General features: G+C 37.7%; 3 protein-coding genes and 4 long non-coding RNA genes across 11 annotated transcripts in view; 2 read left to right on the top strand and 5 right to left on the bottom strand.

Moving 5' to 3' along the window:
* Positions 1-2,561: 2,561 nt before the first annotated feature.
* Positions 2,562-5,545, bottom strand: LOC126927401 (uncharacterized). The gene is made up of 2 exons (XR_007715442.1): positions 4,395-5,545; positions 2,562-4,306 (listed from the first exon to the last, which is right to left on the bottom strand). It is a non-coding gene; the product is annotated as an uncharacterized LOC126927401 (long non-coding RNA).
* A 553-nt stretch (positions 5,546-6,098) lies between these two features.
* LOC126927394 (trans-1,2-dihydrobenzene-1,2-diol dehydrogenase-like) lies at positions 6,099-21,778 on the top strand. 4 transcript variants are annotated; one of them, XM_050743552.1, is made up of 5 exons: positions 6,099-6,314; positions 13,151-13,352; positions 13,932-14,895; positions 20,545-20,854; positions 20,961-21,778. In XM_050743552.1, exons 1-3 carry the CDS (start codon positions 6,288-6,290, stop codon positions 14,228-14,230), a joined length of 528 nt encoding a protein of 175 aa, XP_050599509.1. In that variant the 5' UTR covers positions 6,099-6,287; the 3' UTR covers positions 14,231-14,895; positions 20,545-20,854; positions 20,961-21,778. The 4 variants fall into 4 exon arrangements, with proteins under 4 accessions (XP_050599509.1, XP_050599506.1, XP_050599507.1 ...); XM_050743553.1 differs by lacking the exon at positions 6,099-6,314 and adding exons at positions 6,399-6,414; positions 6,451-6,609 and having other exon boundaries at positions 20,545-21,778; XM_050743549.1 differs by having other exon boundaries at positions 20,545-21,778.
* On the bottom strand, positions 7,733-9,540 carry LOC126927406 (uncharacterized). The gene is made up of 2 exons (XR_007715447.1): positions 9,476-9,540; positions 7,733-8,252 (listed from the first exon to the last, which is right to left on the bottom strand). It is a non-coding gene; the product is annotated as an uncharacterized LOC126927406 (long non-coding RNA).
* On the bottom strand, positions 16,058-18,538 carry LOC126927402 (uncharacterized). The gene is made up of 2 exons (XR_007715443.1): positions 17,932-18,538; positions 16,058-17,895 (listed from the first exon to the last, which is right to left on the bottom strand). It is a non-coding gene; the product is annotated as an uncharacterized LOC126927402 (long non-coding RNA).
* An 8,612-nt stretch (positions 21,779-30,390) lies between the features above and the next one.
* On the top strand, positions 30,391-49,331 carry LOC126927393 (uncharacterized). Of its 2 annotated transcripts, XM_050743547.1 has the most exons (3): positions 30,391-30,674; positions 30,808-31,792; positions 49,071-49,331. In XM_050743547.1, exon 2 carries the CDS (start codon positions 30,871-30,873, stop codon positions 31,708-31,710), a length of 840 nt encoding a protein of 279 aa, XP_050599504.1. In that variant the 5' UTR covers positions 30,391-30,674; positions 30,808-30,870; the 3' UTR covers positions 31,711-31,792; positions 49,071-49,331. The 2 variants fall into 2 exon arrangements, with proteins under 2 accessions (XP_050599504.1, XP_050599505.1); XM_050743548.1 differs by lacking the exon at positions 30,391-30,674 and having other exon boundaries at positions 30,707-31,792.
* An 8,499-nt stretch (positions 49,332-57,830) lies between these two features.
* Positions 57,831-61,055, bottom strand: LOC126927405 (uncharacterized). Its single transcript, XR_007715446.1, has 3 exons — positions 60,737-61,055; positions 58,344-58,572; positions 57,831-58,274 (listed from the first exon to the last, which is right to left on the bottom strand). It is a non-coding gene; the product is annotated as an uncharacterized LOC126927405 (long non-coding RNA).
* Positions 61,056-70,610: 9,555 nt separating this feature from the next.
* Positions 70,611-72,089, bottom strand: part of LOC126927391 (inner centromere protein-like) — a 3,030-nt gene continuing 1,551 nt past the window's right edge. The window contains 7 exon segments of the mRNA XM_050743546.1: positions 70,611-70,959; positions 70,962-71,087; positions 71,152-71,301; positions 71,364-71,529; positions 71,641-71,753; positions 71,864-71,954; positions 72,066-72,089. The exon segment at positions 72,066-72,089 is cut by the window's right edge and continues 116 nt beyond it. Coding sequence (XP_050599503.1) covers positions 70,889-70,959; positions 70,962-71,087; positions 71,152-71,301; positions 71,364-71,529; positions 71,641-71,753; positions 71,864-71,954; positions 72,066-72,089 — 741 coding nt within the window. The 3' untranslated portion in view covers positions 70,611-70,888.

The raw sequence follows: 72,089 nt of genomic DNA on the forward strand, positions 1-72,089 counted from the left end.
ATAATAGCAAATATCTACAAACAACTATTCGCTGTTGTAACCTTCGACCCTGCTGCGGTTGAAAGAATCGCAACGGGTTACGGTATCTTCAGTAGCTGAAAACGCCTACCGGTTTTCGCAATCGCCCTCTCACAGTTAGCGGATAATAACCTGCTCGTCTTTGGGCACGATTTGCGAAGCCGCATTGGTTCCCGCAGAGGACACTGTTATAAATAACCATTTGTTCACATTAGATGCCAAAAGCAAGATAGAATTCTAAAGGTTTATTGATTACTTTGGATTGAATTAAGCTATTGTGACGTAATCTTATACGTCTTGTAGAGATAGCTTGCAAATTTCCTACTTTTCCATTCTTAACTATTGTTATTGCGAATGATATGTTATTATTCGCCAATTTCATTTCTTTGTGTCTGAGCGTTTCTCCATGGAAACTGGTCGCTGCAAGTGCTCTTTCGTCACATGGTTTGTTAAAAATTTCATTCGATGCTAGATCAGATATGTCCAAGCTGCCTAAACTTTCCACACGACTAGAAGCGGCATAGATTTGCACTTTTGCAAAATTCTCTTTGCCAAGATCAATTACGGTCCTATCTATTATAGCCATTTGTAATCTGTGTACCGCTACTGTCCAGCTTAGCACAAGCGATGACATTCTTTATTCAACATCTCCGTAACATTTCGTCAGTTGAAATATTGCTATTACTGGAGATATGGGAATGTAGCCGTCAGCATATTTGAATCTGCTTCCAATTCTCTCACTTTCAGCTGACCTCTTCGAAGTACTGACATATAAATTTCTTTGCCATTCCCATTGCGTCGTTTATCAAACCAACGGAAATTGGTATGTTTCGTCGCAACATAACTCGTGATCCCTCGGCTAATGTTATTGCATGCAACAGTTATCCATGATTATTTACATCTGCATGAATAATATTTTCGGAAGTTTTTTTCTCGCATGTAGCTGCTTCCCGACTCTCGCCTACTGAATGAATAACGTACACACGACGTAATTTCGCTAATTCATCAATCATTTTTGTGTTATATTCGTCTACGAATCTTACTATCTGGAATATTCTTACTGCTATATCACTCCTTCGCACTCATAGTATTTCAAACTCAGAAGTTGTTATTTCGCCAAACTGTAAATTATCTAATAGGTCGATAAACTCTGTATCATCCTTTTACCTCATATTAATGATGAGTTCGCAGAATGAAACTTGGTACTATAAATTAATCTTTACAGCACACCACTGTTTTTATACAATACAACAATGTTCTTTTGCTGGGAATAATTGCATGAAAGAGATGTCATCGAAGAGAAATACATTTATGTCACCAAATATTTCTTTATATATCTTGAATTCTTGCAGTCTTAAATGAATTATTCGCAAATTCTCGTAAGATACCATTGAGATCTCATCAACAATCAACTATCTTTTATGACGTCACTTTCGTTCCTCCTGTTCAAACTTTTGTCCTGTCACGCGGTTATAGCAGTGCCTTTCTCAATAGACAAGGGGAAACAGACAGATACAAAATTATCCCAAATATTTCAACGACAGTAACGTCAATCTTTATATATGTCGGAGATGTAGGGACATCGGGCCTTTCTTTAGGAAGATCCCCAATACTTGGGCTCGAGATGACGTAAGTGGTCGCCGAACGTAGCCACGGTCACGGGATGAACGAAATGTCTTACAGAGGAGGTACCGATGTTGAGGGACACGCTGTATAAGCAATCAAGTCTCGATCAGGAGCAATGCTGGTTTACGCGGGACTGCCTAGTTACGGCGCTTGGGAATTTGTTGATATTCCCGATCGATATGTATTTGACATATGTGACTGTATCTGTCTTTTATTTTGCAATCACCTTGGAGAGTTTACTGTCATCGTCTAGGCTGTCAGTCTGAAAGTAACCCAGCGTCTGAGTTAACGTGTCTGCGTGCTACAAAATGTATTCCATTGTACAAAGAGTTTACCCGTTGACCGTGGATTCGTTATTGAGCCCAGGAACATTGTCAATAGCTTTTGTTATACTTATTAATTATTTCACGCCTAAAATTTCTAACGATAACCCGACATATAAATCTAAGTGGTCATTGTATATTCTTTAGTCGGCATAAATCGTCACAGGATACGATCTTCTGCGAATTATTCATTTTCAACGGAAATCTGTTCGCCGCGAAGTGATGTCTGACGCACTATTAAGTTATAGAAATATCCTTCTCTGTCACTGTTCAAAGTATAATACTGCTGGCGCAGTATAGCTGGTTTATTCCTTATTCGCATACAGCACTGGATAGCCCACACAATTGTTTATTCATTAATAAGTATAAAGAAACGAAACAAGAGTAATAAATAGATAGAAAGAAATTACCGCCTTATCAATAACAATGAAAACCGTTTTACGTTCACCCTGTATTATTGGTCGCTACACTAAAGAATGTATAATAAGATGAAAAATCTTTTCCAAAGAAATATTATCAATTTTGAAATGCATTGCAAAGTGACAAATAATTTTCTTTGTATTTATACAAATAAGGAATGTTACAAGGATTAAATAATTTCAACCATATTTATATTTTATTTATACGCACGTATAACAATAGTTAGGATTACTCATTCACTTACTAAACAGCATATTATATATACCGCAACCTTTTCGAAGGTGGCGCAAAATTAAAGATACTACAATATATAGACATATCCTAAATACATATATAAAGATAACCTTTATTGTTAAGATGAGTACAAAGTGTAAGGAGAAGGGTTAAAACTTTACAAAGATGCCTGGATTTCAACTGAAGCGTTTGGCACACAATACGATGGAAAAACGGTCAGGGCATATTTAGGGATGCTTAACTGTTTCACAGCTCGTGATGGTCTGGACTGTCTCTAAGTTTCCAAAAAGGCTAATTGAGAAAGTCGTAAAATAACCGTCTACAGCCATTCCTGACAATAGTGACGACCTTGATAATAGTCACGAATTTACGACTTCTCATTAACATAAACGAAAGAAATACGAACTACAGAACGAATCCAGACAGAGCTTGTCAGTACGATGTAGTCAAATGAAATGCAAGATATTCCGACGGCAAAATCAAACCAAAACTGATGTAACAATAAATCTAAAATAATGCGATGCATACGTAGACACGGATTTCCGATAAATATTACAAAAATATATTCTAAACCTATGTATATCGCATGGGTATACACACATATCGAAAATATCGCCGGCGAATTTACCTTCATTTTCGAGGTAATCACGCAAATACAAAAGTAAAATGACAGAAGGTGTGCTTTATAAATAATCGAATTATTAATTGTTAATTATCCTCTGAAATGCAAAATTTCATCTGATCGACTCTTACTATTCCTGTAAAGGGCATACGTGTTAATTAAAACCCACCTATATCTGTAACGACATATCTATTTTTCTCTAAAATCTTTTTAATAACGTAGGGGCTTTCAAATTTCGGTACCAATTCCTTATCTACTCCCGGTGCGACGTCCGAATCACGTATCCGATCATCACGTATCGTCGATTTTGATACCCTGTCGCATTTTTATGTTTTCTGTCGTAGACGCGTTCATTTTCTTGCTCAGGCTTGTCACTTATTCCTGTCGCTTAATGAAGCCAAGCTGATTTATTTCAAACAACAATTGCGAAAGACTTTCTCCCGTTGACCTGCAAACTGTATTGTTCTAGGCGAATTCGACTGGACTCTAGACTCAAGACTGCCATTTCCCGGGTGTTTCCGACAATTTTGCCAGCATCGGTGTTCCGTTTGCCTGTGGAGTACCGAATGTAACATGTTCGACCGCATTATTAGTTAGGAATTCTTTGAATGGCCCAGTCGAGAAAACAAAAGCCTCGATTGCTAATTACTCGTCTGGGTCTACTTTAAGTTCTAAAATATTTCGTCATGAAAACTCATATTGGTAAACACCAACCTTTTATGTCTTTGTCGACTGGCATGGGCATAACCGTTTGAAAAGGTACGTTACCTTTTCTCAACTACGCAAATATCCTTCGATTTTACCACTAGTCGGCGAAAACTTTGAGCATTTCAAGCAATTGCCAAAATATTTCTGTCTTACTTTCAGTCAACCAACGTACTCTACCAATACTTTCGACGATTTTATTGAATCCTAAATGATATTATTTTCCAATTACAGCTCGTGCTAATCGCTGATGGAATCGAAGATCGAGCATCCTCCGATCGGCTCAATATCAATGGTCAGCGGCCATCGAGCGTGCGATCAGTTCGTTTTTATTGCCAGACACAGCTAAATTTCTAAACTAAACAAGTACCTTCACCTCCCCAATGGTAAGTTATTTTATTATTATTATTATTATTATTATTATTATTATTTAATTTGTACTTTACCATTTGTCCGGCTGGAAATTTGGTAAATTTTTCTAACTTAATTGCTAAATAATATGTGGATGGCTACCCCCAGCGGGATACCATCTTCGAGTTTGACTATTTTGTTTCTTTAGCGAGGTCAGTGGGGTGTTTTCTTTTTAGTCTTCTATAAATGGTAAATGTGTTCAGATTTCTTCCACGCTATTTATTTCTCAGGGTTGTGTGTGTATATATATATACACATATACAGGGCGATACTCTACAGCTGTAGAAAAATTTAAGAGGCGATTCTTCAAGCTAAAATAAGATGCAAATCAAGAATAAAAAGATTGCGTTTTCAGCTTTGTTTTTTAGTTATTGTCAATTAAAACTTAGCCGAAATGTCTCTGTGTCCGAGCAAACCTCCTTAACTGAACAAAAGTAGGTCAGCCTAAACAGCGAGACGCACAGGGATCCTCAAATCGAACGACACATAGGCTTGCCTAGCACAAATCGTAGAGAAGAATATTATGACATTTGACGACGTAAACCATCTTGCGCGACGCTTTGTAAGAAAAATCGTAAATGAATGACAAATAATATTTAAAAGTAAAAGAAATCAAAACGTTTAAGAAACTAAAAACGGAAAGGCTCAAAAATATCTACAGTAGAATAACCTAAACCTCTACTAAATTAAACTTTATGTTTGTACTTTATGTTTGGCTGTTGAAATGATCCTGCCCTTCCAGAACTGTTTTACCCTCCTACCAAATTTCTAAAATCTAAACATGTTATGTAACAAGATAGTAGTGGAGAGTCCATTCAGAAAGAAACTAATATTTAGTTGCGAATAACTAAAAAAACAGAGCCCGAAACGCAATTTTTTTTATCCTTGAGTTTGACTTTATTTTAGTTTCAGGAATCACCCCTTAAATATTTTTACACCTGTGGCCGAACATCCCGCATAATTCCATTAACGCGCACGCTATTAATACATTTACTGTAATTTGTATCAGTACAGATACAAGCTTTCTGTTATAATGTACTGTTATAAGGACTTTCTGTTATAATGTATTGCAATTTAATACAAATAAATATAAAGTTGACGAGATTTTAAATAATATAAATATAAACGAGTTGAAGTTTTATAGCATGGCACTCGAGCATTGCCATACCAAATGCAGTCTACGACATTTTACGCCGCCTTCGAAAAGGTTGCTGCAGTATACTTATTATACTGTAATATGTAAAAAGAGTAATCTTAACCATTGTTATCAACGGGGATCAAGCGAACTTAAAACACCGTGCACAACCACATACTCGAGGCTGTAAGAAATATCTGTCGTAATTCAATCAAAAATGAATATTATCTATGTATTGAGTTTGAGTTAGCTTCTCGAATCACTACGTGAAATAATAAAAAATATTATTTTCATAGAATAATGTTATCTAATTAATCATTCGCCTACTATTCTAATAATTGATTCGTTATTATTTCATGCAACCCAACTCTCTGGCAACGGCATTGAAAAATCTAAACCAAATCGGAAACATAGATCATATTCACTTTTAATTTAGCTGTAAATTATAATCATAGAGATATAAGGATAGAGTGCGAGGGCGAGCTGAGAAAGCGAAAGCGAAAGCGGAAGAGAACGCTGCATAAATGCCTCTTGTGTCCTTGTCTAATAACGCATGCTCATTCGTATAGCAAACATATAAGTGTATAACCAACACAAACATTGTCAGTGTCATGCCTGATTAGACAAGGACAGAAGACACTTTTATGCAGCGTTCTTTCTACTCCTATATCGCATCCACTTACACGATAATTTAAGACTATATGACTCGCGTACTCTAACTCTTTGTATATCTATGGTTATAATAGACATTTATTGCAGTCTCACAGTTGTTCGAAATTTTGAGTTTTAGAACATGTCTAAGAATCATCGAAATGGAAAGGTAGGTAGCATTTTTGCACTTCCATCAAAATTACTATTAACAAATTGAACACTTTAAACACTCCATCCATTACATAAATCTCTATTATATAATTGTGATAGTATGACATATTTTTAATCTTCTAATCTATGACCAGAGAGGAAACTTCCTTTCTGCTGTGACGTCCATATCTCATAAAAAGGTTATTTGAAAGTTAGTGGTTTTCACGTTCGTGTTCTATGTATATATGTAGCGCTTAATGTTCTAAAACAGACAACAATTTAAATATCCGTGAAGGTCACCTTTTATGAACATTGTAAGTTATAATTTAATTTTATACATATAAGAAATCATTCATATTATAATATTGAAATATACATCTATACAGATATTGCATACATATGTATGTATGTTAGGTTAGAAAAATTTACCAAATATCCAGCTGGACAAATTGTAAAGTACAAATTAAATAAAAAAAAAAGAAAAAAGAAAAAAAAAGAAAGAAAGGATATGTATATATATATATACATATATATGTACAGCAAATTTCCAATTAGATGAATTTTTTACTGTATATTCCAAAAACAATATGTAAAACGATTTTAATTAATATTATCATTTGTCATTTTACATCTACCTATTTACAAGATTACTGTGGACTTGTCTAAAACCACCAGAAATGAATAACATAGAAACTTAGTACTTTACCGTGTCGCTGCTGTTACTGCAAAAAGCACACGACCACAAAGTATTAGTAGTAGTAGTTGGTAATATTAGTATTGCTAACCACTATTACTAGTAATAAATATTAGTAATAGTGATTATGAAAACAGTCAATCATATATATTTTGAAAATATTTAGATTTTTTTCTTTGGTTACACTAAAATAAATTCTCTCTTATTTAAGCAAACGGCTCAAAAAATATTTGTTTAGGTATACAATATAATGTATATCTCCTATATGATTATAAAATGGTACATGTAACTTAGAAGAAACCATGTTTAGAACCTCGTATGACTGGTTACTACTTACAGACTTAGTAATATGTGTAAATATTTATAGTATATTTAAGAGATTTATGGCCTAACAAAATGATAAGCCTCATTAAATAGACATAGCGACAAATGATTTCTATCAGACTGTTTTAACATTATTAAGCGATCTATTAAGAAGGATATTATTTTACAATTTTCATGTATAATAAAGATTTAGAGGTCGTCTTCAGATACTTTAACAAATTACAGAGTATCCTAAATCTAACTCACAAAAGGATATTATAAAAGATGTATACCAACTTTGTCTATCTGAAATATCTCTTATTACTTTAATTAACAGAAAGCAGTAAGTTATAAAATATATTTAGATTCTAAAACAGATCTAATATGATGACGATGTATTTTCTTTTATATATATATATATATATATATATATATATATATATATATATATATGGTGATATCATATACAAAAGATCTTCAGAGTCCTTTCAAGACCTTTTAAGACCTTCATGTCAGTTTCATTTTTTAGTGAAATGTCTTATATTCCAATTTCATAAAATGTTTAATAATGAACATAAAAGTACTTCATTAGATTAATTGTAAAATTCAGTGTTACTAAGATTCCTTCTATCTTTCTTTACAGAAAGATTAATTTTATTAGTGTTTTTTAGATGTGTATGTGTGCATATATTGTTTATCGTAATGAGGCTTGTAATTTAGTACAACCTTTGATTAGATAAGTACACGTTCAATATTTTAGATACAAACAAACAGTAAATAGTGACTATTAGAAACAGCAGTGTTAGATTGTTGGCGTTATTCTTACAAGAATATTGATATTGAGACATTGTGAAAGTCTAAACCACACATATTTTTCATACGAGAAACACAATTTTTTGGCCTGCTCGAACCTTACAATTGTTATTTTTGGATGTTTTGTTGGGTAGTATATCAGTAACACTGCAAAATATAATAGAAATATTTCACAATGCAAGTAATAAATTCGACAAACTCAAATGTATGAGGAATTATTTTCAATATAATCCCAATTCTATAGAAGTCAGACATAAAAGTTATATGCCTTGACAACACAAATTCTACAGAGCGTTTTACCTTTTCGCCTACAAAGAAACTATTACAACAAAGTATGTCTTCCTCCTAATTTTTTGTAAATAATTCTTATTCTTCTCTTATTATTTGAAACAATAAAAATGAAGTGAACAGAGTTGGAGGAATACCTTGTATAATACTTACAGCAGCTACAATATCTACATAAATTTTAAAACATTTATCCTATTTAATATTTTTTAAATTTAAGTGACACAATCTTAAACTTAATAATTGTCAATTGTATGAATTTAAAAGTTGTGTTCATGTGTTACAAAGCCTAATAAACACAAAGAGTAACATGCAGTTTTGTAACAAAATTTTACTTGAAATCTTTTACGCAAACATTCTATGAAGATAAAAAGAACAGTACATATTTTCCTAAGACCACTGTTATATGATTTTTTGCTGTCATATCCCAATTGGTTATAAGTTTCAAACATAATAATGATGAATGCATATAATTCTGTTCATATTCAATTGTCAGTAGTCGTTGAAATCCATGATTGTTTTCCAGGTTGGGGTTAGGTTATATAAACTTTTATATGAATAATCTAATATAAAAAAGGAATATTTATATGTATCTAACGTTGATATTGACAAGATTTTATGTAATTATTCTATTATACGTATACAATTAGCGATATTTAATTTTATTACTAAATGTATACACATATTCGTATTTACGAGTTATATTTCTTTAAATATTTATACGCAATTATTCTTCAACCTATTTGTTATTAGAAGTAAAAATACTACTCTTATTTATGTAAAAATATCTCTAGAATCTTCAGGCGACTCTTATCTTTTTAAATGGGACTAAATGTAACATTTAAACATGATAAATTATGTATGTATTTTTTTCTAAAGCTCAATAATTGCCTTTATTATAACGTATAGTCTAACCTATATTCTAATATTCTACATTTCTGATATTTTAATGTATTCTAATATTCTAACGTATTCTAATATTTTATAACTCTGGTATCCTCACATATTCTAATATTCTATAATTCTGGTATTTTAATATATTCTAATATTTATATAGAAGCATTGTTCTTTATTACTTAACGTACATAATATACGTCACCGTGATTCTTCAGGACTAACGTTACTCTATTAAACCAGTTGCACTACCAGCCAAATAATGCATTAACGGATTAACGGATTCTGCTATTAGCTTTTGTGAACAGAAAGGCTGCAGATTTGATATGGGATCAGTTTTATTCGGTTATGTTAGCGGACTGTCAACAGAAATACAAGAAAACCTCGTGCAGCGGATCTTCGCAGAAATCAAACAGATTCTGTTCATTAATCTAATCTATCTATTTGTAATAAAATACTGGAGAAAATAATAAAAGATATACCGAAGAAAATAGTAAAAGTAAAATAAAAAGTATGGTCACAGTTATAATAATAGTTCGCCCGATTTTAGTTCTGAATTGTCTAAATGTCTAAATATTGGCAAATTTTCTTCGCATTCTTCATTATCAGCAGAATGGTCTTCTTCGTCCATTGCTTGTTCTGGATTTATGTTACATGTTGATGGTTAATGGTTCTGATTGGATGTATGGGGTACGTAATAATGACGGTACTTTTGATTTACTTAAATTCTTTAGTTATTGCTTATGAACTCTGTTTGTAAGGCTAATGCATGAGATATATGGATCTGATGTTTCCGTAGCTCTATTAAATATATGTATGCTGTAAATTGTTCTTACAACTATTTTTGCAAGCGTGAAAATTGTCTATCATATTTGTAAAATTTGTTTTTAGATTCCGCTGCGTCTTCTGCTAAGTGGCCTTGAGATTAAAATGCATTGTTGAAAATCTGCCTGCTACGTATTAAAATTTTGTGTATTGTTTGTGGCATTGGATACCACGAGGATGCCTTTTTAAATAATTTTGCATTGTGAAAACAATGTGATTTAAATTTCTTTAAATCTATAGGAAACTGGCAAGATATTGTTATTACAATCGTTCGTAAATTCTAGGGTAGGTTCATGTTTACACCTGTTGTGTTTGCTAATATTTGTGTTTGTTGAAATGCTCGACGAGCTGCGTTCTCGTCATTTGAATTCTCGCTACCTGCAGGTTTAGGAATAATTGTTATATTTCTTTTTTTTTCAATGAAGAAGCTATTTTTTGTCGTCTTTTTGTTTTATTTACCATTTTTCAGTTCTCATTCTGCGAGATATATGAATGATGCATTCCAGAAATCGAATCCACGCATGAAGGGGACTGAAGTCACGTTGTAAATTTCTATTTTTTTTTTTTTTTTTTTTTATTTAATTTGTATTTTTCAATTTGTCCAGCTGGACATTCGGTCAATTTTTCTATCTTTATTGCTAACTAACATGTGAATGGCCAGCCCTAACGGAATACCATCTTCTAGTTTGTCTATTTTATTGCTTTAGTGAGATCAGGGGGGGGGGGTGTTTTCTCTTTAGTCTTCTTTTCATGAGATTTCTGCTCGTTTCAGCTGATTTGTATGTGTTGTCATTCTTTTCTTATATTTTTTTGCGTATCTGCCGATTTTTTCTTTGATCGTTGATATTTTTAGGTCTCTCCGTAAATCCTTGATTCTGACATACCATGGGGCCGTTGACTATTGATCTGAGTATCTTCGATTGTAGCGACTCGAGTTTATTTATGTGACTCATTGCTGCTGTCTCCCATAGTGGTATTCCGTACGTTCAAATTAGTTTTATTATCGTTTTGTAAATTTTTAGTCTATTTTCTATGCTGAGCTTAGACTTTCGACTAGTTATCCAGTACATCTGTCTTCCTTTTATCCGTATTTTGTCTATAATTGATTTAGTATGCTACTTCCATGTAAGTTGTGTGTCTAACTGGAGTCCTAGATATTTAACTTTTTGCTTTGTTTGTCTTATGTGCGCGCCATTCAATTGGATATTTGGTGGTTTCTGTTTTCGTAGTGTAAATGTAATATGGTTGCATTTATTCGGGTTTTCTTCTGTTTGTTTATCTTACAGCCATTTTGAATTACTTTTGCCGTTGTATGTTACTCGTGGGTTCTTCATTATCGAGATATTTGCAAAAAACAGTCGATACCACTACAGTCAATTCAGCCCATATGTGTGTATTTGTGAAGCTCACTAGCATAGCCGCTTGACGATCTGTTTACATCCATCAGTCATTGATCTGTTTACCTTGGTGTTAAATTTTACAAAACTAAATAATCGTTTACAACTGCATATGTGAGACTGCAAGAGATTTTTCTAAAAATCTATTTCGACGACAATTTTGACAGTCGAACAATTAAATTCCTTGATATTATGGTTGAGATGTTTGCAATTTTTAACAATAGCAATACGATGTAAAAGGCTAATATGAATTGTAATTATATTATTATTTATTATCCAAAATCATAGTCAGCCGTTTTACGGTGTGACAGTTGGATTTAAAGATTAAGTCAAACTTAACGCAGGTCATTAATGATAATTTTTTTCACTATGCAGTTGTACACAGGACTGCAATATGAAGGATATATAATAGGAATACCCAATGAAATACTCAAGCTCGCCTAGCCTTTGTTTATAGTTAATATATATTACCTGATACTATGACATAAACAAAATGTAAGATATGTAATGTGTGTTTTTTTTTTTGCGTGAGGAGGGGAAAATGCTGTTACGCATGCCCAGTGACCCGCATCACTGGGTTATGTTGGACTCGGGCGGATGTTGTTGCCACACCCACTAAAAACCCCTCCTCCTTCTTCCTCTGCTTTGAGGACAGACAACCCCGGTAAAATAATAATAAATAATAAAGCTCAGAAGTAGTTGTCTATAATTTAATCCGATTATGTTTGCTCGAGATTAATGACAGTAGGTTTGAGCTCGAAGTGACACAACTGGTTACTAAACGTAGCCACGGTCACGGGATGGACGTTTTTACCTAACAGAGGTATGGAGTTGCTGTATAGCTCTCCTTAAAAATATAGTTGTAGCGGCACACGTGCTCGAGGACAAATCAAGCCACGTGTAGTTTTGCCTCGGAGTATCATTATCGTAGGACACACACATATTGCATTAATAATCAAACTCCGAGCAGAAACAATGTCGCCGTTACGTGGAACCGTCTAACAAAGGCGATTGGAATTTTACCGGTACCCCCTCGACCAATATAATGTAAACGAACGCGGTCGTAAGGAGAGAAGAGTTTCATCAGTCTCAATTATGTGCGTTGGTCCAACATCAGCGAGTTACACACGTCCTAGCGAACATTTTTGTATCTTTTATTGTTGAAGATATACTCTCTACGCTTCAACAAGAGTTAGTTAGAGTTCTACTTGTACTGTGGACAAGTAAGTTGAGTTACACTCGAATTGTGGACAAGTAAGTTGGAGTTCGACTTAGACTTTGGAGGAAAGCGCATTTGCTATCCCGTTGATCATTGTCATTAGCATCTCGAGTATCTAATCACCATGGTTACTTGTTAAATTCTGTAATAATCATATTTGTACCAGTAAATATCATCTCTATTGTATAACAACAATGACTAATCCAAATGAAGATTCGTTACACGCCCCTAACCCCGATGAGAGCTCGACATATATATACATTAATAAGAAATACCAATTGAAAACATGTACTGATTTTCTCAATCAATTCTAGTATATAAGAGAATAACAGTGTTACTATTTATAACTTTAAATTAATTTATAATTGTTTTCCATTATATTATTTAGTAAATAATTAGCTTCTTTTAAAATTACATTATTACAGATGTTCATTCATTGGGGTATAACAGGTGCTGGAAAAATATCACATGATTTTGTAACATGCTTACGAACATTACCAGAATCCGAACATGTAGTTCTTGCAGTAGCGGCACGTGAACTATCAAGGGCACAGAACTTTTCTAGCTTACATAAAACTAAAAAGGCGTTCGACAATTATGTAGAGCTAGCGGAAGACAAGAATATTGGTATGTTTCGTGTTTTTTTAAGCTGAATTAATATAGAAATAATCTTTTTATAAACGTTTTTGAACGTTATTGAATCTAACAAATCCGCCTTACTCTCCTTGCCTCTGGAAACGCAAGAGCACGCAAGAGCAAGAGAACGCACGTTCAGTTCCTCGCTTGAGTGCGACCCATACCATGGTTCCTTTGGGACCTCTTATCCTCATAATGAGTGGAATACGTTACAATAAAAAACAAATTTGGCCTTGAAAATCATGCTCCAGATCAATTTTGCACAAACATTTTATTACAAATCTCCACCGATCCAGATGTTTAGAATCACGCTACGGTGGTTTTTACACATACTTTTCATACACCCTGTACATTGTACACTGTGCATACTCGCCACTCGGCAAGGAAATCATACACGCAATTCATTTACCACTCGTTTTTTCATCACTTCGACACTCTCTAACTTCGCATGCGCAATTACTCTACAGATACGCACCTCCGAAATACCGAAAGCTAAATACGATAGCCAGTTTTTGTGAAATAACACAAAATTGTTGTAATCTATTGTTTTGTATTTTTTTACATTTACAGATGTCGTATATATTGGAACGTTACATCCTCAACACTTTGACATTGCAAAATTAATGTTAAATCATGGGAAACATGTTTTATGTGAAAAACCTTTAACTATGAATTTGAAGCAAACAACAGAGTTGATAAATTTAGCAAAGCAGAAGAAGTTGTTCGTAATGGAAGGTATTTGGAGTAGTAGTTGTTTTCCTATATATGAAACTCTTAAAAAAGAAATTGTCATAGAGTGTTATCAGCGTTGTCATAGACTGTTGTCACCATATTTTAAAAAGAATCGTTGTAACGAAGTTAGTGAGTGACGAATAGTGATTGCGCAAACATAGATTGCCGGAGCATCGAACGATATTGTAACAATCATACCGTTACCAAATCTACTAGCACTATACCATTTTCCTCCATATATATATGCCTAAGATACAATAAGTTACATATATATAAAATATGTATGTATGTATATTTCAATATTCCTATAAGATATACAGGGTATATTGTTTAATACCAACCACCATTTTTCGAGTGTTTCCAATAATATCGTATCGTCGCGTGAAAAGGTCCGCGCGACGTCCTTCATTGTCTGACCGTCAAGGCCCAAGCACCGTTAGAGAAACACTCAATAAACCTAAGGCCCTACCATAAACCGAGTCTTATTAGTTGGCAGGAAGCTTTAATCGTACAAGTATTTTCGGTTTATTACTGGTACTTAAAAGGTCCTTAGGTCTATTGTACATTCTTCCAAATTACGGAGAAAGGAAGTAGTTAGCTAATGGGAAAAACGAAATAATTGCCTAACGGAAAAGCTGGCAACATAACCGAATAAAACTGATCCCATATCAAATCTGCAGCCTTTCTGTTCACAAAAGCTAATAGCAGAATCCGTTAATCCGTTAATGCATTATTTGGCTGGTAGTGCAACTGGTTTAATAGAGTAACGTTAGTCCTGAAGAATCACGGTGACGTATATTATGTACGTTAAGTAATAAAGAACAATGCTTCTATATAAATATTAGAATATATTAAAATACCAGAATTATAGAATATTAGAATATGTGAGGATACCAGAGTTATAAAATATTAGAATACGTTAGAATATTAGAATACATTAAAATATCAGAAATGTAGAATATTAGAATATAGGTTAGACTATACGTTATAATAAAGGCAATTATTGAGCTTTAGAAAAAAATACATACATAATTTATCATGTTTAAATGTTACATTTAGTCCCATTTAAAAAGATAAGAGTCGCCTGAAGATTCTAGAGATATTTTTACATAAATAAGAGTAGTATTTTTACTTCTAATAACAAATAGGTTGAAGAATAATTGCGTATAAATATTTAAAGAAATATAACTCGTAAATACGAATATGTGTATACATTTAGTAATAAAATTAAATATCGCTAATTGTATACGTATAATAGAATAATTACATAAAATCTTGTCAATATCAACGTTAGATACATATAAATATTCCTTTTTTATATTAGATTATTCATATAAAAGTTTATATAACCTAACCCCAACCTGGAAAACAATCATGGATTTCAACGACTACTGACAATTGAATATGAACAGAATTATATGCATTCATCATTATTATGTTTGAAACTTATAACCAATTGGGATATGACAGCAAAAAATCATATAACAGTGGTCTTAGGAAAATATGTACTGTTCTTTTTATCTTCATAGAATGTTTGCGTAAAAGATTTCAAGTAAAATTTTGTTACAAAACTGCATGTTACTCTTTGTGTTTATTAGGCTTTGTAACACATGAACACAACTTTTAAATTCATACAATTGACAATTATTAAGTTTAAGATTGTGTCACTTAAATTTAAAAAATATTAAATAGGATAAATGTTTTAAAATTTATGTAGATATTGTAGCTGCTGTAAGTATTATACAAGTTATTCCTCCAACTCTGTTCACTTCAATTTCATTGTTTCAAATAATAAGAGAAGAATAAGAATTATTTACAAAAAATTAGGAGGAAGACATACTTTGTTGTAATAGTTTCTTTGTAGGCGAAAAGGTAAAACGCTCTGTAGAATTTGTGTTGTCAAGGCATATAACTTTTATGTCTGACTTCTATAGAATTGGGATTATATTGAAAATAATTCCTCATACATTTGAGTTTGTCGAATTTATTACTTGCATTGTGAAATATTTCTATTATATTTTGCAGTGTTACTGATATACTACCCAACAAAACATCCAAAAATAACAATTGTAAGGTTCGAGCAGGCCAAAAAATTGTGTTTCTGGTATGAAAAATATGTGTGGTTTAGACTTTCACAGTGTCTCAATATCAATATTCTTGTAAGAATAACGCCAACAATCTAACACTGCTGTTTCTAATAGTCACTATTTACTGTTTGTTTGTATCTAAAATATTGAACGTGTACTTATCTAAGCAAAGGTTGTACTAAATTACAAGCCTCATTACGATAAACAATATATGCACACATACACATCTAAAAAACACTAATAAAATTAATCTTTCTGTAAAGAAAGATAGAAGGAATCTTAGTAACACTGAATTTTGCAATTAATCTAATGAAGTACTTTTATGTTCATTATTCAACATTTTATGAAATTGGAATATAAGACATTTCACTAAAAAATGAAACTGACATGAAGGTCTTAAAAGGTCTTGAAAGGACTCTGAAGATCCTTTGTATATGATATCACCATATATATATATATATATATAAAAGAAAATACATCGTCATCATATTAGATCTGTTTTAGAATCTAAATATATTTTATAACTTACTGTTTTCTGTTATTTAAAGTAATAAGAGATATTTCAGATAGACAAAGTTGGTATACATCTTTTATAATATCCTTTTGTAAGCTAGATTTAGGATACTGAGTAATTTGTTAAAGTATTTGAAGACGACCTCTAAATCTTTATTATACATGAAAATTGTAAAATAATATCCTTCTTAATAGTTCGCTTAATAATGTCAAAACAGTCTGATAGAAATCATTTGTCGCTATGTCTATTTAATGAGGCTTATCATTTTGTTAGGCCATAAATCTCTTAAATATACTATAAATATTTACACATATTAATAAGTCTGTAAGTAGTAACCAGTCATACGAGGTTCTAAACATGGTTTCTTCTAAGTTACATGTACCATTTTATAATCATATAGGAGATATACATTATATTGTATACCTAAACAAATATTTTTTGAGCCGTTTGCTTAAATAAGAGAGAATTTATTTTAGTGTAACCAAAGAAAAAAATCTAAATATTTTCAAAATATATATGATTGACTGTTTTCATAATCACTATTACTAATATTTATTACTAGTAATAGTGGTTAGCAATACTAATATTACCAACTACTACTACTAATACTTTGTGGTCGTGTGCTTTTTGCAGTAACAGCAGCGACACGGTAAAGTACTAAGTTTCTATGTTATTCATTTCTGGTGGTTTTAGACAAGTCCACAGTAATCTTGTAAATAGGTAGATGTAAAATGACAAATGATAATATTAATTAAAATCGTTTTACATATTGTTTTTGGAATATACAGTAAAAAATTCATCTAATTGGAAATTTGCTGTACATATATATGTATATATATATATACATATCGTTTCTTTCTTTTTTTTTCTTTTTTTCTTTTTTTTTTATTTAATTTGTACTTTACAATTTGTCCAGCTGGATATTTGGTAAATTTTTCTAACCTAACATACATACATATGTATGCAATATCTGTATAGATGTATATTTCAATATTATAATATGAATGATTTCTTATATGTATAAAATTAAATTATAACTTACAATGTTCATAAAAGGTGACCTTCACGGATATTTAAATTGTTGTCTGTTTTAGAACATTAAGCGCTACATATATACATAGAACACGAACGTGAAAACCACTAACTTTCAAATAACCTTTTTATGAGATATGGACGTCACAGCAGAAAGGAAGTTTCCTCTCTGGTCATAGATTAGAAGATTAAAAATATGTCATACTATCACAATTATATAATAGAGATTTATGTAATGGATGGAGTGTTTAAAGTGTTCAATTTGTTAATAGTAATTTTGATGGAAGTGCAGAAATGCTACCTACCTTTCCATTTCGATGATTCTTAGACATGTTCTAAAACTCAAAATTTCGAACAACTGTGAGACTGCAATAAATGTCTATTATAACCATAGATATACAAAGAGTTAGAGTACGCGAGTCATATAGTCTTAAATTATCGTGTAAGTGGATGCGATATAGGAGTAGAAAGAACGCTGCATAAAAGTGTCTTCTGTCCTTGTCTAATCAGGCATGACACTGACAATGTTTGTGTTGGCTATACACTTATATGTTTGCTATACGAATGAGCATGCGTTATTAGACAAGGACACAAGAGGCCTTTATGCAGCGTTCTCTTTCGCTTTCGCTTTCGCTTTCTCAGCTCGCCCCCGCACTCTATCCTTATATCTCTATGATTATAATTTACAGCTAAATTAAAAGTGAATATGATCTATGTTTCCGATTTGGTTTAGATTTTTCAATGCCGTTGCCAGAGAGTTGGGTTGCATGAAATAATAACGAATCAATTATTAGAATAGTAGGCGAATGATTAATTAGATAACATTATTCTATGAAAATAATATTTTTTATTATTTCACGTAGTGATTCGAGAAGCTAACTCAAACTCAATACATAGATAATATTCATTTTTGATTGAATTACGACAGATATTTCTTACAGCCTCGAGTATGTGGTTGTGCACGGTGTTTTAAGTTCGCTTGATCCCCGTTGATAACAATGGTTAAGATTACTCTTTTTACATATTACAGTATAATAAGTATACTGCAGCAACCTTTTCGAAGGCGGCGTAAAATGTCGTAGACTGCATTTGGTATGGCAATGCTCGAGTGCCATGCTATAAAACTTCAACTCGTTTATATTTATATTATTTAAAATCTCGTCAACTTTATATTTATTTGTATTAAATTGCAATACATTATAACAGAAAGTCCTTATAACAGTACATTATAACAGAAAGCTTGTATCTGTACTGATACAAATTACAGTAAATGTATTAATAGCGTGCGCGTTAATGGAATTATGCGGGATGTTCGGCCACAGGTGTAAAAATATTTAAGGGGTGATTCCTGAAACTAAAATAAAGTCAAAATCAAGGATAAAAAAAATTGCGTTTCGGGCTCTGTTTTTTTAGTTATTCGCAACTAAATATTAGTTTCTTTCTGAATGGACTCTCCACTACTATCTTGTTACATAACATGTTTAGATTTTAGAAATTTGGTAGGAGGGTAAAACAGTTCTGGAAGGGCAGGATCATTTCAACAGCCAAACATAAAGTACAAACATAAAGTTTAATTTAGTAGAGGTTTAGGTTATTCTACTGTAGATATTTTTGAGCCTTTCCGTTTTTAGTTTCTTAAACGTTTTGATTTCTTTTACTTTTAAATATTATTTGTCATTCATTTACGATTTTTCTTACAAAGCGTCGCGCAAGATGGTTTACGTCGTCAAATGTCATAATATTCTTCTCTACGATTTGTGCTAGGCAAGCCTATGTGTCGTTCGATTTGAGGATCCCTGTGCGTCTCGCTGTTTAGGCTGACCTACTTTTGTTCAGTTAAGGAGGTTTGCTCGGACACAGAGACATTTCGGCTAAGTTTTAATTGACAATAACTAAAAAACAAAGCTGAAAACGCAATCTTTTTATTCTTGATTTGCATCTTATTTTAGCTTGAAGAATCGCCTCTTAAATTTTTCTACAGCTGTAGAGTATCGCCCTGTATATGTGTATATATATATACACACACAACCCTGAGAAATAAATAGCGTGGAAGAAATCTGAACACATTTACCATTTATAGAAGACTAAAAAGAAAACACCCCACTGACCTCGCTAAAGAAACAAAATAGTCAAACTCGAAGATGGTATCCCGCTGGGGGTAGCCATCCACATATTATTTAGCAATTAAGTTAGAAGAATTTACCAAATTTCCAGCCGGACAAATGGTAAAGTACAAATTAAATAATAATAATAATAATAATAATAATAAAATAACTTACCATTGGGGAGCTGAAGGTACTTGTTTAGTTTAGAAATTTAGCTGTGTCTGGCAATAAAAACGAACTGATCGCACGCTCGATGGCCGCTGACCATTGATATTGAGCCGATCGGAGGATGCTCGATCTTCGATTCCATCAGCGATTAGCACGAGCTGTAATTGGAAAATAATATCATTTAGGATTCAATAAAATCGTCGAAAGTATTAGTAGAGTACGTTGGTTGACTGAAAGTAAGACAGAAATATTTTGGCAATTGTTTGAAATGTTCAAAGTTTTCACCGACTAGTGGTAAAATCGAAGGATATTTGCGTAGTTGAGAAAAGGTAACGTACCTTTTCAAACGGTTATGCCCATGCCAGTCGACAAAGACATAAAAGGTTGGTGTTTACCAATATGAGTTTTCATGACGAAATATTTTAGAACTTAAAGTAGACCCAGACGAGTAATTAGCAATCGAGGCTTTTGTTTTCTCGACTGGGCCATTCAAAGAATTCCTAACTAATAATGCGGTCGAACATGTTACATTCGGTACTCCACAGGCAAACGGAACACCGATGCTGGCAAAATTGTCGGAAACACCCGGGAAATGGCAGTCTTGAGTCTAGAGTCCAGTCGAATTCGCCTAGAACAATACAGTTTGCAGGTCAACGGGAGAAAGTCTTTCGCAATTGTTGTTTGAAATAAATCAGCTTGGCTTCATTAAGCGACAGGAATAAGTGACAAGCCTGAGCAAGAAAATGAACGCGTCTACGACAGAAAACATAAAAATGCGACAGGGTATCAAAATCGACGATACGTGATGATCGGATACGTGATTCGGACGTCGCACCGGGAGTAGATAAGGAATTGGTACCGAAATTTGAAAGCCCCTACGTTATTAAAAAGATTTTAGAGAAAAATAGATATGTCGTTACAGATATAGGTGGGTTTTAATTAACACGTATGCCCTTTACAGGAATAGTAAGAGTCGATCAGATGAAATTTTGCATTTCAGAGGATAATTAACAATTAATAATTCGATTATTTATAAAGCACACCTTCTGTCATTTTACTTTTGTATTTGCGTGATTACCTCGAAAATGAAGGTAAATTCGCCGGCGATATTTTCGATATGTGTGTATACCCATGCGATATACATAGGTTTAGAATATATTTTTGTAATATTTATCGGAAATCCGTGTCTACGTATGCATCGCATTATTTTAGATTTATTGTTACATCAGTTTTGGTTTGATTTTGCCGTCGGAATATCTTGCATTTCATTTGACTACATCGTACTGACAAGCTCTGTCTGGATTCGTTCTGTAGTTCGTATTTCTTTCGTTTATGTTAATGAGAAGTCGTAAATTCGTGACTATTATCAAGGTCGTCACTATTGTCAGGAATGGCTGTAGACGGTTATTTTACGACTTTCTCAATTAGCCTTTTTGGAAACTTAGAGACAGTCCAGACCATCACGAGCTGTGAAACAGTTAAGCATCCCTAAATATGCCCTGACCGTTTTTCCATCGTATTGTGTGCCAAACGCTTCAGTTGAAATCCAGGCATCTTTGTAAAGTTTTAACCCTTCTCCTTACACTTTGTACTCATCTTAACAATAAAGGTTATCTTTATATATGTATTTAGGATATGTCTATATATTGTAGTATCTTTAATTTTGCGCCACCTTCGAAAAGGTTGCGGTATATATAATATGCTGTTTAGTAAGTGAATGAGTAATCCTAACTATTGTTATACGTGCGTATAAATAAAATATAAATATGGTTGAAATTATTTAATCCTTGTAACATTCCTTATTTGTATAAATACAAAGAAAATTATTTGTCACTTTGCAATGCATTTCAAAATTGATAATATTTCTTTGGAAAAGATTTTTCATCTTATTATACATTCTTTAGTGTAGCGACCAATAATACAGGGTGAACGTAAAACGGTTTTCATTGTTATTGATAAGGCGGTAATTTCTTTCTATCTATTTATTACTCTTGTTTCGTTTCTTTATACTTATTAATGAATAAACAATTGTGTGGGCTATCCAGTGCTGTATGCGAATAAGGAATAAACCAGCTATACTGCGCCAGCAGTATTATACTTTGAACAGTGACAGAGAAGGATATTTCTATAACTTAATAGTGCGTCAGACATCACTTCGCGGCGAACAGATTTCCGTTGAAAATGAATAATTCGCAGAAGATCGTATCCTGTGACGATTTATGCCGACTAAAGAATATACAATGACCACTTAGATTTATATGTCGGGTTATCGTTAGAAATTTTAGGCGTGAAATAATTAATAAGTATAACAAAAGCTATTGACAATGTTCCTGGGCTCAATAACGAATCCACGGTCAACGGGTAAACTCTTTGTACAATGGAATACATTTTGTAGCACGCAGACACGTTAACTCAGACGCTGGGTTACTTTCAGACTGACAGCCTAGACGATGACAGTAAACTCTCCAAGGTGATTGCAAAATAAAAGACAGATACAGTCACATATGTCAAATACATATCGATCGGGAATATCAACAAATTCCCAAGCGCCGTAACTAGGCAGTCCCGCGTAAACCAGCATTGCTCCTGATCGAGACTTGATTGCTTATACAGCGTGTCCCTCAACATCGGTACCTCCTCTGTAAGACATTTCGTTCATCCCGTGACCGTGGCTACGTTCGGCGACCACTTACGTCATCTCGAGCCCAAGTATTGGGGATCTTCCTAAAGAAAGGCCCGATGTCCCTACATCTCCGACATATATAAAGATTGACGTTACTGTCGTTGAAATATTTGGGATAATTTTGTATCTGTCTGTTTCCCCTTGTCTATTGAGAAAGGCACTGCTATAACCGCGTGACAGGACAAAAGTTTGAACAGGAGGAACGAAAGTGACGTCATAAAAGATAGTTGATTGTTGATGAGATCTCAATGGTATCTTACGAGAATTTGCGAATAATTCATTTAAGACTGCAAGAATTCAAGATATATAAAGAAATATTTGGTGACATAAATGTATTTCTCTTCGATGACATCTCTTTCATGCAATTATTCCCAGCAAAAGAACATTGTTGTATTGTATAAAAACAGTGGTGTGCTGTAAAGATTAATTTATAGTACCAAGTTTCATTCTGCGAACTCATCATTAATATGAGGTAAAAGGATGATACAGAGTTTATCGACCTATTAGATAATTTACAGTTTGGCGAAATAACAACTTCTGAGTTTGAAATACTATGAGTGCGAAGGAGTGATATAGCAGTAAGAATATTCCAGATAGTAAGATTCGTAGACGAATATAACACAAAAATGATTGATGAATTAGCGAAATTACGTCGTGTGTACGTTATTCATTCAGTAGGCGAGAGTCGGGAAGCAGCTACATGCGAGAAAAAAACTTCCGAAAATATTATTCATGCAGATGTAAATAATCATGGATAACTGTTGCATGCAATAACATTAGCCGAGGGATCACGAGTTATGTTGCGACGAAACATACCAATTTCCGTTGGTTTGATAAACGACGCAATGGGAATGGCAAAGAAATTTATATGTCAGTACTTCGAAGAGGTCAGCTGAAAGTGAGAGAATTGGAAGCAGATTCAAATATGCTGACGGCTACATTCCCATATCTCCAGTAATAGCAATATTTCAACTGACGAAATGTTACGGAGATGTTGAATAAAGAATGTCATCGCTTGTGCTAAGCTGGACAGTAGCGGTACACAGATTACAAATGGCTATAATAGATAGGACCGTAATTGATCTTGGCAAAGAGAATTTTGCAAAAGTGCAAATCTATGCCGCTTCTAGTCGTGTGGAAAGTTTAGGCAGCTTGGACATATCTGATCTAGCATCGAATGAAATTTTTAACAAACCATGTGACGAAAGAGCACTTGCAGCGACCAGTTTCCATGGAGAAACGCTCAGACACAAAGAAATGAAATTGGCGAATAATAACATATCATTCGCAATAACAATAGTTAAGAATGGAAAAGTAGGAAATTTGCAAGCTATCTCTACAAGACGTATAAGATTACGTCACAATAGCTTAATTCAATCCAAAGTAATCAATAAACCTTTAGAATTCTATCTTGCTTTTGGCATCTAATGTGAACAAATGGTTATTTATAACAGTGTCCTCTGCGGGAACCAATGCGGCTTCGCAAATCGTGCCCAAAGACGAGCAGGTTATTATCCGCTAACTGTGAGAGGGCGATTGCGAAAACCGGTAGGCGTTTTCAGCTACTGAAGATACCGTAACCCGTTGCGATTCTTTCAACCGCAGCAGGGTCGAAGGTTACAACAGCGAATAGTTGTTTGTAGATATTTGCTATTATTAATTATTATATCAGGAAATCAGAATTTATATTTCAAACGAATATATATTTCAAATCGAATTTATATTTTCAAAATAACGCCCTTGTAAGTTGGTAATAAGTTGAACGCCCTTCGCCGACAAGAGGTCGGATTGATAGCTCGTCTACGCACTACCTCAAATTCTCTTGCAGCCGCCTCATTCTCGCTTTTGGTTCGCTTCTTAGAACTCGCGACAGAATTTGTTTGTACAACTCTACAATTCGCGCGATCCTCGCTGCATCCTACAAAAACTTCATCGCAACCGTCCGTGTCGTTTCCACCCGACGCTATTGCGGTTATGTTTGTCGCAACCGATTCATCTAACGAAATTTTGTTCATTACGACGGTGTCCTTGCGACAAGCACTCGTGGGAACTACAACTGCCTGCTTGTGTTGCACTTTCTCGACACGAGATAGATCTACCTCACGCGCTCCCGTCTCTATGTCTACTTTAAGGACCTCTGGAAACCCATCGGAATTCTCGTTTTTTATTCTGCTAATGGAGATATCTCCCCTCTTCATGTTTATCTCGACGGTATCCAGGAAGTCTGTACCTATCAACAACGAGTGTTGCATCGCAGTGTTCGGAACTACGTGTATCGTTATATGATACAATTCACCGTCTATAATAATATCTGTCGGAAATTTCCCGAGCGTAAAATTTCTTTTAGACCCGATACTGTGAAATTCAATAATGTCTCGACTTAATTTGGGCGCTCCGATTCTTACATACTGATTATACCGCATCAAGGTTAACTCGCTATCGGTGTCTACCAGCGCGCTCAGTTCGAAATCTCCGATCTTCACGTCTTTACCACGCTTCGTCGGTAACAATCGAAACACACTACCAACCTCTTTAATGGACTCGCTCAGATTGTCGCACCTCGATGCAATGTATCCGTATTCTCTACACCTGAAACATTTAGGTCCCCTCGACTTGTTCGGACACTCTGCACACACGTGTTCTTCATCACCGCAATTATAACACCTTTTATACTTCGCTACATCTTCCGACTGCTTGTATCTTCCATTGTCCTTAGCTCTCACCGGTCTCATAGTTGACTCTGCTATACGGGATTTTTGTTCCTCATAGATGATAAGATTTTCTTTTAGCTCTTTTATTGATTTAGCCCCGTACAATATTGTTTTATTGACTTCTTTGTCTCTTATTCCATCTATGATGTACCTTATCTTTGCTGCTTCTTCCATATTCATTTGACTGGCTATACCGAGCATTCGGTACATGTACGCTGTACATCTTTCGTCGTCTCTTTTTTCTTTTTTTTTTTTTTGTTTCCTGCAGTTAGCGGTGTATTTGCAAAGTGTTAAAGTTTTTCGAAAACTCCCTTATCAGACCTTCTTTTAACTCGCGCCAAGTTCTAGCGTGGTACTCATAATTCACAAATATTTTTGCCGATCCGTTCATCAACTTTTTTGCATAAATTACCTTTTGTTCTTTTGTCCACCTATATATGCTTGCAGTTTCTTCGAACGCCTCGAACCATTGATTAATATTTTCGTTGTTTTCGCCTATAAAAACTTCTAAGGCGTCTTGGACATCCTGAACACTTACTGTTGTATACCTACGTGCTTTCCTACGGAATTTGTCAGGTTTTTGATATACACCTCGCACGTTTCTTTTGCTTTCTCTTTCGTCTTCTTCGTCGTCGCTCTCTTCTTCCGACGACGTATTCTCTTCTTCCATCGCCGCCTGTAGTCTCACACGTAGTTCAGCTTTTCTTCCTCTCGTCTCTAGCCCCATACTATCAAGACGTTCTCTTAATTCTTTTGTCCTAAGCTCCTCGAGATCTTCGTCTTCATCTCGATCACGCTTAGTTTTTGGTATTGCCCCTGAACCTTGCTCCTCCGTGGTCTTTTTACCGTTTGCTGGCTCTTTAGGACTTGGTTGTCCAGTACTATATGTTCGACTTAGCCTGGCAACCAACACTGACCTTGCACCAGATATTGGTAGATTTAACTGTGCAAGCTTGTTTCTTAATTCTTCCAGCATTAGATTTTCCTCACTTGAAAACTGTTCTTCTTCACAATTTGCCATTTTCAATTCTTTTCTTTTCAGCACGAGTAGTTCCGTAAAACGTGTCGTTCTCTGTCTGGTTTCAATCCCGGACGAGCCCCCAAAATGTAGTATCGGAAAGGATAGGATTAGGATAATTTAGATTTGTATAATTCTCCTAATGCTATTTATTTAAGATAAATAAAAATAACAGAGGTTAATTGGACAGAGAACGATAAATGTTCAACTTGAACTAAACGCAAAAATCTTATTCTACTCAAATTACTCTCGCAACTCTATAACTCTAACAACTCAATCTCTCAACAACGCTAGCAACTCAGGCAACTCCGCTGACTCTTTCAACTCTACAACTCTACTCCTCCGCTTCTCGACTAACTCTGACCTCTCGATAAAACGTTCTCACTTCTCGATCAACGTTATTTTGTCCTTTTCCTAATCCGGTCCTGTTTTCGTGCCGCAAGGACTAGGTGACTTTAGTCAATAGGTTTTTCTCTTGTGTATATCAACAGCCGAAGGTCAGACGACAATGTTTTGGTTTGTTTCTAACCAGGTTTTTTCCTCACGATACTACAATACACATGTATATATATATATCCATGTACTGGGTGGTTGGTAACTGGTGGTAAAAGCGGAAAGGGAGTGATTCTACGCGAGGAAAGAAGTCGAAAATATAGAATAAAAACTTTTCGTTTGAGGCTTTGTTTTCGAAAAAATCGACTTTGAAAGTGTTCATAGAAGTTTAATTAGAAGAGCAGAAGTATGTGTTCGGCAGAATGGGCAACATTTTCAGCAATTTTTGTAATAATAAACTTTATGATTACTTCATATTATTTCATTGTGTATTCCTAATTTTCCGTTACGGCAGAAACAAACTTAAACTGCAATAATATCCATCGAGACAACGATCTACAGTGAGATCCGTTATAACGAGACGTGATAAAGTGCACGCGTACCGAGCGAACATTCAAAGTCGATTTTCTCGAAAACAAAGCCTCAAACGAGAAATTATTAATCTATATTTTCGACTTCTTTTTTCGCGTAGAATCACCCCCTTTCCGCTTGTACCACCATCCTGCAGTTACCAACCACCCTGTATATAATATGTTGTCTATCGCATTACGAGAGTATGTGGTTATTGATAGTGACTTTTAATATTTATTGCGTAACTGCAGAATCTGATGGACCGTAACTGCTCCGGAACATAATCGTGACTAACTTCTTAATGACTGACTGTTGTTGTAGGCGACAACTCCTATTTATAATAAAACTACCATGGGATAATTGCCTCGTGACGGTTTATTCCCACGAGAACGCGTAGTTTCGGCACGTAGTTATCTCTGCGGACGCTACAGTCTTCGCTTCTGCTGATTTCCTTCCCAAGTGTGTTACGGTTTCATCCACCTGCTGATACGATCTCCCAACGAGCGTTGCAGTTTTACGTTTTGCTGATAATGAGTCGAACTATTCTCGGCACGTGGTTATCTCTGCTCGCGGTGATACTCGATCCTTTGGCGCGTCGCAGCTGCTTCCCTCTGCTGACTTTACCTGAGAACATCATCGTCCCTCAGCTCCCATTCGCTGCTTACTGCACTGTATACTGTGGTGGGGAGAGCGCGCGCAAGGCAGAGCGCATCAGCGGACGTCTCAATGTTACGCCAACTCTGAACCGCGCAACACCTATCCCTACGTAGTCTTCGATACAACGAAGTATCTCTACGAAATTTCTTGAAGTGTTTAACGATTCGTAACGAGTATTTTACGTGAGTTTCTTTGTTATTTTATTGAAAACGACGCAATATGGATTTTACTGATCGCGGTGTGCGCGTTTCGTGAATTCCGGTTATTTTTCTTATCGCTTTATTAATCCTATCTTATCCATGGTGGCATATTGTGAAATTTATTGATCGCAGCGCGCATTGTAATGTAAAGTGCAATCTTATGGGGATATACGTTGAAACCTGTTGCTTTTCCGCTCGAATAAGGGATATCCTGTCAACTAAGCACTCTTTTTACTCTGTTTTGATGCCGAATGCATCGCATGGAAGTTTTGCACGAAGTGCGCGCATATCTGTAAAATGCAATTTCTTGGAGAATTTCGTTGAAATCTTCTTGTCGCGTCTCGCGCTCAACACGACCCGTAACTTGAGACAGAGTAAGAATATGTCATAACTCGCGAATGATGCGAGACGCTACTCTGGGGATAATAGAATTAGGTAAAGAACGTTTAGGGGAATAAAGACGCAAAACGTTCAGATATTTTCACTTTGTACAATATTAATCTACAACCAAAATTCAAATAATATGATGGGGGAAATTCGCGAACTGCCAACGTCCGAACACCGTATAATAATAACAAACGGGAATTATAAAAACCTGTCAATTACAACACGCTCAGATACTTTTACTATGTATTAATTTGCCAATCAAAATTAAAAAGATACTATCAGGAAAACTCGCGAACCGGCAACGCGTGGGCACCGAATATAATAATGAACGGAAACTGCAAACGCCTGTCAATTACAATGTAACGTATTAATCTAGAACTGAAGTTGAAACAATAAGTAACGATCGTGTGAAAAAACTGATCGCAGCTTACGGAACTTGCACATGTTACATGGAATAGGGAGATGGGAAAGCAACAAGTACGTGAAACTAGTTGAAACTCGTGAAATACGCGTGCCATAAGCAGTTAATTACGTAACATGCCACTTTGGATAAATAGGAGTAATAGAACAACGAGCCTGTGAAAGACCAATGAGAAGTCGCGAAATGTGCGCGCCGAGATCAATCAACTATAAAACATGCCACTTTGAGTTAGGGAGAAACGATAAGACAACGAATATGAAAACCCCAATTGAAACTCAGGAAGTGTGCGCGCTGCAATCAGTAAATTCCACAATATGTCACCATAAATGAATTGAAAGTAGTTCATAATCGCAATAGACAATGACGGATCGACAAACGGGCAAACTAAGGACAACGAATACACGAACGTGCAAATAATACAGAAATAATATAGCCTTTATAACTATATATAACAGCTACAACAAATAGTTTTTTTATATCCTATTTTATCTAAAAAATATTTTGTTATAAAACTGTAATCGCATTTTGAATAAAGCTACTTTAAAAATTATTAAAACTTTATTTCTTTATTTTTTCGAGAGAAAGGGCCATTTGCGATGAGTACAATATGTAATGGAAGTCCGCCACCTCCAGATAGACAGCTTCCCTTTTGGAACTTTAGGGAAACTCCTTAATACTGTAATATAGATTCTACCATAGCCGTAATTAAGCAATTGTAGTCATTCAATCGGACTTTATTTGTTAGAGATTTATGATAGTGGGCTTGGGCTCGAGGTGACAACCAGTCGCCGAACGTAGCCGAATGTAGGTCAAGGGATGATCGTTTTGTCGAACAAAGACATGGAGTAATTCTATAGCTATAGGGGCGTGAAACAAATCTTCATTTGGATTAGACGTTGTCGTTATGCAATAGAGAGTATATTTACTAGTACAAGTATGAGTATCATAGAGTTTAACAAGTAACCGTGGTAATTAGATACTCGAGATGATAATGACAACGATCCTAGGTTCAATAACGAATCCGCGGTCAACGGGATGAAAGGTGTACGTTATCACAAAGTCCAAGTCTAACTCTTTTTCTAACAAAACGTGAAATATTCACTGATCGTAAAGACGATACTCTTTTCGTCGATGTGATCGCACGAGAGAATGACTTTCCGTCACGATGATGCTGCGGAGGAAATTTCATTTCGTCGCCCCTGAGTGACGACGGGTCGCTGTGAATGAATGCAAACAATATTTAAGGTATTCATTTTCAACATTTAAACTGTTAATTTGTAGTATTATGCCATTAATTTAAAACATTTAAATCATTAATTTACGATATTAAAGCTATTAATTTTGAACATTTAAAACACTAATTTATGACATGTCAAAACCATATTAACGACATCAGTACATAATACAAAAATATATGTAAAATCCCTAGAGTTCATGTAGGATAGGGATTCTTTTCGTTTTACGGGTAGCACGACAGGCTGTGTTTAACGGAGAGACCGATCTTCCTTTGTTGCACGGACGGCCATTTGAAGAAGCACGTGTTGCCCAGACGGACGGACAGAGAGTTACATTAGAGAGACAGACAAGGTTATAGAATAGTTGTTTAAGATTGTAAAGACTGAAGATTTATGAATTAAAGACTGAAGAAGAAAGATCGGTAGCTCAGGACGTTGAAAATCGATTCTCGATTTTCAGGTAAACATTGCACCAAAGACTTATAATTTCCCGTTTAGATGATCATCGTGATTGATTGTTATAGACGCATATTAATTGTTGTTCATTTTTGTATTTTATCAAATCATTTCATAATAAAAAACTCGATTTTCAGACTTCAGAATCGATCCCTGAATTATCCCATTATTGAACCTTATAAATCGATTTTCGCCACGCCATGCCGCTGAGAGTTAACCTACGCGTCGTCATGACCGAGAACGCGAAAGGGGAGAAGATAGAGAGTATAGAATCTATCAGAAGACTAGAAGACGAAATGTGCTATATTTTCCCCCCGGAATATCAAGAAAGAAAGTACCATGAACAATTATTCTGTTTACCAACAGTGAAAAAGACCGCAAACAGTCTAACCAAGGTAGGCCAATATAGAAATATTAAACTCACATTAGACGATGAGACAGCAGCACTGTATATCGATACGGATTCAAACTTCGTATTCCGAGACATTGTCTTAGAGGAAGCAGAAATAACCTCCACAAGAAAAACAAAAACGGAAATCGAGAAACTCAACCTGGATATGGAAAAACTTCTAGAGACCCTCCAAAGACGAGATAAGAGAGAAATAGAGGAAATAAACTTCAATATAGAACAATTTGAAGGAACTCAGAAAGCCACAAACTGGATATCAGAGTATGAAGAGGAATGCAAAAAATACAAAATAAAAAGCGATGAGGAAAAAGTCAAAGGTTTAAGAAAGTATCTAGGAAAAACAGCAGAAAGATGGTACCAAACAAATCTACTGAAAGCTGGAGGACACAACTGGAAAGATTGGAAAAAAGCATTTCTCAAAACCTTTAAGAATAAAGGTTGGCCGGCAATACGATATGCTTACAACTTTAAATACCTTTCAGGTTCGTTCGTAGAATATGCAATAGAGAAAGAACGACTAATATTGGAAGTAAAAAGGGAAATGGATGAAGAGGTGAGGATACACCTGATTGTCATTGGATTACCTATCGAAGGACAAAATCGAAAGGGAAAATATGCAGACAACAAATGACTTAATAGGAATTTTGGGACAATATGAAGACTGGAGAAAAAGGAAAGAAACACAAGAAAGAAAGATAGACCTGGTTAAAAAGGTGCCTTTGTTAGATAAAACGTTCATCCCTTGACCGCGGCTACGTTCGGCGACTGGTTGTCGCCTCGAGCCCAAGCTCACTATCATAAACCTCGAACAATCGGAGCGACATTTGTTTAATCTAAATTACGACATTACGGTATTCCCGAGAATCCAAGGAGAGGTTCCGGTGTTTTTCCATCTCCGACACGGCCATTCTGACTATCACACGTCCTCGGGTGCAGCTACAAGATTGAGTCTTTCTAACATTAGGTTCGGTACAATTAGCATGTCTACAATTTAACTTAATGTCTAAATAAGCTGAGGGTCCGGTGTAACAACAAAATTTTGTTCGGAGGTTTGACAACAAAAGGAATAGAAGAGCACATGAATTAGTAACGTTGTAATTAGTATTGGAAGTGCTAGTTGCATCCTGTGGGTTATCAGTCGGGTCATAACGGCGAAATGGACCAGTCTCGATTTCGCACCCCAATGGATCTCGTTTTTCTAGATCGCACGACCGCACCAAACTTCGTAACACTATAGCTCATGGTGCGCGTGAACACATCACTTGCCCCTTAGTCGAGCTTCATAACACTATAGCTCATGGTGCGCGTGAACACATCACTTGCCCCTTTACCAAGCTTCATAACTCTATAACTCATGGTGCGCGTGAACACATCACTTGCCCATTTACCAAGCTTCATAACTCTATAGCTCATGGTGCGCGTGAACACATCACTTGCCCATTTACCAAGCTTCATAACTCTATAGCTCATGGTGCGCGTGAACACATCACTTGCCCATTTACCAAGCTTCATAACGTACTCCGTAAGGTGCTACGGTCTTTGTGCTAAGGATCTTCCGAGATCGAGGTGCTCATGTCGTCGTGGTCACTGTTATTGCCGTCACTACCGACGTCCAACTCAGCGGGAACGCGACTGTCCGGCATTTTTCTTAATCTGTCGTGACTGTTTTTATACGATCGTTTGCCGTCTAGCGTTTTTAAAATATATCTATCTCGTTCCAAAATCTCGGTTATTACGAATGGACCCTTGAATTTTGGCTCTAGCTTGGTTTGGTTTCTTTTCTCATTCTTTGCGTAGTACGAAATCGCCGAGGTTAAACCTAACCACTTTAGCTTTGTTTCTATCAAAACTTTCTTTGTTGTACTGGGCTTTACTCTCTATGTTCTATACAGCCTGCTGTCTTACATCAGGGATATCGACTTCCTTTTCTTCGATATTGTCGGGTAGTAATAGGTCGTACGGTCTCGCTGTTCTACCGATTAGTAGTTGTAAAGGGCTCGAATTAGTCACGCGGTTGGTGGTGCAGTTCAACGCTAGCTGTATTTCCCCAATCGCGTCTTGCCACGGCCGCCCGGTCGTTTCTACTGTCGTGAACGTATTTTCAATGTACGCATAACACGCTCTACCTGTCTATTGGCTCTATCATCGGTCGCTGTCGGGTGAACTTTAATTCGTTTGCTTTCGCAGAATTCTCGAAATTCATTACCTTTAGAACATCTTTCCTGATCTGCTATTATCCGGCAGGGACTTCCGAATAAAATATAGCGGGTTTAAGCGCTTTAATGGTGTTACGGAAATCTATCTTACGAGTACGATGCAGGTATACGAATTTAGTGAACACATCGATCAAAACAATGACGTACTCCTTTGAATCGCTTTTACCACTCAACTTGCCTGTTATGTCCATGTGGACCGTATGCCAGGGTATGCTGGTCTTAGGTATAGGATGTAGTTCGGCTTGTATCTTACCTGAACTAGCTTTCGAAACTTGACAAGCATGACAGTTCTCAATGAATCGGCGAACGTACTTCGCCATCCCTTCGAACCAGTAATACTCGTACAGTCTCTCGAGCGTTTTCTCCCAACCTAAGTGCATAATTGACTGGTGCACATAGTTAATAACAGACTATCTAAAACCTCTTAGGACTATAGGTAAACAGAGAGTCCTGCCTTTTCTTTGTATCCTACGGTAAAGAGTACCGGACCGTAATTCGTATGTATTCGCGATGTCTTCCGCGAGCTCATCGTTTTGCAATTTCTTGACGATTCCCAAGGTTTGAGAATCACGACGTTGTTCGGCTAATCGCCAGTATTCCGATATTTCGGCCAGATTGATTTCTTTCTCCGCAATTTTATCAATTTTACGGTGGTCTAAATCTACGGGGTTTCGCGAGAAGAAATCTACGTGGGCTGTCCGTTTACTTTCCAGATACATAATGTCAAAGAACAAAAGTCTGCAAGTGGGCCCATCACCGATGGTCCCTGTCATTTAAATGTACTTTGTTACTCGACGCTTTCGACGAGTCGCAATCCGTGACGACAAGAAATTCCCGCCCATGTAGATAGTGACGGAAACGCTCGACTGCGTTTACGACTGCTAACGTCTCTAGTTCGTAGGAATTATACCTAGATTCTGCGAGGGTAGTTCTTTTACTGTAATACTCTATTACTTTGCCTTTACCTTCGACTTGATGCGTCAAAATCGCCCCGTAACTCTCTCCGAGCTAGCGTCAGTATGTAGTTCTATCGGGTAATTGGGGTCGAATATCATTAACACCGGCGCGTCGGTCAGGGCGGAAACTGCCTGTTGTCTTATTTTCTCGTGCCTATCTGTCCAAGTTATATTTCTGTTATTCGAGATGAGCGCATACAGGGGTTTCATTACCTGTGAGAATTTAGGGATGAACTTTCGGAAGTACGAAGCTAACCCTATGAACTGCCTGAACTGTGTGACGGCTGTTGGCACAGGAAAAAAGCTTAAGGTGTGTATTTTACCCGGGTTCGGACGAACTTCTTCGTTATGAATTACATATCTCAAACAGAGCACCGATGTCTTTAGAAAAGAACAGTTCGCAATGTTAACAGAGAATCCTGCTTTTACGAGGGTATCTAATACGGTGTTCAATCTTCCTAAAGCTTGATCTATCGAGTCGGCAATAATTAGAACGTTATCGAAATAAATAACAACGTACGAATGAGCGAGGTCGCCTAGGGCCTTGCGAATGGCCCTCCGAAAGACGGACGGCGCAATTTTTCAGTTCAAACGGCATCGTTATCTACTCATATTGTCTGTCGGGAGTAACGAACGCTGTATACTCCGCTGAATTAGGATAAGTAGGAATTTGGTGAAACCCGCTGGCCATATCCAGGCTAATAAAATATCTCGCCTCTTGCAATCTCGCGACTTGATCCGCAATAAGGAGTAAAGGGTACCGATCCGCGACGGTACTTTGATTTAGTTCTCGGGGATCCACTCATAATCTATCTGAGCCGTGTTCTTCTTCACGAGTTACGTAGGGCTCGCGAATGGCGAATTACTAGGCCTTATGATCTTTGCTTTAATTAAAACGCTTATTTTCTCACGTACCGCTCTTCGGTCCTCCTCGCTAAATCTATAAGGACTTCCTCGTACGGTGATGTTAGGATCAATTAATCGTATTTCTAACCGGCCTGTATTTACGCGAATACGTAAGGAATCCGTAACGAATGAATCTTTGAATTTGTCGAGAAGAGAAATTGATCGACTTTTATTATTACCATGTACATCAATGTCAGCTTCATTAACGACGATCTCGTTTGCAGTGGTTTCCTTACAGACATTAATTATTTTTGTTTTACACATAGCGAGGCTATTTTGTGTAATGTTACGTCAAAACCCAGACTTAGAGTTCCACAACTAATCGCGATATCATATTTTAGATAACTATCAGCAAGGACATGAGAAATTATCTTCGATGTAAAAATCATTAATACACACGATGAACAAATGGGAGGCGTATGTTTAATACAAGTATTTCCTGCTCCTCGCATTACTAATATGTCAGTCATTCTTTTGCCAGAAATCTCGAGGTCACGGACTCTTTAATTAGTGAACGCTCGGCTCCCGAATCGGAGTAAAAATGGAAACGACTCACCCAGATGACTTGATCTACCCGATGATGCTTCCAGTACGTAGAAGTCGACTCGCCACTCGTTATTGAAATTATGGTTTTCTTTCATAATCAGGTTAACAGTTACGCCCCGTGCAGCGGGGTCGGAACGTGCGATTTTAAGGGTTAAAACGTGGTAGCGAAAACTTGTTAGGTTTCACACTCGATTTTGCACTAGCGACTGGGTTACTCGCGCACGATGGTCGTAAGTTCTAGCACTGTTATAATCGGCACTGATCCCACTTCTGATGTCGGGTTGGCGTTACGATTAGAGTTAGGGTTAAGGGCGTAAACGAATCCCTATTGACACTAGACGTGATCACTATGCAATAGAGGAGATATTTACTAGTGCAAACATGACCATGTTGGAATTGGACAAGTAATCGCGATAATTTGATACTCGAGAAGCTAATGACAATGATCTTAGGCTCAATAACGAATCCACGGTCAACGGGATGACGAACTCTACTCTTCTTTAGCGTCTAAGTTGTACTCAATGTTAATGCATGGGGCCATCACTACGTATCCGAGAGTTACTTGAATCGTCGTCGAGATCGTACCGGATAGTAACTCTCCGTCTCGACGATGCCGTCGAGGAAAACTATAATGGGTGGGTCTAAGGACATGAGATCCTCGGATTCGTCAAAGAAAGCTTTCGTTCCAAAGGTGAGGGAAATTAGCGCTGTTGCTAATTGGTCGATCTCCATATCGGCGTTTTGAAAGAGATGCTGGCCGCCCTTGAGGGGAGGTTGTTGACGGGGGCATCGTTCGTGGAAGATAGGCTTCTCCTATCGTCCCGTAGTTGCAACAAGGACTGTTTGTCTAAATGAAGAACTTTGCTTGACTAAATCTTAAGATTTATTGCGGGTCCTCAAGTTAGCTAAACATACTGCGGAGGTATATTGACATCTGGAGATCATCTTACCCGAAGGATAGGATCTGCGTGTGGCGAGCCACGGAACAGAAACCTTTGAAATATTTACTGCCACGTGTCGCTACGGCTATTTCTTTAAAGGAGAGGTATAGAGTTACTCTGTGCCTTTGTTAGATAAAACGTTCATCCCTTGACCGCGGCTACGTTCGGCGACTGGTTGTCGCCTCGAGCCCAAGCTCACTATCATAAACCTCGAACAATCGGAGCGACATTTGTTTAATCTAAATTACGACATTACGGTATTCCCGAGAATCCAAGGAGAGGTTCCGGTGTTTTTCCATCTCCGACATATATATATATATATATATATATGTCGGGGCGGCGTTAAGATTTGAGTTAGGGTTGAGGGCGTGAAACGAATCCCTATTGGCGCTAGACGTGATCATTATGCAATAGAGGAGATATTTACTAGTGCAAATATGACTATGATGGAATTGGACAAGTAATCGGATAATTAGGTACTCGAGAAGCTAATGACAATGATCCTAGGCTCACTAACGAATCCGCGGTCAAGGGGATGACGGACTCTACTTTTCCTCAGCGTCTAAGTTGTACTCAATGTTAATGCACGAGGCAATCACTACGTATCCGAGAGTTACTTGAATCGTCTTTTAGATCGTACCGGAGAGTGGTTCTCCATCACGGTAACGCTGTCGAGGAAAACTATGATGGGTGTGCCCAAGAGCACGAAATCATCGGATTCGTGGAGAAAAGCCTTCATTCGGAAAGTGAGGGAAATTGGCGTTACTGTTAATTGGTCAATTTCCATGTTGGTGGTTAGGGAAGGGTGCTAGCCGCCCTTAAGAGAAAGTTCGAGAAGAGGAAGCGTCGTTGGTGAGAAAAATAGATTTCTCCTATTTTCTCGTAGCTGGGACGAGGACTGTTTGTCGGTTTGAAGGACTTTAGTTAAACAGACCTTAAGATTTATAGCAGGTCCTCGGGCTAGCTGAACATGTACTGTGGAGACGCGTCGACATCTGGTAATCATCTTACTCAAAGAATAGAGTCTGCGTGTGGCGAGCCACGGGACAGAAATCGTTGAAATGCTTACCGTCGTGCCCCGTCCTAAGTATTTCTTTTAAGGAGAGCTATAGGGTTACTTCATGCCTTTGTTAGACAAAACGTTCATCCCTTGACCGCGACTACGTTCGGCGACTGGTTGTCGCCTCGAGCCCGAGCTCACTATCATAAATCTCAAATAAGTACAGTCGAATCGAATGACAACAGTTTCTTAATTCGGCGATGGTGAAATCCAAATTACAATACTAGGGGTCTTCCCAAAGTTCCGAAGGGAAGGTTCCAGTATTCTTTCATCTCCGACACGGCCATTCTGACTATCACACGTCCTCGTGTGTAACTAAAATATTGAGTTTCCTAACATTAGACTCGATACAATTGACATTATTCACAATTTAACTAGATGTTCGAATAAGGCAAGGGTCCAGTGTAGCAACAAATCCTGTTCGGGGGTTTGGCAGCAAAGAAATAAAAGATAATGAAAATTAGTAGCGTTATAGTTAGTACTCAAGGTGATAGTTGCATCCTGCAGGTCATTAGTCGGATCGTAACGGCATGATGGACCATTTTCGATTTCGCACTCCAAAGGATCTCGGTCTTCTAGATCGTGTGAGCACATAGAGCTTTGTTCCACGATTTCACCGAGCTTTACCATATTGTTGCCCCGAGATGCATACGAACCACACCGCATGTTCTCACTGAGCCTTATCATACTGTCGCCCCGAGATGCATGCGAACCACACCGCATGTTCTCACTGAGCCTTATCATACTGTCACCCCGAGATGCATGCGAATCACATCGCATGTTCTCACTGAGCCTTATCATACTGTCGCCCCGAGATGCATACGAGTCACATCGCATGTTCTCACTGAGCCTCATCACACTGTCGCCCCGAGATGCATACGAGTCACATCGCATGTTCTCACTGAGCCTCATCACACTGTCGCCCCGAGATGCATACGAGTCACGTCGCATGTTCTCACTGAGCCTCATCACACTGTCGCCCCGAGATGCATACGAGTCACATCGCATGTTCTCACTGAGCCTCATCACACTGTCGCCCCGAGATGCATGCGAGTCACATCGCATGTTCTCACTGAGCCACATCACACTATTACCACAAAAAGCGTGTGAACTACATCACACGTTCTCTCTGAGCTTTATCACATTATTTCCCCGAAACACGTGCGAACTCGCTCTGCCGGGTGTTACTGGCATAGTGCTACTGATCTTCCGAGGTCGAAGTGCTCATATCGTCATGGTCACTGTTATTGCCTTCACTACAGACATCCAACTCGGCAGGGGTGCAACCATCTGGCATTTTCCTTAACCTGTCGTGACTGTACTTGTACGGTCGCTTACCGTCTAATGTCTTCGAGATATACCTGTCCCCTTCCAAGACTTCTGCTATTACAAGTGGACCTCTAAATTCTGGATCTAATTTGATTTCTTTCCTCATTTTGCGTAATACGAAATCACCGAGATTAAACCTAACCGCTTAAGCTTTAGCTTTGTCAAATCCATCCTCATCATACCTAGCACTAGTTTCCATCCACTTTATTGCCTGTCGTCTTATATTGGAGATATCGATACTTTTGATGTTATCGGGTAACAACAGATCGTGAAGTCTTGCCGTTCTACCTATTAGTAGTTCTAATGAGCTCGAGTTTGTCACGCGGTTGGTGGTGCAATTCAAAGCCAACTGTATTTCCCCAATCGCGTCTTGCCGCGGTCGCCCGGTCGTCTCTACTACCGTGAACATATTTTCCAATGTACCCATAACACGCTCTACCTGTCCATTGGCTCTACTAGCACCGATCGCTATCAAGTGAACTTTAATTCGTTTGCTTTCGCAGAATTCTCGAAATTCTTTTACCCTTAAAACATCTTCCCCGATCTGCTATTATCCGGCAGGGACTCCCGAATAAAAATATAGCGGATTTAAGCGCTTTAATGGTGTTAAGGGAATCTATCTTACGAGTATGATGCAGATATACGAATTTAGTGAAGACGTCGATCAAAACAATGACGTACTCCTTTGAATTGCTTTTACCACTCAACTTGCCTGTTATGTCCATGTGGACCGTATGCCAGGGTATGCTGGTCTTAGGTATAGGATGCAGTTCGGCTTGTATCTTACCTAAACTAGCTTTCGAAACTTGACAAGCATGACAGTTCTCAATGAATCGGCGAACGTACTTCGCCATCCCTTCGAACCAGTAATACTCGTATAGTTTCTCCAGCGTTTTCTCCCAACCTAAGTGCATAATTGACTGGTGCACATGGTTAATAACAGACTATCTAAAACATCTTGGGACTATAGGTACACAGAGAATCCTGCCTTTTCTTTGTAGCCTACGGTGCAGAGTACCGAACCGTAATTCGTATGTATTCGCGATGTCTTCCGCGAGTCCATCGTTTTGCAATTCCTTGACGATTTCCAAGGTTTGAGAATCACGACGTTGTCCCGCTAATAGCCAATCTTCCGAAATTTCGGCCAGTCAACTATTTTCTCTTTGATTTTGTCGAATTTAATAAGGTCAACGCCTGTGGGGTTTCGCGACAAGAAATTTGTGAGCCGTCCGTTTACTTTCCCGATACATAATGTCAAAAATAAAAGTCTGCAAGTAAGCCCATCACCTATGGTCTCTGTCATTTAAATGTACTTTATTACTCGATGCTTTCAACGAGTTGCAATCCGTGACGACAAGAAATTCCCGTCCCTATAGATAGTGACAGAAATGTTTTACGGCGTTTGCGATAGCTAATGTATGGTGTTCATAGGAGTGATATCTGGGTTCCGCGGGGCTGGTTCTTTTACTGTAATACCCTATTACCTTGTTCTTACCTTCGGCTTGATGCGTCAAAATCACCCCGTAACTCTCCGAGCTAGCGTCAGTATGTAGTTCTATCGGGTAATTGGGGTTGAATATCGTTAGCACCGGCGCGTCGGTCAGGGCGGAAACTACCTGTTGTCTTATTTTCTCGTGTCTATCTGTCCAAGTTATATTTCTGTTATCTGAGATGAGCGCATACAGGGATTTCATCATCTGTGAGAATTTAGGGATGAATTTTCGGAAGTACGGAGCTAACCCTATGAACTGCCTGAACTGTGTAACGGTCGTTGGCACAGGTGAAGAACTTAAGGTGTGTATTTTACCCGGGTTAGGACGAACTTCTCAGTTATGAATTACATATCGCAAATAGAGCACCGATGTCTTTAGAGAAGAACGTTTCGCAAAATTAAAAGAGAATTCGGCTTTTACGAGGGTATCTAATACGGTGTTCAATCTTTCTAAAGCTTGATCTATCGAGTTGGCAATAATTAGGGCGTCATTGAGACAAATAACAACATACGAATGAGCGAGGTCACCTAAGGCCTTGCGAATGACCCTCCGAAAGACGGACGGTGCAATTTTTCAGTCCAAACGGCATCGTTATCTACTCATATTGTCTGTCGGGGTAACGAACGCTGTAAACTCCGTTGGATTAGGATAAATAGAAATTTGGTGAAACCCGCTGGCCATGTCCCGGCTAATAAAATATCTCGCCTCTTGCGATCTCGCGACTTGATCCGCAATAAGGAGTAAAGGGTACCGATCCGCGACGATACTTTGATTTAGATCTCGGGGATCCACTCGTAATCTATCTGAGCCGTTTTTTTTTTCTTCACGAGTTACGGCTCGCTAATGGCGAATTACTAGGCCTTATAATTTTTGCTTTAATTAGAACGCTTGTTTTCTCACGTACCGCTCTTCGCTCCTCCTCGCTAAGTCTATGAGGACTTCCTCCTACGGTGGTGTTAGGATCAGTTAATCGTATTTCTAACCGGCCTGCATTTACGCGAATACGTAGGAAACCCGTAACGAATCAATCTTTGAATTTGTCGAGAAGAGAAATTGATCGACTTTTATTATTACCATGTACATCAGCGTCAACTTCATTAACGACGATCTCGTTTGCAGTGGTTTCATTACAGACACCAATCATTTTTGTTTTACACATAGCGAGGCTATTTTGTGTAATGTTACGTCAAAACCCAGACTTAGAGTTCCGCAACTAATCGCGACATCATATTTCAAATAACTATCAGCAAGGACATGAGAAATTATCTTCGATGTAAAAATCATTAATACACACAATGAACAAATGGGAGGCGTATGTTTAATACAGGTATTCCCTACTCCTCGCATTACTAATATGTCAGTCATTCCTTTGCCAGAAAATCTCGAGGCCGCGGACACTTTAATTAGTGAACGCTCGGCTCCCGCATCGGAGTAAAATGGAAACGACTCACCCAGATGACTTGATCTATCCGTTGGTGCTTCCAGTACGTAGAAGTCGACTCGCCACTCGTTATTGAAATTATAGTTTCCTTCCATAATCAGGTTGGCAGCTGCGCCCCATGCAGCGGAGTCGGAGCACGCGATTTTAAGGGTTAAAACGTGGTAACGATAGTTGTTAGGTTTCACACTCGATTTGCACTAGCGACTGAATTGCGCACGACTTGCGACTTGCGCACGATGATCGTAAGTTCTAGCACTGTTATAATCGGCACTGATCCCACTTCTGATGTCGGGGCGGCGTTAAGATTTGAGTTAGGGTTGAGGACGTGAAACGAATCCCTATTGGCGCTAGACGTGATCATTATGCAATAGAGGAGATATTTACTAGTGCAAATATGACTATGATGGAATTGGACAAGTAATCGGATAATTAGGTACTCGAGAAGCTAATGACAATGATCCTAGGCTCACTAACGAATCCGCGGTCAAGGGGATGACGGACTCTACTTTTCCTCAGCGTCTAAGTTGTACTCAATGTTAATGCACGAGGCAATCACTACGTATCCGAGAGTTACTTGAATCGTCTTTTAGATCGTACCGGAGAGTGGTTCTCCATCACGGTAACGCTGTCGAGGAAAACTATGATGGGTGTGCCCAAGAGCACGAAATCATCGGATTCGTGGAGAAAAGCCTTCATTCGGAAAGTGAGGGAAATTGGCGTTACTGTTAATTGGTCAATTTCCATGTTGGTGGTTAGGGAAGGGTGCTAGCCGCCCTTAAGAGAAAGTTCGAGAAGAGGAAGCGTCGTTGGTGAGAAAAATAGATTTCTCCTATTTTCTCGTAGCTGGGACGAGGACTGTTTGTCGGTTTGAAGGACTTTAGTTAAACAGACCTTAAGATTTATAGCAGGTCCTCGGGCTAGCTGAACATGTACTGTGGAGACGCGTCGACATCTGGTAATCATCTTACTCAAAGAATAGAGTCTGCGTGTGGCGAGCCACGGGACAGAAATCGTTGAAATGCTTACCGTCGTGCCCCGTCCTAAGTATTTCTTTTAAGGAGAGCTATAGGGTTACTTCATGCCTTTGTTAGACAAAACGTTCATCCCTTGACCGCGACTACGTTCGGCGACTGGTTGTCGCCTCGAGCCCGAGCTCACTATCATAAATCTCAAATAAGTACAGTCGAATCGAATGACAACAGTTTCTTAATTCGGCTATGGTGAAATCCAAATTACAATACTAGGGGTCTTCCCAAAGTTCCGAAGGGAAGGTTCCAGTATTCTTTCATCTCCGACATATATATATATATATATATAAAACAATATGGACAAGTTTTATAAGGTAAATAAACTTACGGCTCAGGGGGTTTCGGAGCTTCCAGGCCCCGTCGGTGATTCGAGTAGCATCCCAGGCTCGACCTGATGGTCACCCAACGACTGGACGAACGGCGAGAGGAAGGTCGATCCCAGGGCCTCCCCTCGTTCGGTAAACACGACCGGGGACCAAGAAACACCCGCAGTTGTCACGGAGGAAAAGATATGCAAGAAAACAACAAGAAGATACCTTGAATTTGACGAAGATATCGCGGGAATCATCGAGGAAGTCGAGATGCCGATGCAGGCAAGCAAGGAAAAGACACCACCCAGCGAAAAGGCGAGCCGAATCGCCAAGGAAAAATTCTTGAAAGGTGACAAGATCACCAGATATATGAGAAAGTCTCCAGTGGAGGAGAGCGCGTGCAGGACAACGAGAAGCCTGGCCAGGAGCCAGCCGATGGCAACGAGGGACGAGGCAGCCAGCACCTCGGAGCTAGACACACCGGCGGAAATGTTGGACAGCGGCAGCGAAGCGGCAGCATCAAGGAAATGACTCAGGAGGAAGGCCATGGTGAACAGAGCAACGGCCGAGATCAAAAGCAATGACGAGGACAGTATCGTCATCAAAATGAGCGAATGGAAGGCGATGACGGAAATCATCACAGAAGTCTTCCGCGAAATCCAAGGTATAGGTAACAGATTTTACCTCATGAGCAAAAAGGATGCCGACATCAAGAAAAGGACGGACGCTATCAGTAAAAAAGCGATCGAGCTCCTCTTGATGCTGGACGAGATGAGGCTCAAGAAGAACGCTAGGATAGTCACGGCCACCAGGATGACCACCCCTCCGGGGAGGAGCGGGGAGAAGGAAGGAAAATGGAAGGAGATATCGCCCATCGAAGGGAAAGGAGACACCAAGAGAAAGAGACCAACGACCGTGGAGGCCTCCTACGCAGGAGCCTGTGCCGGCAACAGCTCGGCAAAAGCGACTACGGATTGCACGGACAGCGATGTAAAGGAAGACTGGATCCCTGTCCGCGGAAAGAGAGGAAAAAGAACGGACACTCCGGCGGTGGACAGGAAGGCGAACACAGGAAGGGCGCCATTGGACAAGCCAAAGAGGCCGGAGGGACCGAAGAGGGTACGTAACAGGCCCGAAGCCATCCTCCTCAAAGTAGGTCAAGACAAGGAGTGGATCCAGGTCTACAAAGATTTGATGGGGGCAAGGGAGACCCTAAAAGAGAGCAGCGGAATTAGAAGGACCAGAACAGGAGACATTCTGATCGAGTTGAAAGCAGGTAGCAACGCCAAAAAGACCGCGGCGGATATGAACACGGCGCTAAGAGGCAAGGTGAGAGCGCGACCAATGCGCGACAAGACCTCCGTGGAGATCAGGGATATAGACCCGCTCGTAAGCAAGGAAGAACTAGCCAGGGAGCTAGTAATGCAACTAAGCATAAGCGACATCACCGAGGTTGAAGTAAAAACCCTAAGAATGGCGCCGTGGAGCACCCAATCGGCAATAGTGACGATGCCGAAAGCCTATCTGGCCAAAGAGGAGGCGAGCCGGAAGATCAGAACCGGCTTGACGATAGCCTCGATAAAGGAACTACCCAATGTGGTAAAGTGCTTCAGATGCCACACGTTCGGGCATATCGCAAACAAATGCACGGCGATAAGCCCTGGAAAAGAGATTTGCAGGAAGTGTGGAGCCAAAGACCACACGATAGCTGCCTGCGTCAACGCACCCTGCTGCTCCATCTGCAGCAAGGAGAAAGGAGTGAAATTTGACCTCGTAACCGAATCCCTGGCTTGTCCAGAATATAGAAGGCTGTTGAAAACGAAAAAATGAGGATATTGCAGATAAACCTCAACAGATGCAAGCTGGCGCAGGACATGATGCACCAATGCGCGATCGAACTTAGGCCGGATATAATAATAATATCCGAGCCGAACAGGCAGCTACCGCACTGGTTTAATGACACCAAAGGAGACGCCTCGATATGGGTCACACTCCTCAATGGCAAACTTCCTGATGAAACAATAGAGGTCAAGAGCGACGGGATAGTGGGCGTCCGCGTCGGCGACGTCTTCTGCTTCAGCGGATACTGTTCGCCCAACATAAATAAACTAGCATACTCCAAGTACATAGACACGCTATCAACTATGACGAAGAACGTTGCTAGAAGACACGACAAGGTCGTCGTGGCCGTAGACTTCAACGCAAAGTCAACCCGTTGGGGAGGATCGACCACAGACAAGAGAGGGAGAGTCTAATGGAGGCATTAAGCGGCCACCGGGTGTTTCCAGTGAGGCTCAAGGAAAAGTACACCTTCTTCATGAACGGGAAGACGAGCTTCCCCGACATAATAAGGGTATCTAACAAGGTCAGCGAGACACACGCCGGAAGCGCGGTCTTGGACAAATACTCGGCCTCGGACCATCTGTACGTGCTCCACAGGTTTAAGGCGAGGAAGACTCGGACCGTATCGAAGTTCTACAGGTACGTGACCAAGGACATGTCGCCGGAGGAGTTCCTGAGCAAATTCGACGACGCATTGAAGAAGGAGGACCTCAACGCGGCTATCGGAGCGGTTGGGGCCGAGTCCTTGCAAAAGAGCATCGAAGGTACGTGCGAAGGGATGCTAAGGAAGGCGAACTGTGCGGCTCGTCGCAAGTACGCGAACTACTGGTGGAACCCGATGATCGCGGAACTTAGAGCGCAGACGCACAAAGCGCTCAGGAAGATGACGAAAGAAAGGAAGAAGAATGCCTGCAACACCGAGCCCCTCGTCAACGCCTACAAGGAGATCCGAAGGCAGTTAAAAAAGGAGATCGCCCGCAGCAAAAAAACAGCTTGGGCAGAATACTGCAAGATACTGGAGAGCGAACCTTGGGGCAAACCCTATCGCACGGTCATGAAGAGATGTAAAAGCAAGAGACCAACCAACGACATGCCGATCGACATGGTGAAGGCAGTCCTACAGGGGCTATTCACAATGGGACACGGACCCTCCCATTACGAAGGCCGCGAAGAGGCAGGGACCGAAGAAGAAGGAGACATCAGCCTCACCGTCGCCATCGGCGAAGGCGATGTCGTCGATGCCGCCGGAAGAATGAACACCAAGAAGGCTGCAGGAGTCGATGGCGAGATCGCGATGCTGATAGCGAGTCGCAGGAGCGAGCTCGTGACAAGGGCGTTCAACGGCATCACCGAATCAGGAAGGATCCCAGACTGCTGAAAGACGGCCAGAGTAATACTGCTAAGGAAACCGGGAAAGGATCCCAGTCTCCCTAACGCGTACCGGCCGATAAGCATACTCTCAACCATGAGCAAGATCTGGGAAAACTGCTTTAAGAAGATCATCGAGAGATGCATCGGAATGGACCCGTTCCATCGGAGGCAATATGGCTTCCGAAAGAAGAGGAGTACGGTAGATGCCATCACGCAGGTGATGAAGTTTGCCAACATCTGCAAACAGAAGAAGGTAATATGCGTGATGATCGCCCTGGTCATTAGCAATGCCTTCAATTCGCTCAGCTGGAAGAGCATATACGAGGAATTTGACAGGAGGAAGCTGCCATGGAAGGTCAAAAGGCTAATCGGCAGTTACCTATCTGGAAGGAAGATCATCATGAGCAACCAGCACGGCACGGTGGAGCACGAGGTGGCGGCGGGAGTTCCGCAGGGATCCATCCTCGGACCATTCCTGTGGAACTTGGTATACGACCGGTTGCTCGAGAGACTCGACAACATGCCAATGGTCAGAGCAACCGCCTTCGCAGACGATCTGGCCATCACTTGTTCCGTCGGGAGGAACGAAGAGGCCTCCGCCAAGGTCAACACGATGCTAAGGATCGCCAACGATTGGTGCACGAGTGTCGGGCTCACACTGGCGAGAGAAAAGACGGAAGTCATGCTCATCACAAGGTTGCGAGTGCCGAGAGTGGTGAAACTCAAGTTGGGCTCTTCGGACATCGAAACGGTCGATCGCATCAAGTATCTCGGAGTCATCATCGACACCAGTCGGAGGTTCGGTGCGCATATCGAGATGGTGTGTAATAGAGCCGACAAGTTAATAGGAGCCCTCAGGGGAATACTACCCAACATCAACGGGCTGCCCAGCTTGGCTCGTAGGCTCCACTATAATGTGTGGGAGTTCATCGTAACTTACGGAGCACCGGTGTGGGCTAGAGCAGCGAATACCGATAAGAACAGGAAAAAGCTGAAACGAGCACAACGAACGGCCCTGTGCATAACAACGACGGCATACCGTACCGTCTCCCACGCGGCTCTTTGCGTGTTGACCGGGAATCTCCCGATTTACATAAAGTTAAAGATGCTCGGAGAGACCTACGAGAGGAACAAGATCCATGAGTGCAGGATTGGCGCGGATGACGGCTGCAAGCTGAAGGAGGAACTGGAGGCGATTCGCAAGAAGGCCCAAGAGGAGTGGCAGAAGGAGTGGAACAACTACAAAAAGGAGAATGTCACAAAGAAATTAATACCGAGTGCGTTGCTATTTACCAAAAAGAAGATGGACATCGATCATCACACCATGCAGCTGCTAACCGGGCATGGGAGCTTCGGTGTCAATAGGAAGAGGATTGGCAAGGACAGCGACAGCAACTGTCTCGACTGTGGACACCCTAACGACGATGCAGAGCACGCCCTCTTCGCGTGCCCGAAGTGGACGGACAGAAGGATCGAGCTGGAGAACGTTCTTGGCGAGAAGATAGACGTGGACAATATGATCGCCACGGTGATCGCCAAGAACGAGAGCTGGAATAAATTCAGGCAATTCTGCAAGACCGTCATGTGTCACAGGAGGGTGACAGCGAGGGCCTGGGAAGAGGCAAGGAGGAGAACGAGTGAAACAACAACTACGCGGAGCAAGGAAGGCAAGAATACAAAACAACGAAAAACCGCAGAAGGAGATCAGCCCAGTATTCTGAACTGGCTGAGAAGATGACATGAGCAGTAACTGCCCGAAGAAGTAGATACAACGGGGCACGAAAGGACAACCCTGATGACTGCCGACAGGTTTTACCGGGGTTGTCTGCCCTCAAAGCGGAGGAAGAAGGAGGAGGGGTTTTTAGTGGGTATGGCAACGACATCCGACCGACTCCCACATAACCCAGTGATGCGGGTCACTGGGCATGCGTAATAGCATTTTCCCCTCCCCACGCGAAAAAAAAAAATAGTGCAGCTGATGAAAGTCATAAGAAAAAAAGGCTTCCGATTAAAACTGGCCAAATGTAAATTCGCAGAGAACTCAGTAAAATATCTAGACCACATTATCGAGAAAGACGGCGTGAGACCAGGAAAAGATAACGATACACGAATTTGAACGTCCGAGAAACAAGAAAAATGTGAGACTACTCGGAAAAATAAATTTTTATTATAAATTCATAGAAGACGCGTGCAAACTCTTAGAACCACTACACAATTTACTGAGAAAAAATACAGAATTCATTTGGAATGAAGAATGTGAAAAGTCATTAAAAAAAAATTAAGGAATACCTTTGTTGAAACCCAATCCTTTCAATATACGACCATAACAAAGAAGTATTCATTTATACAGATGCAAGTGGAGACGGCTTAGGGACAGATTTAAAGCAACCTCGAGACAACGGGACGTTACACCCGGTCGCGTACTTTTCGAGAAAATTGAAACCAACAGAGGCAAAGAAGAAAGCAATCCACCTTGAATGTCTTGCTATTAAAGAGGCGATTCAGTAATGGCATCATTGGTTAATCGGTAGATATTTCACTGTCCTTTCAGATCATAAACCGTTGGAATCAATGAGAATCAAGGCAAGAACCGATGAAACTTTAGGAGACCTGATGCACTACTTGTCGCAGTACGACTTCAAGATCATCTACTCTCCAGGAAAACACAACATAGAGGCAGACGCACTATCCAGGAACCCCGTCTTAGAATGTTTTGACGATGAAGAAGATGTTTTAAAAGTAGCAAATATTATAAAAAAACAAGACATAATCCAAGATCAAAAAGAAAACAGAGAAAATATTAACAATACGAAAGACCTTATACAAAAATCAGAGATTTTTTTTTTAATATTAAAGGACGTCAACGTATATTCGTCTCACAAGAGTTTGGTCAACATATCATAAAGACGGTTCATGATTTCTTTGGTCACGTTGGAAGGAACCACATATTGAAAAAATCCGACCCTTCTGTTATTTCAATAATATGGACCGAATTGTCGACAAATTCTGCAAACAATGCGAAATTTGCATCAAGAATAAAAGCAGAACGAGAAGACCGATCGGGTTTATGTCGAAACTAGGACCAGCTAGGAAACCGTTTGAAATAATGTTATTCGATACGGTCGGAGGTTTTTCCAATAACAACTCACTAAAGAAATATATGCACATACTTATTGATCATTTTTCAAGGGCTGTTTTTATGTCCACGTCAAAAACGCAACGCTCAGGAGATATCATAACACTTATAGACTCGACAGGAGAAACTGATCCCATAAAAATTATCCTTGCAGACCGATACCCAGTAATGTCATCCAAAGAAGTTCAAGAGTACGCGAGAAAGAAGAACATTAAATTAATTTTCACCTCGACAGACTGTCCATCCTCCAATGGACTGAACGAGAGGGTAAATCAAACATTAGTAAACAGGATCAGATGTAAAGTCAATTCGGACATAAAAAAGAGAAACTGGACAAGATATCTCGGAGTGACACTTGACAATGCCAATCCAATTATCGCACTTGGAGCAAGTGTGCGATAAGGCGGAGAGGTTCGTAGGTGTTATTAGTAGCCTCCTGCCAAATGTGAATGGACCCACCAATTCCGTGAGAAGATTGTATTACTGAGTGTGGTAATCAGTGGTATTGTATGCTGCGCCGATTTGGGCATCTGCCCTAAGCATGGCAAAGAATAAGAAGATCGTGATCAGTGCCCAGAGGGCTGGCGAGGATGTCGACGGCGTATAGGACAGTGTCGCACGGGACACTGTGTATGGTAACGGGCAGTATGCCCATACACATTAAGGCGAAACTCCGGTGTAAGGAGTATGAGGCGAAGAGGAGATATGAAGAAGAGGGGCTGGCAGAGAAGCATTACTGGATGGAGGACAAGAAGAGGCAACAACAGGATGCCAAGGACAGGTGGAGGATCGAATGGGCGTTCCACAATCCCGACAACTGGACTAGGAGGTTGATTAACGATCCTTTGATTTTCGTAGGAAGGAGAAGGAGGATCAATTACTATGTTATGCAGATCCTTACCGGTCACGGAATTTTTAACAAGTACCGGTGTAGGATCGGGAAGGAGAACAACTCGAGTTGTTGGGATTGTGGGGATGATCCGGACGACGCTGAGCATGTCCTATTCAAGTGCCCCAGATGGATGGAGGAGAGAGCTTCACTTGAGATCGATTTGGGGATCGAGTGGAGCATGGAAGTAGACATCGTCGCGAGGATGGCTGAAGATGATCGGTCGTGGCAGAAGTTCTCAGAGTTCTGCATGCGGGCGATGATCATCAGGCAAAGAAAAGAAAAGGGGCTGGAGACGTGAGATGGACGCTCCAGAGGAGTAAGAAGAGGAGGAAGAGCTGTGACGGGAACAAGATGAAAGGAGTCGGATACGTTTAGTAGAGGCGAACCTCGAGTATCTCAGGAGTGGAAGGGGGAGAGGTTTTTAGTGGGTATAGCAAGACATCTGCCGAGTCCCACATAACCCATGTACATTTGGTACGGGGTATGCGTAAGAGCATTTTCCCCTCCTCCGAAAAAAAGTGACCGAGTGCCGAGTCGGACTGGTGAAATGGTCAATGGGGAAATTCGTACTTGACTCAGTTCAAGATCGAGAACGGAAAAGTCAATTCAACCAAGGGGAAACTACCGTACAAATGGAAGAATAGCTTACTGCTCCCCCATCCAACTTATGAAAACATCAGTGACTGATGCCAAACGTCACACTCAAGAGAAACAGGAAATCGAATGAAGCGCGCAAACGATAAGTACTACATATATACATACATACGTGCATACTACAGGGTAACAGTTCACTTGAATATTTTCTTGACACGCGTTCGATCTACGAGTGTGAAAGCATACCAACAAATGATATCCCATCAAAAAAGGAGATGTTATGTTCACGCAACATTTCATTCATATTTATTTAGAGATCGTACGCTCGATTTAGACTATGGAGAACTTAGGACCAACGCGAAACAGAAATCCTTTAAACGAAAATCTCATGAACACCACGATTTCCTCTTATTTGCCAGTACTAATTTTTCCCCAACTTCCGAGGTGTGAAAAGGGTACTAAGGAAGGTTAGACGAGTTCAGTTGGTCAACAGATTCGTTACGAAGAATCTCTGCAAGATTGGGTATCGAAATCACACGCATCACGGACTTCAGTAACTATGCGATACATCGAATTGCTATTAAACATTATTTCATATTACCTTTTGACCTTCGGTGATCCATATGGCCAGAAGGATTAGATTCTTCGAATCTTAACTTCAATTTAATAGCCTTTTTGAAATGTCATGTGTTCTGAGATAGAGTCTACACGTAGATACCGTTATTATTACACTAAACAGTTATGAGCCATAAGTCATAACGTATACAGTATGTCCATTTTAAGTGTATACGCGCTATTATTTCTATACGTATAAAAAATAGGGAAAAATGTTTTATATAGAAATTGAATGGTATCAAGGGGGATTCGTACTTCTGTTATTAAGTGTTCCAACCTATGAGCGGCAATCGGAATTTGAAATAGATATATCGCTAGAAAAGTAACAACAAACACAAAGAAATTGGTTTCGAGAGCTTTCTGTAGCATTTTATTCTTTCGCTTGTAATATACTACGTTATTTCCTAACATTTGAGATCGTATTTCAACTAAAGTATATAATTCTAAAATTTAGTTTTGGTAAAAATTAGCTTTCGTGCACATTGCTTCTATTTTCATATTCAAAATTGGCAATCCTGTTCTCTCACTTCTTGAACTCTCACGCTCAGAAAATGGTTTCCTGCCTAATTTCATACTCCGACGAAGATACGCAGGAAAAAAATCAGGAACGTGTTTATCAGAAAGAAATCCGACATAGTGATCGAGTAAAGTTACCAAACCTGTGAGTTGTTTTACATATGACAATAAGTTTTTAAATGACGCGGGGGAAGGAAAGTGAGTTAGGCGCAACCCGTGTTTCACATAGTACTATGAGCCGTGGACATCTATATCACAAATTAAAAAAGTGATTTTTGTAAAGATACAGGACCTGTATAAGTTCTATAATATAACATATTTCGCTATACTATATGAAATAATAGTAAAAATACTTTCGCAATAACTATATGAAAACAATATATATAAACAATATATACATAGGTTCACCGCGGAAAGTATACTGACATCCTATAATATGACTTGTTTGATGAGATATTCGGTTCTTTGTTGCTATCATTGTTCTTGTTTATCTAGCAATCAGTCGAAACTCGTGCTTTGTAAACAACAGTGATGTAACCGATATCGTAACGTTTCATATCATATAAAAAAAGTATTAACCTATTTATGTCGAAAAACTGTTAATTTAGATTATATCCTACGTTTAATTTGTCGTATGAAAGATAAGCGTAGGACACGAAGCGGTATTGTGTTTACGTTGAAGCAAACGAAAGACGAGGACAAAGTAAACACAAGAGCATCGATTCGCGTCCTTACCTGTCTTTTATACAACGAATTCAAGTTAAGATATCTGGTGAACTAACAGGGACCCTACTACTGGATCTACAAAAAAGTAATTTGCACCGTATGTGATGTCTTTTTTCGAACTAAACAATTTTTGCTAAAACTTTTTCGGGTAACATCAATATCACGTGAGATATTCTACCGATTATTGTTTCACCATTGGTTAAATATTGAGGTTATGTTTCTATGTATAATAAATTTCTATGTATAATAAAATATCTACATATAAATTATATATAAAAATTGAAAGTTTTAGACGATTTTGTAGATATCAGACTCGGTATATTATTTAAATCATGTCCATATCTAATTGTAATGACTTGTAACAGAATCTGAGAACTGAGATTTGATTTATTTCATTCATAATTTTTGGTTAATAAATAGGAAAGATAACGAATGAATATACTGTATCACTTTTCTTAAATGAAACAATTTTGCGATTAAAATACAGACGTTATAGCAAATAGTACAGTAATAGTAGATAATCAAAAAGAAATAGGGCAAAAACTTACCATAACAGCATGGAAAAGAATTTATGAAGAATTGCGTGACTGGAATAAGCTTCTTTGTGTATCACGAAGTGTATCAGAGGAGGATTCTTAAACAAATTTCGAAAAAAAATTACTATCAGATAAATACAATACGAGATTCAAAGAATAATTAATATTAACAAAAACATAATTATTTTATAAGAACATAATATTCAATTATAGAAATAATTATACGTTAAGTTCTGTTATTAGTAACCATTATCGATGACTGACTTTATTTTTGGTTCTGAATGAGCAAAATAGGAAGAACGACCTAACTTTTATATTAAAAAATATAATCAATATGTTTAATTAAAACTAAAACATAAATACGTATATCATCACTCTTGCGTTAATATAAATGTATAAATGCAAGTAGTACATTAGAGACGAAAAATGTAATAAAAATAAGAAAAAAGAAAAATAAATAAGAAAACTGTGGAATGATCTATCTGGTTGCCGTATGACCCATCCTAGAGACAGAACAAAGTTATTAGATTAAAATAATCTACAGAAACTTTTTAATTCATAAAATTTACAAGTATAAAGTATTTATCCTGAATAAATCCTTTTTATAGAAAATTGCAAGCGAACTTTCGAATAACCATATTTTATATTTTACTTAGCAACTGTTACTTCTTACCAATTGCTCAAACACTTGCTAAACACAAAAATTGTAACGTTTAAATAGATAACTATTCCGTAGCAGGTCTACACTACCGCATTTCGAATACGAAAGACTGTTGAACAATACCTTCCCTATTAAAGGCAGATTCGTACTGCGTGTTCATTGTCTACGCTTCTAGACTATAAGCGAATCCTGTACGCTGCGCAAATGTCTCTGCGCCGATTATACAAGGTTGTCAGAAAAGTGTCGTTCTTTTACAGACACGTCTTTTACAACAACGCATCTTTATTCAAACATGAAACCTAATGTCTCAAACGTTGTGATTTTTATCGTGATATAACAAAATGGATCGTACGTAATCGTTCGTAAATTGCGTAACTGCCACACATATACGTAAGTATAATATATGGCATAAACCGCTACAATGCTTATAGCTATATCGAAGAAGATACTCTGTACGTAACAATTCTCTAACCTCCACATGACCAAACTATAACTTTGGGCAACAGTGTATACAAAGCCGTATTATACATGTACGATGTATATGTACATATTTTACTCACTGTCAACAATATATATTGCCCACAAGAATATTTTAAAAGCAATTTTTGTATCTCAATACCTCAGATAGAAGAGGTAATACCAAAATTCTACAGGATATTTTGTTGTACGTAACGAATATAGCAGGAACAGATTTGGCAAACAAGAAAAGAAGTATATAAATATACATATACGCGATGTGATCTTATTTTCGAGTTATTTATGATTTATTTTGTGTATTATTCGTCTTTACCAGTTGTAGAATGATACATTGAAATCAATTCATAAGAGAGAAGAAGTTTTTATTGCATAAAGACGAATAAAAAATTTCTCTATAATGTATCGAACATAATTATTTAGAAAAAAACGGACGAATAAATGTTCTTTTTAAAGAAAAAATTAATGAATAATGAATAAGAATGAGAATAAAATTTTAGATAATAAATTATTTAAGAAGTTGCCGGCAGCTTGAATTTCCATGATATGCTGTAGAAATCAACATTTTCAACACTTCTTCCTTGGCATTTTACTGCCGCTTGGTCTTCGTCTCCGAGATATTCGCAAAAAACTGTCGGTAACACTACATGTATATTACATGTATATCTAACAGAGTCGCAAGTATCACGTAAAGTTGAGGGTTGGATGATAAAATAAAATAGCTGAGTCGTAACGCAACTATCAATTTTGCTTTTGATATTACACAAGCATAGCTGAGCGTCGTGTCGCTTGGCGATTTGTTTATGTACATCCATCAGACATTGGTGTTTTTGTCTTTGAACTCTACTTTCCGAATCTAACGATAATTAATTATTTACAACTGCGTATTCGAGACTGTAAGAATCATTGCTGATATTGGCTGAAATGTATTTAACTTGACAATAAAATATAAAGCTCGATATAAACTGTAATTTAAAAGACTTGGATTATTCTAAACCTAACTCATACCATTAATAATAATAATTTTTATTACGCAGTTCTGCAAGCGGCTATAACTCGGAGGATCCGTGGATTACCAGTCCAAGTTCGCCCAGTCTTCATATATATATTGCATGTGATTGGAAGGTGACAGTTAGGTTTACATTAGCTTTCTAAATTCGGCCACCGGAGAGTAGTTGACAAACAATACGAACATATACGGTGTTACATGTACATACGGTGTGTACATGTTACATGACACACAGTTATATGTATCATTCACCGTAGTGGTGGTACCGACAGATTTTTGCAAAGATCTCGCAAAGTAAGGCCGAGTAGTGGTAACATGCAGAGGAAAAAGTTGTTCAAAACGTCGACTTCTACGACATAGTGAAAAATCACCGAAACCCACGCTGCCAGCAGCTTTCTATATAAAAATCAAATTTTATTCGTTATTCCTTATTCGACAGACTACCGATTTTAGGATCCTGATGTACAGAGCATCTGAATTTAACCTATAAATGCGAATTGCTCGTAAACTGCCCTCCGTGTAAGAACTGCGTTGAGACAGGAATTTAATGGTTTCGCGGGTGTAATTATAGTCTTTAACTATACGTATAAGGGTCATATTTCCTATAAACGTATAAACGTATAGGGGTCATATTTCCTATAAAAGATGAATATCCTATACATGTAAATTCTATAGAATTTAAAACACGAACCGACGGTTTGACTTTTCCTGTGTTTACTGCGAGTCGGTCGAACGATATAAATAGAGAAGAACGGGAACTTGGGATAGAAAATAAAACAGAACTTGGAGAAGCGAACATTGAACAAAGAAAAAAAGCAAGTTAAGAGCTAGAAGAAGAAAAAGAAGGGGGATTAGAAGCGGAGAGTTTTCAGGAGATACGGAAGAAGACTTGAAAAGTCGGTTTTTGAGTTTTCACGAATTGATCGCCTGATTTCCAAAAATAATACAATATTACATAATTTTTGTTTCCATTTTCATTACTGAAAGTTCTGAATCGCCTAACTGCCTAAAAAAAGATTACTACTAACGAAAAAAAGTTGCAGACGAGGGCGAGCTATATAAGTTATATATGTCGGGTTTACATTAGGGTTAGGGTTGGGGGTAACGTTTATTAACACAAGTAGAAATGTTATAGTGTTGGCAATTAACCGTGGTGATTAGACACCTTGCGACGCTAATGACAATGGCCTCAGATTCGATAACGAATCCGCGGTCAACGGGATAACCAAATGCGCTTTCTTCCAAAGTCCAAGTTGTACTGCACTTGCTTGTCTATGGTACAAGTATTACTGAACTAACTCTTTGTTCAAACGTAGAATATCCACCGAGCATAAAGATGCTATGTATCTCGCTAATGCGACCTCACGAGAGAATGACTTTCCGTCACGATGATGCTGCAGAGGAAAAATATGATGGGGTGTGTCTAAGGACACGAGATCATCGGATTCGTCGAGGAAAGCCTTCGTTCGGAAAGTGAGGGAAATGGACGTTCCTGTTAATTGGTTAATTTCTATGTTGGTGGTTGAAGAAGGATGCTAACCGCCCTTGAGAGAAGGTTGCTAGCGGGGAAGCCTTGTTCTTGAGAAAAGCAGATTTCCCGTATCTTCCCGTAGTAGGTGGTAGATTTAGGGACTGTTAGGATATAGACTGTTTGTCCGTTTGAAAGACTTTAGTTAACTAAATCCTAAGATTTACATCGGCTCCTCAGATTAGCTGAACATGTACTGTGAAGATGCATCGACATCTGGTGATCATCTTGCTGGTAATCATCAAGATAATAGAGAAAGAAACCAAGTTTGTAAACCGATTTTCAATTACTTTAGATGTGAGCTTCTAAGAAGCTTGTAATGTGAACAAATTAAATTCTTGCTAAAATTTATAATTTTAAAAATTTATAATTTATAATTTTTTGTATAAAAATAAATTTATAATTTATAAATTTATAATTTTCTTTATAATTGGTCATTTAACGTTAGATACTCTTGAAGCTCTCCATCAAAGTATTAGGTCATCCCATAAGTTCGTGCCGTTTTTCGAGCGGTTATATATGTTAAGATTGTTTACATACCTTTCAGTTTCATGAAAAAATGTAATTCTCCTCTCGTTGTACAACTTCTTCCTATTTTTCATTATTCCGTCTCGATAAAAGTTCTCTTGTTTTTCTTTAAAATATGAAATGTATATACAATGGTCGGCACGAACTTATGGGATAACCTAATATATAACAGATAATAAATCACATATTAAATAAATATGAACCTATTTTAATATCATTTCTACGTGTAATTTGAGTGTTGCTATGCGTTTATTTCGGCGACAAAGATCCACGATTGTCAACAATAATAAGACTATTAAACTGTTATAAAAGTAATATAGATACATGGTTTATTAAAAAAATTATTTGCAATGTAATGCTTTGTCCTTGTTAAAGTATTTACCTCTAGAAAAACTCTACATCTTCTTTGTTTGTATACCCGTGACCTGGACATCGCTGTTACGATGAAAATAGAACTTGGTGAAGCAAAAAAGTTAACGAAAAGGAGAGGTCCATATTATTGCGTCCTTGAATATGAATGTTGTTTTTGGGTCACAAGGTCTAGAAACAAAAGAGCTATAAGTAGACTTTTATTGCTGTTTTTTGTAACTTTCAGCTAGAGTTACATACCAAGGTTAATTTTTTGGTAATGTCGTTTGCTGTCAATGTATCAACCTGCTCCCTATTATATTCTATTGTAATGTGACACTGCTAAAGTGATGATCTGGATCGGCATATACTATACCTATACTTATGCTTACTTGTATATATATTTCTATTATAAATGTATACACGCGTTCCTCTATCAGATAACCTCAACAGTCCAGAAGCACTTTTTCGGATGACAATATTATGATATCTACGTTAAACAGAAGATATCATTACATTGTCAGTCAACCCTGATAATTTCATAATTTTCTAATAATTCTATAAATTTTCTGATATTTGTATCCTTCTGTCTTGTAATCTTGTAAACTATTAAAGCGTTTTTCTGTAATTCCCAGAGGAAATTGAATACCAAGTTTCCGGTACCGTTCGAGTCCTTTTCTAATTGTAATGGCGTAAGAAAACATTTGATCCGAATAATCTATACTACACTTTATCGTATGCAAGAACAGCTAGTGGTTTCAATTTTCCAGATGATTGTTGGCTTGTAAAAGCAGCATGAATGTTGCGAATATTTCTCGCACTTGGTACCATAATGGGAGTGTGCTTTGTTGATAAATCTCACGAATCTCTCCATTTAAGGACGACAATATCATTCTTTAATGCATATATTAACGTATAAATTAATATATATATTAAATTCTAAAAAAAGCAATGACTTCTTTGGATAATATCTCTCCTGTTTTTTAAATAAATTAGTGGATAGTGTACCTCATAGATTGATAGAAGTAATAAAAAATAAGGGAAAATCCACTAAATATTCAATGAAAGGATAACAAAATTAACATTGAATTTATATTGTTTCACAACCAAAAACATAATTTTAAGAGAAAATTTAATTTTTTCCAGAGTTTGAAAAAAGACATTATTTGTTTGTTCTATCTTCAGTTTTGTTTTATATTATAATATGACATTATACAAACGATTCTTTCAATTTTTGTTTTAGCATCATGAAAAATCTGAAAATATAGTTGAGTTTATAATTATTCGCAGCAATATATCTGGTAACTAATACAAGCGTAAAAAGGTGTATAAAGAAGAGAAAAATATAACTAGCAGAAGAGTTTGAAAACGTGTCAACAAATATCCAAGAATCAGAGTTACTTTGTTATGGAACATATGGGAACACGATAACTCAATACTAAATGAATAACACAATAATTTTTATTGAACAAAACATGAAATATTTAGAAACTAATAGTACTCATATATAATAATATAGATGTATTTCATAAAGTAACAAATATGACGAGCGCTATTAGGCCGCTTGTTTCTCTTCGCAATCGATTAAGACAAACGGTATGGCGCTGTTAGGGATTTTTCGACTCTGTTATTTCAATAACCCCTGGGACTCAAACGGTTATGCTAGATTTCGACATTTCCAATTGATAAGAATGCAGTATTGGTTCGTAAATAGGTTCTTCGGCTCTTTATGTTCTTTGTTACGAAATGTAAAGCTAGATTTTAAAATGGAAATAAAATGTTTAATCCCAAATTACTCCGAAACTATGGGTCTGACAACGTCTCCGGCGTTAGTTCGAATTCGACGATCATGGCAAAAATATTATAGTTTCGAAACCCTAAAAAAATGGTTTTCGCAAATAAAATTAGCTGAAATGAAGATGAACTTCAATCTAAACTGTTGATAAATGAGATTAATTGTATTTTAGAATGCATCTTGGTGAATGCTTGATAAATTATCATACACAAAAATACAGAAATTAATATTACAAAATCATATCTTCAAATATGTAAATATAGATAAATTATTAGAGATAAATTATTAAATGGGAGTATGGGTAACTTTGGTAACTTCTTGCTATATTTTGATAATATTTAACTGTGGTAACTTTTTTAGAATATAAAGTTAATTTGTATATAAAATCATTTTAAGCTACCTATAGCGTCACATATACGCTAAATCATTTGGAGTTGCTGCTACGCCCGACCGAAACAATTCTTGAACGCAAAGGGTTAAACTATCTACAATGTAACACGTATCCTAACTTATAAAACAACACTGCATATAAACAAAAGTTGAGCGAGCTTGGATAAAGTGTCGTACATAATTATATATACAAAAGTGTAAGAAATGTAACCCATACTCCCATTTACTGCCACTCTCAATGTAATCATAATAATAAGCTTGCGTCACGTATATAGATAAGATCATATTGCTATAGACAGCAACGGTGGCAGAATGAGGATATAATTAAGGGAATCGTCCGCTGACTCTGTTTATAATTTGTTTATAATACTTTCGGTTAACCTGCTATGTGCTGGAATACTGGCACGGCAGAAGATTAAAGTTGTTCAAAAGTAAATTAACAATATGTAATGATTTATTCAAATCTTACTTGATTTCGATGTTGACAATTGACTGACAGACTGACGGATATAAAATTCTTCGGTTGACAAAATGATAACTAACTCTTCGATAGTCAAAATAGTAATTAACTCTTCGATAGACAATAGTAATTATTCGGTTGACGAACGGTAATTAATTAATATGCTCGATAGACAAATGATAATTATTGTTACTCGATAAACGAACGATTATCGTATACTATTCGATAAACGAACGGTAATTATTGTTCTTACTGACTTCTCTGAGTCGCTACATTTATATGTAAGTGTAAATAAGTAAGTTATATGTAAGTTGAGCTCTTTCTTTTGAAAATGTTTGGAAATATCCCTAACGTTTTTTCAACTGGCGACTTTGTTTATAATTTAAATTATCTTAATATCGTTATAGAAACATAATTAGGTAAATATAAATACATAGTTAGATAAGTTTTCGCAAGATATAGCTTTTAGCGGCTTTAACTGCTTTTCACTTCAAATACTGTAAACACGGTTTCAAATAAACGTTTTAAATTACCTTGATTTGAAAAAAATTATCAATTTTACTTTCGCGCTACGGATCGTGCGGGTCGCGAAACGTGACAATAATTCAATTAAAAATGAGTATCATCAACGTATTGGGCTTAGGTTGTTGCAAATGATTTTCAATACTCCGCTGAAAAAAATTCAGCGGAAAATTCGCAATTAAGAAACCGGGTAAAGTATATATAATAAAGTAAGTAAAATCAAATAGACATGTTACTTAAATATTCAAATTACGGATATCAAAAGAATTGAAAAAATGTAAATCGTTTACGGCAAAAACGCAATCCAGTCATATACAGAGGCATTGGTGACTATCGTGAGTAAAAAGGAATGCCAATTATACGTGTTTATATTGCCGTGATAGTTTACCATGAAATTCAACTTGGTCTTTTACGTCCTTTTAAAAATATGTGTGATTACCTTGGTTTCCGCGATTCAATAGAAAGAAAACATTTTCAGAAATATTTTCGTCTCGTGCACTTCGGTATAGGAAATACATTTTGAAGACTTTCAAAACGATATGTAGCTTTATATTACTTTTGCATTTAGTTATTTAATTTCCAACCTAATCTAAATATAAAAAGCGTAATGTCACATCTTCGGTTTGTATCTCTTCCGGCAATTGTTATTCCAATTATTTTTATTACAAAATTGAATTTTTACTATAAATTGAAATTGCTGGCCAATGTGAAGTTTCTTTGTCAGGGTCGAATATGTACCTACTTTATCTCTACACCCAATTGTATGCAATTGTACGCAATATTAAGACCATAAAGCTTTTCGTTCAGTCGCCATCTCACCTCACTTGTATTTCGAAACAAACTGCAGAACAGACGAACAAACGCACGAGCGAATCTCAAATGAACGATTCTGAGAGTACTGTGTGGTAGCAAACTTTCAAGCTGCTTTCAAAAAAAATTTTTTTTTATATTTAATTTGTACTTAAACTCTCAAATGGATGCGCAATTTCAGAGCACTTTCGAGGGCAAATGTCACAAGAAACCCTCAAACTGGCTTAAAGATGCTCTAGAAAAAAAACAGCCACGGAGCAGAGAGACGATGAACCTTCTGGTAAAAGGACTATGATTCTCAGTACTTACCTCAGAACTGTCAGAAAACTACGAGTAAATTATTATTTGTGAAATTTCAAAGTGTCGAGAGATTCGAATGCAGAGCTCGAAAAAAGGAATTTTTAAATTAATGAGGAAGAAGAGTTTGAAAATAAACTTCCAAAATTGACAGAATATTTTTCAGTAAATATTTTTCAATCGATGAAGCAGAAACAGAAAGATATAGAAGCCGTATATCGCTGCTTAATATTGATAGTGGAGCAATTCGCAAAAAGGTAAATTTTAGAGGAGAAGCTTTTTAAAATTTACGAAAAGATTTCCAACGAGTCATTTCAACAGCATTATAAGACTGACTAAACACAAGATATACCATTATTCGTGAAAGCAGTATGACCTTCCACTTATGGTGTCGCAAACAACTGAAGATATGAAAATATTGTCGTAAAACTCAGGTCAGAGCGATACGTAATAATTTTGTCCTGTGGCGCAAAACTGATGGAATTTTAAATTTACCCTTTTATATGATAGAAAGAAAAGCACAATGTAGATTTGCTATTCAATAAAAGCAAATTCGAAATCCTTTTAAGTTGTGCCACCATCAATGCCAAGCAGCGGTATAAGAAATCTAAATATCTTGATGATGTTAATACTTTCGATGAAAAACTGCGTGCGTTTAGCGGTTCCGTTCTACCAAATGGCGGACAAGACATTGTGAGTTGTGCTTCTATATCGCAAATGAAATACGGTAAATGATGCTTGCCCTAGCAGAAATGTTTGTTGTATCGCGTATTGTAGTTATATTTTCTCCTAGACCTTTTTCAATAAACTGAGAAATATAAGAAGAAACGTTGCGTTTGAGATACCTTTTCGTTCTAATCATTATTTAAACATGTTTAAATGTTCATAATGCAATAACAATACATGTCATTTTATTCGGGAGAGTCCACAGAATTTTTTCATCTCAACCGTAACTCAATAGCTGCTACTATAAGAACATAAAATATTTCCAAAGTTGAAAATTTGCAATTCTCTTCAAAATTGATTTTTTTGAAAATTGTGAGTTATAGGGGGAAAACGGGTTGCAAATTCGAGTGTAGCACACAAAAATCCACAAGAATCGCCTATTGAATGTTGCAGAACTAGATACGTGTCGAACAGTGAACAGATTTTATTCCACATTTTTCTCTGATTTTCGCACGTAGAATAACTTGCGTCTGTTTAGTCGGTAACTAACCAAATTTACATGTTTCAAACAGATTACCAAGATCAATTTTCTCGATAACAAAGTCTGTTATTCTTTATGTCTTTCTTGTTTTTTTCGTACAAAACTGTTTTTCGTTTGTTGATGTTATTTGACCGGATCTTATGTTTCACATATTCTAACATATTGTATTTATATAAAAATTCGCAGTATAATAATCGTTATTTTCAATGTTAAAATCATTACTAAATATTCGTTTAATTAATCTTAAAATTGCGACACAATTATGAAAAGCTAACAAAAGAATCATGTCTAGATTTTACAATCATGTCACGAATTATATTAGGTCATCCCATAAGTTCGTTCCGTTTTTCGACCGGTTATATATGTTAAGATTGTTTACATACCTTTCAGTTTCATGCAAAAATGCAATCCCCCTCTCGTTGTACAACTTCTTCCCATTTTTCATTATTCCGTCTCGATAAAAGTTCTCTTGTTTTTTTTTTTTTTTTTTAAATATGAAATGTAAACACAAAGGTCGGCACGGACTTATGGGATGACCTAATATATATGTGTGTGTAATGTACAAGTCCCGTTTTATTTTCTATCCTAAATCCCCGTCCTTCTCTATTTATATCGTTCGACCGACTCCCAGTAAACACAGGGAAAGTCAAACTGTCGGTTGGTATTCTAAATTCTATAGAATTTACATATATATATATAATGTTTTTTGCCCAAGAAAAATATAAATTACATATGTGATTTGATATGACACAATAAACGACGAATTTCTGTTTGAAAGTGGTTTTGGTAAAAGTACCGTTACGCGACAGTACGACGTAGCCATACCATATTTTGTGTTGGGTTTACATTTTTAACATTACAATTTGTAATTTAATTTAAGCCATTTAAAATCGGTACTTTTATACGATATTGTCTTCTCTTTCTTTTTCTGTTCTGAAAACTTGGTCGCGAAACAGGACAGATCGGTGGCCTATTTTTAGTTCCTGCGGGGCTGAATGAGCGGCGAGCGAAGGAAGGGGGAGGGGGAGGAGCATGGCACGAAATGATTTTTGCGCAGTGATCGCGTACGAGTACCGCCTATAGGCTCGAAGCGTAGCCAATCACTGAGCAATATTAATCCGTCGTCGTCATTATCTAAGCGATCGCCGTAGAGTTCGATAACATTCACTGACCATTATCTGGTACGCAGTAGAGTGCGCGTTGTACGAGAATTTACTGAAAGCTTTAATTTTTCTATCTAGAAAATTAACTTATTAAGTTTCTATAAAAAGAAATTGATTTAACGTGGACTGATATTTTATACATAAACGTTTATAAAATGAAAAGATATCCGTACGCGTATTAGCTTTGTGTAAATAATTCTAACCTAAAAATTTGTACAATAATAGATAGGGTAACGCAGTAACTGGACAGAAAATTATTCTACATATAAAGGTAAGTCACGAAAACAAATATATTTAATCTTCTTATTTTAGGTCGCTTTTTATTTTTATTACATTTTTGGTTTCTATATACGTAACATGTAGAAACCTGTAGAAATCTTGTCGTATTGAACTATATAACTTTTGTATTGTCTCCGATAACAATTTCGTCCATATGTCCATAACTATATTCCGAGCTATGAAAAATAAGCGGTCGCTAGTTGTTTGTGCTAGTTGTTCGATTTTTGTCAAGCCGACTCGAAGTTAGACTGTTCGCTGATGCTAATACAGTGCTAAACAGGAATGTTGGCACAGCCCGGATCTTCGTACAAAATTTTCTGTAAATCTGTAAAGGAAGTAATTCTCTATTTAATCCTTTTGTAAAATATAACTGAGGTGGTAAGTCGTAATAGGTGCGGAAGGAATACTCAGATGTTCAACAAAAAGTTTATCACTATTAACAATCAACCAGTCAACAATTTATACGATCCACACTTATGATTAACCATCGAGAGTTTACAATCGCGTATCTCGGCTTGTGTTTGCTTCGCTATGATGCTGAATCTTTCGCACTTTGCGGCTTGAGGCAGAATGACTCTTTTGTTCGAAACCAAACGGATTCTTTCCTACGATATCCCTACTACACACGCGTTTATTAGATGTACCGCGGCGGTTGCCGCGCATGCATTCTTCCGAACATTCGGCGAAAGAACCGTAGGGATATCGATGGCACGTCGGCCTTACGCTTTCAAGGTATAGCGCTTTGTGTCGCGAAGCCGTTGGAAAGTTCCGTGCTCGAGTGCCGCCACATAACTTTCAACTCTAAAGTTTAAATATACTATGAATCATGAAGTTTAAAAATGGTTACAGTAAAGAAAAAATATAAAATACACGCTCCTGTACGAACGAGAGGACTCTAAGAAGAGATCGATCAAGTTGTACCTGAGCCTATTAACGACCATAGAATGTACACCGACACGACGAAGAAGAAGGAGGATGTCTCCTTTAGATGCACCGAGGAATTCACCAGCGATTCTATCGGACAACCAATCGCGAGACAATTCGCACGGTCTTCAGAGAGGATCTCAAAATAATCTGCTTACGGCTTCTCATAGCAGAGACTCTAGTTACTCTGTGGCCTCTGGAACCGCTTCGATCTCGACTTCTATGGCTTGTCAGAGAGTTGCCAGCGCCCGGTCCTCCATGCACTCTCCTATGGGTTTGATGTCCTTAGGAAATCAGGGAATTAGGGAATTGTTTGGTCGGCAACATGCTGCAAAACGCGAGTCCGATCTACGGTTTCAAAGTCATTCGAGGTAGGCCAGTCAGGATTCCAGTCACTATCAAACTTCGACGTCTACGGTTAAGGCAAATATCGCGCCTCGATCGTATCTGCTAGGTGAGCCACATCTACAGAACGAGCAGTCAGGCGGTCCTTACTACTACTCCGATCTCCTTGTCCTGTTTTTGCAATCAGGTTTTCAGGACAGAAGTGTGACAGGAAGTGTAAACCTAAAAAAAATGTAATATTGCATGGCTATGTCGTACCGTCGTGTATCGGTACTTTTGCCTGGACCACCTCACAACCGAATTCATCGTTTATAATGGTATATAATCACATATGTAATACACAAAAATTGGTACAAAAAACACTATTAAAGAAATACTCCGATCTCCAAGGTAGCGTAAACGCCGTAGACACCTTCGAGTCGATGAAGTCGATCGGTCATTCTTCCAGATTGCCTTAACTAAACAATCAAAGAAACGACGCTTCCGTGTTAAACAAAAGGAACGATATAGGACGTATCTTGAATCCAATTTCCAGGCAAATGCCCAGACACGTTCAAGTGAATGACTGGCCAATTGTTGAGCGACTACAAAGTCGATCTCGTGGACAAGAAGAACTTTTGCGAAGCCGATACTCTGAGGAGTGTAAAATCTACCGATCCTTTGCCTGATATCTCGTCGACAGAGATTAGCACGAGGAATCTGTATCCGCATGGCCTCTCGCGATAAGTCGAACAATCAGTCGAACAGCCGAAACACGTTCGAGTTGATGCTTGAAACGCAGACGTCCCATCGAAGGTCTAGGCCTTTGGAGGGCTTTTGGGACGACGTCGGACTTCAAAATCTGGCAGAACAGAGGAACAGAAACAACCGAGTAGCAACGGTTCCGCCTACTCAGGTTGAGGAAGAAGCGCCGCAGGACGTGTGTGACATCGATAGCGGTTCTACGTCGAACAGTTTCAACGTCGATGACCCCTGGGAGCAGGACTCCTTATGGAGAGAAAGTCTCTCTATTTGTTTGCTTCGCTGTTTGCTTTGCTTTGCTGTTTGCTTCGCGTAATCCTTCGCACTTCGCAGCTGGGGGCAGACTGAATCTCTTTGATTCAAAAGCCACGCCGATTCTTTTCTTTGTTGGCCATCGATATCGTGCGCGTTTGTTAGAAGTCCGCGACGGTTGCCGCGTTGCGTTCTCCAGAAGATTCGGCGAAAGAGCCGTAGGGATATCGATGGCACATTAGGCTTGTCGGCATAGCGCTTTAAAGATAAAACGCTTTGTGCCGTTGGAAATTTCCGAGGTCGAGTGCCGCCACAATATAAACAGACATTAACAACAAAGATCGATATATCAAACGCATAGACAGAAATAATCAACGTGCTCCAAAAAACTAACAGAAGCAAACTATCGTTATCCGAATGGAACAACAGCATCAGATGTGTCGTCTAGTTACCCAAACCCATCGTCTAGTTATTCAAAGCACAATCGAATCCATGCACGACGCACAATTATCAAGCGGACAGCCAACCGTAGCAGCGACGGCGAAACGGCGACGGCGATGATAGTGGCAACGGCAGCAGCAGACCGGTAAACAATCGAAATATCAGGACTTTTATTCGCTGTGGAAAGCTGCCGCCCTTCCCAGCCATTGAAACCTAGTTGGAATACCCAGTGTGGTGTTAACAAAAGAGAGGCAGCTGCCGCAGAAGGCTTAGCACACAGACTGTCCGCCTGCGATTAGGTATTGGAGAATGCACGCGAGCACATACACGGGCAGATCGGACCAGAGGTTGCACACGGCACGACACTCGCCACTCAGTCAGTCGGCCGATACCGTTCCGGACGACACCACGCGTCATTCTCTCGGCTCGCTACTCCAATCCACTCTCCGTGTGGATCGAGATCTACCGCGAGCTTCACCGCAATCTACGAAGTTCAGTTTCGCGTAATTCTTTCTTTATTCTTTCCCATCTTCTTCTTCCGAAGGATTTTTCGTTTTGGAACAGTTTATAGGTAGTTTTGTGAGTTCCGAGAACCTTGCCTTTTGGCAATCTGTGAATGTTGGTAGGTTTTCCAACAGATATATACGAACAGTTTTGGAATTTTCTTGATTCTTTTTTGAAAACAGTAAGAGATTGTCTTTCTCTTTAAAGGTTTATTTTGCTGCGTATTATAATTATCGAAAGGCTGCATCGAATAGACATAAATAATTTCTATGGTAAATTTGTTATCTAAACATCGATCTAAACCTAGACCTTCGTAAAAATTTCATCTTTCCGCTTTGATGCGATCAGAGCTACACTTTGTCGATTAAAAGCGACGTAATTATTGAAATTATTGAAATACGCGTATGATGGAAATGCTGGGTCCGAGGAATGTTACGTCTCGTTTAGAAATTCGATTGGAAACCGATTGAAAAGCGCTGAAAATCCAACTGAATCGGGATTATTTACGGGGTATCGATGAAACGCCTTCGAATAACGTCGGCAACGTTTATTTACGAACTGCTAACGATGCATTTGAACGACGAACGTTAAACCGCCTGAATTCGGTTTTTTAAAAACAGTACTAGCGATATCGCAAATTTTATTCCGATCACCATCGATTTTAATCGCTATTTGGTTAAAGTTTAGATGAAATATAAGAAAATGGAAATTAATCTCAACGATCGGAGAGTGAAATTCTCTTTTCTCATACATTGTCTATCTTTTAGGAATATTTTATTCGTTGCAGAGTTTTAATATATTCCGAACTTGGGTTTCTCAAGATACCAGCGCGGTTAATTTGCCAAAATTCGTTTCTTTCTTTTCTTCGAGTTACCTGGCATCGTCCGTTGTGATTATTAGCCAGCGACCTACAGTTTTGCTGGATTGCAGTTTTAAATCTTAGACTCGCTAGCACAGGTGAACGTTAGTGTTTAAACAAGTGTCTGCTTGTTTCTTTTAAGTTCGATATTCTTCTATCATCTAAAATGCTGTAATTATTAAGTTCAAAGTTCTTGTATGAAAACTTTAACGTTGAACTGAAAGAAGTGCACGATGTTCGTTGCTAACTTTATTTAACAGAACTTTAAATTTTAAACGTTCGTTCGAGGAATTCCTAAGAATAAAGAAATTAAAAAGATAAAAAAGTCGCGCATTCGCTTTTAAAATATTCGAATAAAAGAAAAAGTCCATTTTCATTAGACGGCGCAAGAAAGTCAGATACCTTCTTCATATTTCAAAGCAAATATCGATAAACATGCAGTTAATAAATTTTGTTTCTGGTCTTACTTTCGTTGAGGTTTATTTTAGCAAATTTATTGAAAATTTTTCTATCTACGATACGGGGAATTTGTGAAAATAGCGGATAGCGACAAATTATTTGCGTTGTCAAGCGATATAAACAGTGATACTGATATAACTCCTCGTAAAGACGATGTTGAATTTAGTAAAGATCGATTATTTCGTCAGGTTCGTCAAGAATCGTCAAGTCGTAGAATTTGTAACTTCTTTCATATGCATATAAAAAGAATTGGGGAACAATATACACCGATGATATTCTTTGTTCAGCTATGTGGTATCCTCAGGTATTGGCCACGGCAAATTTTAATAGAGAAATAATGCTTTGGAGATTAGAAGTGGGTCAACCGTATCGAAAATATAAAGTTAACGAACCAATCTAGAATAATATGAGAAATGTTAAAATAATATAAAAATTACATTTCTAGAAATAACGTGCTGTAATAAGCAATCTTAACTAATCAGTGTTATATGGATTTAGGATAAGATACCACAAAGATGAAATAACGTATAAAATAAAAAAACCTGAACAAGTTACGAACGAATTCATTTCGAAACATGGTATTGCAATTGTACTTTTCTAAAACAGATTTGAATCATAATGATAAATGTTTATGAGCTATGATATTTTTAAATGCTCGGACGGTTAGGCCTGATGTTGGAACATTGTTAGTTTCTCTTGATTCAGGATATGTACAAGTGTGGACTCATCACCCGGATTTCTACAAGCTTTCTCAGTTATTCGTTCTATACGTGATTGTGCATTAGCATTAGTAACTGATCCTAAAAATCATTTTATTGTAACAGGTAAAAAAGGAAAGCATTTAATTTCTACAACATTATTTATTTATTATAAGATTACTTTTTGTATGTGACGAGATACTTCATTGCGACAAAATATTTAATATAAAAGAAAAGATAAAGCCAGAAAATATGATTAGAGAGTAAGACCACTTAAAAAGATTTAGGACACAATTCTGGATACATTAAAGTTTGGTATCTCGCGAATTATTACACAATAGTGATAACAAGTCAAATCTAATAAAATTTACTTTTCATTAAAAAATCGTACCAGAACAGTTATTTATTAATTCTTAAGAAGATACATATAAATAAGAAAATATGGTAAAATTTGATTAGTATAATAAAAATAATATATGTCTATGATCATTCTAAAATATAAAAAGTGAAATAGCCTTACGTTCATTGATATATTAAGAACACATACATATTTTAATGATAGTTGTGTAACATCATATCTATATTACACGCAAGGTATGATAAGTATTCTTGTTCTAAGGCACAATATGATTTCATATGAACAACATTCAGTTTAACAAATTATACCTTTTGTTCGGTTTTCATCATGGAATAACATGGTGGTGTCTTCCAAATTGCACTGGACGTTCTAATCTATTCCTATCTACATTTTGAAACATTTTAGTCAAATCCAGTGTGCACTTTCTACTATCAAAGAATTTATGAACTGCTTTCTCTGGAATATATTGTTGCGTTGTAAATTGATTTTTACGTATGTGCGCTAAAATTGATAAAAATTCGAGTACTCTATGCACTCTAATGTTTATTAACTTATTAAGTAAAACAATACTTATATTGTGCCCAAAGTGGAATTGTATGTTTTGGCCTCGATTCATCATCCGATTCATTGTCGTCAGATTCACTATCTAAAATGTAAGTGGTTCGACCATGCTGTTTGGAGCCATATTTTGCCTAAAATATTGAATGAATAATAGCTTGTGCTTTTATAACAGAAGAATACTTTGATATTGTTTGTAATGTTATCTGTGATGTAAGCATCTGTTCATTACTTCAGCTGCAGTTTGTCGTTTAGCTCTTTCTTTTCGTCTTTCAGCTTCTTATTCTCGACGTCTTTGTTCGGTTAATATTCGTTCCGCCTTTTCTTGTTCTTGTAAACATTGTAAACGCTGTTGCTCTTCTTCTTTTCTTCTTTCTTGCTTTTCCTGCGAATTAATCCAACTGTAGTTTAATTTTCTATACTATATAAAAATCAATATCTTTTTCGCTATCCTTATTTTTGTACACATTCATCTTTTAAATTATCAATTTTATACCCGAGCTCGTTGTAATTGAGCTAGACGTTTCTTCTTCCGTTTTTGGCGCTGTCTCTCTTGCATTTGTTTTGCTAAATGTGATTTTTGTACTAATTTATGTGCAATCGCTTCCTCTGCAATGTTTGCATTTTTCAAAGCTTTTGTTTGTGCAATAGCTCGAGTATTTTGTTCTCGTGTTTTTGTTCTAGTTATTCTAGTTGAGCAAGTTTCGAAGTGTTCGTGCCTGCCTGTTCAAATGCTTCAATTTTTTCCTTTACTGATACCTTGGCATATGGATCGAATAGAGCACTCGATTTATACGTATTCTTTTTTATCTAAAATTCAGTAACTGAATCCTTTTCCTCCGAAGATGGTTGTATTTCATCTTCGCCCAATATCATAGATCTGTTCTGCCGCTTTTGAATTTCTTGTTTCTTAATATTTGCTTGAAACTTTTTCATTTCAGAGGA

The sequence above is a fragment of the Bombus affinis genome, unplaced genomic scaffold (genome assembly GCF_024516045.1).
Source record: "Bombus affinis isolate iyBomAffi1 unplaced genomic scaffold, iyBomAffi1.2 ctg00000099.1, whole genome shotgun sequence".
Lineage (NCBI taxonomy): Eukaryota > Metazoa > Arthropoda > Insecta > Hymenoptera > Apidae > Bombus > Bombus affinis.

Coding starts and splice junctions, on each gene's coding strand:
- LOC126927394 (XM_050743549.1), top strand. CDS start 6,288: ATGTCTAAGAATCATCGAAATGGAAAG. Junction 6,315..13,150: donor AGAATCATCGAAATGGAAAG/GTAGGTAGCATT, acceptor ACATTATTACAG/ATGTTCATTCATTGGGGTAT. Junction 13,353..13,931: donor AGCGGAAGACAAGAATATTG/GTATGTTTCGTG, acceptor TTACATTTACAG/ATGTCGTATATATTGGAACG.
- LOC126927393 (XM_050743547.1), top strand. CDS start 30,871: ATGCCGCTGAGAGTTAACCTACGCGTCGTCATGACCGAGAACGCGAAA.